This window comes from Conger conger, chromosome 10 (assembly GCF_963514075.1).
Source record: "Conger conger chromosome 10, fConCon1.1, whole genome shotgun sequence".
NCBI classification, from domain to species: domain Eukaryota; kingdom Metazoa; phylum Chordata; class Actinopteri; order Anguilliformes; family Congridae; genus Conger; species Conger conger.
This window is the reverse complement of record NC_083769.1, coordinates 32,606,200-32,678,288: the sequence shown is the minus strand read 5'-3', so window position 1 is coordinate 32,678,288 and position 72,089 is coordinate 32,606,200. Positions and strand designations below refer to the sequence as shown.

At 41.5% G+C, this 72,089-nt stretch overlaps 1 protein-coding gene across 5 annotated transcripts; it reads right to left on the bottom strand.

Moving 5' to 3' along the window:
* Window positions 1-20,263: 20,263 nt before the first annotated feature.
* Window positions 20,264-58,172, bottom strand: slco4a1 (solute carrier organic anion transporter family, member 4A1). 5 transcript variants are annotated; one of them, XM_061257722.1, is made up of 13 exons: window positions 58,034-58,172; window positions 40,726-41,779; window positions 37,957-38,047; window positions 37,278-37,399; window positions 36,931-37,042; window positions 35,236-35,390; window positions 34,110-34,335; window positions 31,706-31,868; window positions 30,298-30,473; window positions 29,793-29,857; window positions 29,387-29,535; window positions 28,975-29,135; window positions 20,264-22,102 (listed from the first exon to the last, which is right to left on the bottom strand). In XM_061257722.1, exons 2-13 carry the CDS (start codon window positions 41,534-41,536, stop codon window positions 21,994-21,996), a joined length of 2,340 nt encoding a protein of 779 aa, XP_061113706.1. In that variant the 5' UTR covers window positions 41,537-41,779; window positions 58,034-58,172; the 3' UTR covers window positions 20,264-21,993. The 5 variants fall into 5 exon arrangements, with proteins under 5 accessions (XP_061113706.1, XP_061113707.1, XP_061113708.1 ...); XM_061257723.1 differs by lacking the exon at window positions 58,034-58,172 and adding an exon at window positions 52,883-53,181; XM_061257724.1 differs by lacking the exon at window positions 58,034-58,172 and adding an exon at window positions 44,033-44,128.
* Between the last annotated feature and the right edge of the window lie 13,917 nt (window positions 58,173-72,089).

The window sequence follows — 72,089 nt, the reverse complement described above, 5'->3', positions numbered from 1 at the left end:
TTTTACATTTTTTTTTTCATACCTTTAAACAGTATTTTAGTGTAAAACCTCACAAATATATTTAGTGTCATATGTACAACATATTTATGACACCAACTCATTCATGTCAAAAATGGCAGTTAGAATCTTGTCATTCTAAGGTCTCAGTATCTGCATATTGTAGGTTTTAAGAATGAGACTATGAAGTTATGAATTGTACTCAGTATGAGTGAAAACAAATAGATGCCCATGAAAATAATATACTGCACTACAGTTGAAACTAAAACTTTAAATACTGGTGCTATTTTATCTAATCTTAAAATGTCAAATAGCCTTAATATTCACAAACATAGCACTGATTCTACATGAATATACTGAAGGGGGACATGTAAAATGAAATTATTCCATTATTTCCTTTTTGTGTAACAAGCATACTGTAAATGGTTTATGAGAGCAATTTGTTTAAGTTTTTCGTATAAGCTGATACATCTCTAGACGTTACCACAATCATTCCATCACACTTTAATGGCAGTAACCTTCGGCTGATACTAGTGAAGATTGCACATATTGATTGAACACGCAAGACCACATTCTCTTGAGATAGCTAGAAAGGTAGATAATTGAAGAAACACATGGCAGAATTGCTGTGAAACATACTTTCTTTTAGTTTTCTGAATTTGGCACAACAACCTATTTTATATAGATGTACAATATAGCGAGTGCTTCGTGTTCTGTGAATGTGAGTAACTTTAAATTTCAGCTTTTATTTCCTGGTATTTTTATCTAGATTTGTTAAACAACTTCAAACATATCACCTTTCGTATCAGAATATGTGACTGACAGGAGTTTCTTGGTGCCCAGATGTGTCCTGTTAGATTGAGTGGTGAAACAATAAATAGTTCTGAATGTCTACTCTTGGTTTTAGCCGTGAGTTTTGCATATGCAGATTACATTTGTTTTCAAAAAGATAAACCAACATGAAGAGCAAAGAGTTGTCTTTGGGATAAAAGCAAGCCAATTTGAAGCTTAGAAAAGAGGGGAAATCAATCAAAGCCATTGTATAAGCATTAGGCATAGCTTGTACAACAACTTGGAACGCCCTGAAAAAGAAAGAACACTGGCGTACAGTAACAGGTTGACCAAGGAAAACAACAGTAGATAACAACAGAAACATTGTGAAGAAGCCCAAAACATCAGTCAGTGACGTCACAAACAATCTCCATAGGGCAGGGGTGATGGTATCTCAATCAAATGTTCAAAGGTGACTTACAGGGCAGAAATATAGAGGCTACACCACAAGATGAAAACCACTCATCAGTAGTAAGAATCGGATGGCGAGATTACAATTGGCAAAGAAGTACAGAGATGAGCCACAAAAGTTCTGGAACAAGGTTTTATGGACTGATGAGACCAAGATTAACCTCTATCAAAGTGAGGGAAAGGCCAAAGTATGGAGAGAGAAGGGATCTGCTCATGATCCAAAACATACAAGCTCATCTGTGAAGCACAGTGGAGGAAGTGTCTTGGGCTTCCATGGCTGCTTCTGGAGTGGGCCCACAACTAAAATAAAATACGTAAAATACGTCCAAATTAATTAGTAGGAACTTCATCATGCAGCAAGACACTGAACCAAAACAAACTGCCAACACAACAAAGGACTGCATTAAGGAGAAAAAGTAAAAGGTTTTAGACTGAACAAGTTTTAGACTTGGCCTTGCTGTTCCAATCCTTTTTGAGGCGACCATAAATATTACAAAAATGTTTCAACAGGGACCTTCCCCAAATTAATCCCTTTTTTTATCCTGTTTTCTCTAGCAGTGTAAGTGTTCACCTCTCTTAGCCTCAGTTAGTGCTGATTATGTATTACATGTAGCAGTCACTGGTGATACATTTGCTAGACGACTATAATCCCGTTGTGTGGGTGATTATATCTTGACCACAGTCATTTAATAAGTGACAGTGTTCACATTTTTATTCTACTCACACATCTAGCTTCTTTACACAGGATTGACAGGAAGGTACACAGATGCATCTGAAAGTATTCAAAGTTAAAGGTTGATACAGTACACTTATTTTGGTTGAATTACTAATACAGAGTTCTTCTTAACACATCAAACTTCCACATTTTCTAAACATGATTGTACATTAATGCTTCAGTATTTTTTGTGCAGTTTTGATCTAATAAAGTTTAAATCCCTATGCCTATACAGATTTCGTAAAAGTATATTTGCGATTGTGTCATTGTCATGGCAATGTCCTACAGCTGCGGTTTGCTAAAATCATGATTAGGCCAATTTCCCTCAAATTAACTAAAAGGCTTGCAAGCTTACACCCCACTAACTCCAGTAATAAGTGCCAGGGGGTAGGCTAGACCAAGATCTACTGTGGTGCTCAACCTGTTTTTTCTATCTATCTATTTCTTTGTGTTAAGATGAGTCAACTTCTCTCTGTGTGCCACATTGCCTCAGCAGTAATAGGTTACTAATATGTATTTTTATTTTGCTTGGGGCCTCATGGTTGTTGGCTGTTCTGGTCCTATGCCCTAGCACATGCATTACTTGATTGATGGTGTGTAAGCCCTACTGTGTGCAGTGAATACTTAACAGTATTCTGTGCAGAAAGTATTTGTTTGAAGAGAATAACGTATGGTGTGTAATCCCATTGTGTGAACTGAAAAACGTTGTTTGTATATCACTGGTGCATTACAGTTCATTTTCAGATAGTATTGGACATTGGGTTAGTGTACCATGGCCTCTCAGCTAACTCCCCCTATACACTGACCCTAAATGTCCACCAATCTCTTTTTTTTTTGCCCCTTTAGCCCCAAGTTCATGACTTTGCTTTATTTTTATTTATGTTTTACGCCTAACCATCTTACATTTTACATTTACATTTTAGTCATTTGGCAGACGCCAAAGCGATTTAGCGTTTTTTTGTTTTTTTTGGGGGGTTAGACAAGGGGCATAGGGATATCAGAAAGGGCGGCTGGGGAAATCAGGAGGGAGGAGTAAGGTACAGTTTGAAATGGTGTGTTTTTAGTCTGCTTCGAAATAGGGGGAGGGATTCTGCTGTCCTGACAGTGGTAGGCAAGTCATTCCACCACTAAGGAACCAGAACGGAAAACAGGTGTGAACGTGCAGCTCGACCACCAGGTGCTCGTAGAGAGGGAACCATAAGGCGACCAGAGCTGGCAGACCGGAGTGGTATAGCTGGGGAGTAGGGAGTGATCCCCTTAGGAGCCTGAAATGCCAACACTAGGGCCTTGAATCGGATGCGTGCGGCAATAGGAAGCCAGTGGAGGCCAATGAGAAGCGGGGTGACATGAGCCGACCTGGGCTGACTGGTGATCAGGTGGGCTGCAGCATTCTGGCCACTATTCACCAGGAATAAACTTTGCATATCGGTCTGCCTCCATTCTATATTGACCCAATGATGTAGTTCTATGAACTACAACGTCAAAATAAATTTTACAATGTTTTGTTTATACACTGCCTCTGTTTCTAATTCTTTAAAGTGCATATCCTATGGCAAGAAACACAGTATATGTATTGTGATATACTGTATATCATTCAGATGGCTCTCTCCCCCTTCTAAAGAAAGTGGTGTAGTGGTTTCTAAAGCAAGCCCAAGGCTGCTTTCAGCTACAATATGTTTGGTAGCTAGATGTTCATTTCAATTGAAGGGAAGTGTTTTTGATATTTTATTACATGCCAGCCTTTTCTTCTGTTCAGCCTCAATACCTGGGGCTGTGTTGAAGTTTTCTGCACTCAAAATTGTGACAAAATTCAGAACAGAATGTGTGTAGTAGAGCAGCCATGGAGGGAAATCACACTTTGTTGAACCATTCAATCCATGACATTAATTCTCCAATCCACAATATGAGTGGCTGATTTATTGGCTTGACTAGCTTATTATCAATGCCAAAGGGTAGAATGGGTGCATTATTCCTATGAATACCAACTTCAGCCTTGCTCAACATTTTCAGTAATTACAGAAACAATAGCATATCAGCATATTTCTCTGAAAACTGTTCTTACCAAAAAAGGTTAGGGCAAGGCGTAGTCACTGGTTTTGGAAAATGCTAATGTTTTCACTTTTGGATCTAAATTAATAATATTTTCAGTTAAAATACATATTTGAAAAATGAATTATTAAAACATTTGTTGTTTTAGACAAATATGAATTGAAAAATTCCATATTTAAACTACAACCTTATAGGCTAACCCTAACCCTTATTAAAACCCTAAAGCCTAATTAGAACTCTAGGATTCATCAATGAATGATATGTAATTTCTCTTGGATGAAAAACAAAAATATTGAAGTAGCATAAACTTAAGAAAGAAATATAAGGAAATGTTTTTGGAGTAATTTATAATACACAGTGTAGTCTGTACTTATTTTGACAGTACAATGGCACAATTTATGTTATTTTGGCCCTCTACTCCAGTTTGGATTTGAACTAAGACAATAGGCCTCATGCAAGAACATTTTTCTATTCTTATCATATATATATATCTCATACATGGCATGCACGAGTCTGCCATGTCGGATTCAAATGCTCTGAACTTCTTAAAACTGAGCCACGTTCTCTTAAATCACTCGTACAAGCTATTTAAGCACAAATCCATTTGTATGAGTGGTTCTTGCATGAGGCCCATTGAATATGAGGTTAAAGTGTATACTATTAAAGTGTAGACTGTCACCTTTAATTTGAGGGTGTTTACGTCCATATTTGGTGATCTGCGTAGGAATTGCATCCATTTGTATACATAGTCCTCCCATTTTAGAGGACCAAAACTAATTGGACAGTTGGTTTCTCAGATGTTTCTGACTAGTCAGGTGTATTTAACCACTTCTTTAGTGTATGTATGAAAAGAAAAAGAGTAAGAAAGCTTTCAGTATATGCAAGAACTGGGTGATGCTATCAAGTGAGCATGGACCAAAAATCCTCAGAAATGTTTCCAGTACCTTGTTGAATTCATGCCGCAAAGAATTGAGGCTGCAATCTGGTATTAGGGAGGTGTACCTAATGAAGTGTATATATGTTTCCCATATATAGTCATGTTGTCAATCATATGACAGCAGAGGAGTTGCACAGGCCAGCTATGTGGAGAACTGTGCAAAGTCAAATTTGCAACTGCTTGTCTTACTTCTGTCCATGTTTCAGATTTGGGAGGGTTCCAGGTTTTACTCAGTGCAGTTATCCAATTAACTCAGCTTCATGAAATGAGGCCCTGGTAAAACAGAATGAAATTTAGCTCCCAGGGATGTGTTTATTGACAAAGACAATAACAGAAGTTAAGACAAGAGGGAAGAATCAGGGCAGATGAACACAGGTGACTGACTACAGGAGAGAGGCAGGGAGAGGCAGGGACAGCTGTGGGCTGTCCAGATCTAGGTATGTAACTGAGGAAAGTCACACTGTTAGTGGAAATAAGAATCAGCAATGAGCTAGCTGTAGTTTGGGTGGAGGCATTTTTAATGATGCACCCCCAATTTGCCTGCAGCTGGAGGTGATTATGGGTGACAGCCATCTCCTAGTGATTGAATTATCACAACAATCACTGTGTCTCTGTCCAGGGCGCTGGCAGCACCGTCAGCAGGTGAGGTGACCAGCAAGAGAGAGAGAAATGAGAGTGGGTCAACCTATGTTTACACACGCACAAGCAAGCGCACACACACGCACTGGAAGTGTCTGTCTGGATCCATTTCCCAGACAATATGCTGTGCAGCCAAGCATAAGTGCAGGTTGTTAGAAATCACTGCTCCATGACTGAGTGGATTTATCACCTCAAATAACTCATTCAGAGAAGAATCGTGTTTTGTGTTCAGTTCCACAAAATGTGCAGTCAATGGCCTTCTATGGAATTACCAACACTGAAAAGAATAGAGAGAGAAAGTAAACCACAGTGGAATGAATGAATGCACATGTTCATTTGGGTAATGGTTAAAATAAGACATTTCTTGTGTTACTGAATTACCTCATTGGCTAAATAACATTACATTTTGATGCTGACTTTTATAACTGTAAGCAAATGATTTCTGGAAGCAGGTTTAAATTTTGATTACATAGACACTCATACATTATTATATCTATTATAAGCAAAATCATTTAAAGAGAGTAGTATTGAATGACCCCAAGTCTTTTTACTGTAGATGACAATACTGGACATTCAGATGTGTTTGGAGAACATTTCTGCTTGTGGGTTTTGAAGTGGTTGAATTTAATTCCTTATCTGTTTCATTGGATCAGACTCACCCCTACTGCACTGTCTCAGAAACACACAGGATGGCAGTTATGTACCCAGGAGGCAGAGAGTGGCAGTGATGGGTGCTGTATGAGTGTGTGCACGTGTGCTTGCGTGTATCTCCTGACGGAGAAAGCCACCCAGCTCCTAGTCCAGGCGCTCCTCTTTTCCCGCCTGGACTACTGTAACTCCCTCCTAGCCGGTCTCCCAGCTTGAGCAAGCCCCTCAAGCTGGTCCAGAATGCTGCAGCCCGCCTGATCACCAGTCAGCCCAGGTCGGCTCATGTAACCCCACTCCTCTTTGGCCTCCACTGGCTTCCTATTGCCGCACGCATCCGATTCAAGGCCCTAGTGTTGGCATTTCAGGCTGCTAAGGGGACTGCCCCACCTTACATACAATCCTTAATCACTCCCTACTCCCCAGCTAGACCAGTCCGGTCTGCCAGCTCTGGTCGCCTTATGGTTCCCTCAATACGAGCACCTGGCGGTTGAGCTGCACGTTCACGCCTGTTTTCCGTTCTGGTTCCTCAGTGGTGGAATGACTTGCCTACCACTGTCAGGACAGCAGAATCCCTCCCCCTATTTCGAAGCAGACTAAAAACACACCTTTTCAAACTGTACCTTAGTCCTACCTCCTGATTTCCCCCGCCCCCCTTTCCAATATCCCTATCCCTCTTGTCTAACCCCCACCAAAAAAATTCAATTAAATTAAAAAATTAAAAAATAAAATTGCACTTATGATGACTGTATGTTTAGAACAACACTTCATGTGTATTTTACTAGTTATGGATGTGATGCTTTCTTGTGGATGAACCTATGCACTTGTAAGTCGCTTTGGATTAAAAGCGTCTGCTGAATGACAAAAATGTAAATGTAAATGTGTGTCTATCCAAATGGCAAGGAGCAGGGATGAGTTCAGGATGGCCAGAAAAACACTGCTGAAGCTAACAATGCGTTCATTCATTTGATTCATGCTTTCATTCCCCAGTTAATCTGACTCATTTTCGCTCCCCCTATGGGAAATAGACTATGTCTCATACTGTACTTGTATGGCATGCTGGTTATGGGAATGTGCAGAAGAGGCTCACAAGCCAGGATGAAATGAAAAAGGATTTTTTGCCATTATTCATACAACCAAACATTGCTATTTCATTTGTAATTTTGTAATTGGAAAAATACACTCCATATTTTGGAAAATATCTCACAGCTATTTTTCTGATGCGGACAAGGATTCTGTCAACATTACCTTCAACTTCCACACAAGGCTGTTGTTATTTACAGTGTGAAGAATGACAGGAACGGGACATATTACAGGACATATTCAAGCTGAAGGTGTATTGTCATCTCTGTGGCCAAAGGATTGAAACCATAAGATATTCTACTCAGACAGTTGACTCTTCTTTGATTCTTCATACTTTCTTGTAATATTTTAGTTTTCCAAATAGTTCTGCCACAAGTCAAGTTCCAAAGAATGTTCCAGACACATTTCATGTTATATCTAATACAAGCCAAATATGTATTTTTTTATCTGCTGCTGTGTATGTGTGTGTGTGTGCCTGTGTATATACAGTACATGCTTGTGTCTGTGCGCTTGCACATGTGTGCTCTGCGTGTTTGAGGGAGTACGTGGATTTGTATTTTTGCAATTATACACTTGTGTACATACAGCACACAGTCAAAATGTTGGGGTATTGCAAAGCAACCCTAAAAAGGCATGTATTAGGTTAAATAAATGTCCCACTTTCTTTTTAAGGTCAGCACTAGGCATGGAAAAAACTGGGGTTAGTGCCCTTTGCAGGCAGACAGTAAACATACTACAATAGATATAGCTACTTAAACCCAGCATGGTTTGTGGAAACATGCTTCCACCAGTCTATTCTTTTTCAGCGAGAGTGTGTGTGTGAAAAAGAGAATTTGATGAACATAATCATAAAGACTAGCAGGGGTCCTCCTTTCCAGGATAACAATGCGGTTTTAACAGCCCTTTTGTATGCCTCAGTGAGTTTCTCTCATTAAGCTCAGCACTAATATCATTTTCAGGACCTGCTTGTGGATGCGTTGGTGTGTATGTGTATATCAGCCTGCACTTACAGCATACTATACAAGTTAAAACCAACACAAAAGCCATAAATAATGGAAGTGCCTTCTCAGTGTAAACATCTGTACACATTAGAACTAATGTCATGTTTATCTGACAGTAACTCAGTGGTCTTGTATTCACAGAGGCACAGAGAGGCTATAGATGACAGAAGCTGTTGAGGCTGGTGCAGGTGCTCTTGCTGCAGGCCAGCAGTAGTATACAGAGAAACTGTTTGCCCAAAAGGGAGAAACAAACAGAAGGGGTCAAATTCAATGAAGTCAGGTGGTGTTAGGATCATCCCTCCCTGTCTGGGCACACGACTTTGCGCTCCTTCATTTCCTGCAGTTTTCCTGCTGTGTAACTGAGGAAGAAATGACATCATTTCATAGCTGCAGGAATTGTAAAGATAAAAGAATGCATAAAAACATAAATTTGACCAAGCCTAGCAGCAGGCAGCGTGTTATATTATTTCCCTGCTGCATGTGGGAGCCAGGGTGTGATCAATCAGCTAGCAGACGCGCAGGAAGGGTCCTGGAAGGAGCACAGCCGAAGCAGCGTAGCAGCAGCTGCAGGAGACTCCCCGAACAACACAGGTCTGCAAGGCAGCGTTGCAAATTCCATTAGGCTTTTCAACAGACAGTATATTGAAAAATATATGCTTTGTGCTTTCTTGCTTGCTAAGTCCAATGGACAGTTGCTAGCAGATAGTGCAGCAGAAGCGGGGTTATGGGGCGGGTGGTGGGGGGGCGGGGGGGCTGGTGGTGCATTCAAGCATGAAATCAGAGAGGCTTGGTCCTCATCAGCAGTGACTGCCAATGCAGGGGGAGCAGCTTGGAGACTTACACATCCTTGTGTCTGTGCGATTAGCCAAAAGGGCTTTGAGAGCCAAATGTCCTTTCTGTTATTCTTTCTCTCCCTTTCTCTCTCTTTCTCTCGCTCATTCTCTCTCTGGCTCTCTCACAGTATATCAGTTTCTAAATATGCATTTTCATTTTCTTCTCCTCTTACTGTGCTTACTTATAAGTATACTTATCTGCCACACCATCAACTGTGCCATAGCACCCCAGCGACATCCCTGCTGTCCATGTTAATAGACTCTGCTGGTAAATAGGCTGCTGCTACAGCATGGTTGTCAGTGTGTTTACGCTGCTCTTTCTGAGTGTAGTAAATTAAAATGTGATCATTTGTTGATGCCTATTTTTTTTTCTGAAATTAGATTGCGTTGTTTTGCTTCAGCCTCATTAATATGATAAAGGTCATGACTGTCCATACCAGCTGAAGTAGTGAGAGTGATAGCACAATAGTTCAATAGCACATCAATGTGTTACTGTTTTTTTATAAGGATGTTTATTGGAGGCTATCAATACAATTAAATTAGATTGTCTAAAGCTGCCAGTTGCCATATTAAGAATCAATCTGCTTCACATTTCGGGATATGGTATGAATAGACCAGGTCTGACTAAAGCAAAAAAATCATTGCAATTATTTGATGTTAAAAGTAGGATACCGGCAAATAGCAGTAATTCAATAATTATATATAGAAGCTTTGGCTGTGTAGTTAAGTACAATAGCTACATTAGCTAGGGTTGTTGACTAATTCATTGCACTGATAATTAATAACAGCACTGTATATATGACACGGAAATAGTTTTTATATTGCTTAAATTATATATATATATTTTCATTTTTTGTCAAACAATTTTGACGCACGTCCATGTGAAAAAAATCATTGCAACCAAATGCTTCCTATAATTTTATACCAGTTATCACTGTGGAAGAATTTTTGCCCACTCTTCTTTGCAGAATTGCTTTAATTTAAAAACATTGGTAGGTTTTCAAGCATGAACAGCTAATTTCAGGTCCACAGTACTTCTATTTCGTTTTCAATGCAAGCCATTATTAATGAGTTTTGGTGATTCTTCATAATGTATAAAGAAAAAATGAGAATTATTTTCTTTTATAGTCAATGCAAGTTTCTTAGGTATGGTACCAGAGACCCAAACGCAGGCCAGGGAATTCCAAAAATTGTAGTTTATTTCAGTCCAATGTCAAAAAGGCAGGTATTCAGAAACACAGTGCTAAATCGAGTTGCAAAAGAGAAGAGTCAGAGGTCAAAAATCCAAAAGAGCAGAAAAGCAAAGTTACAATGGGTTAGGCGAGAGAATAGTCGGAAAACAAAGCGGAGATCAGAAACCAAAAGTCACAGCAAACAAAACAAATGGGGTAAGGAAAATTTGAAATCAGGTAAAGGGGTGTCTCAGGAATCAAGAATCGGCACTGAAATTATGATCGACATTCTGACACTGGTAAATGCTCAAACTGGTGTTTAAATACACAGAGGGATAAGACAAACTTGGCGGGGCATGGGAGTGATCTAACAAATAGACATCAGGTGAGAACCATGAAAAGGCAATCATACAATAACAAGGGATGCACAAAGATTGTCACATAGACACGCATGAAATTCAAACAGCTCCAGATTAGGTAGACAATTGCACCGAGTTAAGGAATGTAGTGATAGTGGAGAACAGGTGAGATCACTGAATTAAGGCAGACAATTTAGAGATAGACTAGAGAGGCAGAGCTATAGAGCAGTGTAGAAGTAGGGATAAGGTTAATCTGTTAGTTTACATGATTAAACTATAATTACCCAAAACTAGTGACTGTTAGTTAGTTAGACAGACAAATTAGTGTGTTAATGTAATTAGCACTGTACAAAATCTACGTTAGTCAGGATTAGTAGATTAGTGCTATCTACAGACACGAATGGAGAAAAAGCAGAAAGTAAGAAAAGCGAGACTGAGAAGGAATCGTGGGAAACCGGAAAATTCAGAAAACACCCAAATAGTGATTCATGCAGATAGGGAAGTGATTTGGGCTCAGAACTACATAGAGACACAGACATCACAGGGGAAGACGAAATTAATAATGAATGTAAACAGAAACCCAGGCATGAATATGAAAAATTATAAATTTACAAAAATACAAAATAAACTAACAGACAGAAAACAGAAACATTACAAAGTTACGGTCGAATATTAATCAAATTCACTTCACTAGATTTTTTGTCTAGTGTATATTGTCACTTCCCATAAAACTGATCAGTTGCTGTGAGAAAACATCTGCACAGAGCACAATTTAAGAAGCAAAACAGGTTTGGATTAGGAACTTGTCGACGATATTGAAGCAATAAATCATACTGATATAGAATATATTTGCAACAGCAGAAGAAACCTAGTATCTGTGATATTCATGATTTATAACATGAAACCCATTACCTTGGGCCAGGTTCTATGTAAGCTACGTTCTCAGATGAATACTTGCCATGTAAGAGTCCAAACGTACATGTGAAAGTCGAGTGTCTGTTTTCTAGTCTCAAGGACATACCATACCATATTTGCAAACCACTTTGTTATTGTTTGCACATATTGCTTTCAAAGTTACACTGAAAGGTTCATGAAGAAAATCTTATTGAATCTATATATCACCCCCCTCAGACTGACTGCCTTGACATTCTATTTGGACATTTTACTTGCTGGACCAATATGATTTTCACTCAATCTTTTTTGAAAGTGCAGAGCCCCTAAGAGGAAATGAATGAAACAATATGAAGAGTTTAATCGCAAAATGCTATATCCAGTTTTGGAACTGAATATATGGGGCTAAAATTCTACATTTCATAAATGTACAATAAATCGAACTATTTAAAATAATATGCCTGCTTCAAAACGTGGAACTGCACTGAAGTAAAAGCCTGTTTTGGCTTTTACAGTTATCTGGCAATCCTGCCTTGATTCAATAACAGACCCCTGCTTTATGGAGAGTGATGTGTTTTCATGTTTTTTACTTCTTCTTTTTGTTCAGACTTATAAAAACATCCACTTTATGTTTCATATGGGGGGCAACTTTCAGAATGGAACTTTTTGATGCAGTCTTAACATAGCCTTACTTAGCAGCTATATCTTGACCCCTCCAGAATCTGTCTGTCCACATTCCCCGCAGTCATTCAGGATAACAGGTAGTCTTTCTCAGAGAAACGTAACATGGAGCTGATGACTCCACAGGATCCGTCCATACTACATATATTGTACTACCCCGCTCATTAGTATGTCATTGTGCAGTCCTGCCTGGACTAATGCAGCTCTCTCCTTTCTGGTCTCCCCCTCAAGTGCCATCAGGCCCCTCCAGCTCATTCCGAATGCTGCTCATGTCATCTAGAGTCATCCAAAACATGTGCATGTCAAGGCTCTTCTCATCGCCCTTCACAGGATACTGCCAGTGGCCTGAATGAAAATACACATCTCTAGTCCCAGCTATGGTACAGCAAGAGAAGCAGCCCCTTCATACCTGCAATCTATCCTAAAACCCTACGATTCTACTCCACACCCACTGGCAGCCTTACTGTCCCCTCTGTAAAGGGGTCCTCCTCTGGATCTTCTCTATGCTAGCTGCCCCCAGTGTTGGCATTAGAGCCCACTACAATCAGGACAAAATAATCCATGCCTATGTTCTGCCACAGGCAAAAAAAAAAAACTATTTAAACAATACCTTGTGCTGAATATCTTGCATGGTTTAACACATTTTCCACATGCTAAGTATAAAACTACAGTATATTTGTTGTCCCATCTGGTTCCAATAATATTATACATTCCATGGTTCCCTGCTACACCTACAATGGAATTAAAAGGGATCTAGTATGATCATGTTTTTTTGACAACTATTGCCTTACTGGCATTTGGCAGGCGCTCTTATCCAGAGCGACGTACAGTTGATTAGGTTAAGCAGGAGACAATCCTCCCCTGGAGCAATGCAGGGTTAAGGGCCTAGCTCAAGGGTCCAACGGCTGTGTGGATTTTATTGTGGCTACACCGGGATTAGAACCACCAACCTTGTCACAGCCAGTTACCTTAACCACTACGCTACAGGCCGCCCTTGGCATCATCCCTGTTGGTTGCCTAACTGTAGCTAATTGTTAGGGGTGAGACATAACTGTGTAACAAGTCCGCGCCTTTGTTATGAGGAATTTCCAGTAGCGGCACACTTTCTTTGTCAGTTGGCAATGGCAGGCAAAGACAGGAGTCCGTGGAGAGTAAAGAAGTTCCATTTATTGTAGAATGGATTCTGCATCACTGTTCAACCATTGTTTCGATAGAAATACTGAAGATACAACTTGAGAAAGACGTATAACCAGGGAGAGCACCTCGCTAGCACCAATTACTAGGTGAAACACACACAGCCGCTTGCCGGGCTGATAATTATTCCTGTCTCACCCCAAAGTTTCCCCAATGGCTCCAACATGCACTTCATCAACCGAGTACACGAACAACTGCCGCCTCGCTTTTCGTGGGCCAGGGTTTTATACCCAAATGTATCACTTAATGCAGTTCTCACTTAGGTCAGCTCCGGACTGCCTAAACTAGTTTTTACACACAAAATCAGGAATAACATTTAAGATACAATGCAGATCCATAAACAACCTGGTTCATTATAAAGTACATGAAAACCCTTAACAGTACATGCTATTCTGAACATTAGCATAATGTTATTGAAATGTAAAACACATTTAATTCTGCAACAATGTATATTTCCAGGGTGATGACGTTGAACTTGTGACAGTGTATTCGCTAGCGCCCCTGTGTGCATCTTGCCCTACACAACAGAATGCACTGCGAACACAAATCTGTCACAACTATAAATATGTTAGATTGATTAAATAATTTGAACATGAAGGGGCTGCATTCCGAGTTTTCCATTTTGTATTTAAACAACAGGATAGAAGTATCAAGTATGCATATCAATTTGGTCCTTGGCATTTAGAGTTCAGCACATTGGAATACGTTTTGGAAAAAATAGTCAAAAGCAATTTCGGGTTGTATTTGAATGATTAAATTGAGAGTTAAAAGGGTTTTGATGGTAAAAATTTAAAGTGAATGTTTATTTTCTTCCTTTTCTACTCCTTTCTTAGGGTTTGATAGGAAAGATTGTGAAACTGTGAGCTGATCATTGTCTTGGTTAGGAATGCATCAATTTTGTTCCTGAGGTAATTATTCCTGTGGACTAATGCTGATAAAATAACTTGTGAGGGAAGATTTATTATTTTTCTGTTTCCCATTTCCAATTATTTATGCAGGTACTTAGGTAATTTTCATGGCTATCTTCCTGGCTCCTGGGGCTTTCAAACATCATCAAAAATTCAATTGCACACTTCTAACACACTCCCTGTAATTTCTCGAGTGCTCTTTCCTATGAATGTTCTGTGTGTCTTGACTTCCTGTAGCTTACGATTAAGGAATTTAGATTTGACCTTTGAATTTTTCTTTTTGCTTTATTCAGACTGGGAGAAAGCTGAGGTGCAGTCAAAGGAGGGATCAAAGCAGGGGGACTTGTATATGATATGAGAGTCCACCTTGATGAAAGAATAAGAAAATAAAAATAAATGAGGCAGACTTAATTGAATGCACATAAGCGGAGAGGTTTCCACAGTGGTATATTTATTGTGGAGCATTTGAATTGATAAATTTACGCTTCCCTTAGATCTTTGCACCCATTTTCAAGGTATTTTGATGATTCAGTCATCTGTTTTTTCGATAATTGGGTGCTTGAAGATTTTCTTAATTTAACCCAGACCAGAAACATGGCAGACATACAGGGATTATTATATAAAGAGAGTGTTTTCATTTTGAATGGAAAGCCATTGAAAAAGGGAGGAGCATGTTCTGCTTTTGGCTCTGTTTTGAACTAAGAGTAAAAATAGTTAATAATAATACTGAAATAGTTCAATTAAGAAATATACATATGCAAAAACTTATATTTATGTGTAAAAGAAAGCAGAAATGTGAACATAGTTTCCTCTAATTACAGTGCAAACTTTTCCCCCAAAAGTGTTTTAATTCAGACTAAAATATTGCACTGTTAAATTATATATTTACACTCACCCAGCACTTTATTCGGAACATCAGAAACTGCTGATCTCCTGGGATTTTAACACATACTAGTCTCTAGACTAGAGTTTGCAAAAAATAGTGCAAAAAAACAAAACAAAATCAGCAACAGTTCTGGAGACAGAAACATGTTGTTAATGAGAGACATCAGAAGAGAATGGCCAGACTGGTCAAAGCTGACAGGAAGGTTACAGTAAGGCAAATAACCACACATTATAACAGTGGTATGCAGAAGAGCTTTTCTGAATGCACAACGCATCATAACACTAAGTTGATACTTCTACTGCAGTAGAAGTCTAATACATACCTAATAAAGTGCTCAGTGAGTTTTTCTATTTTAAACTTAACTATCAGTAGTGCAAATACAAGCCCCCAGGTACAAATGAACCCACAGATAATAGAAAGAAGAACTGTAACGCTATAATAACAATTATTGGTAGTACTGCACACAGAGAATGGAAGGGAAGGGAGAAAAAAAGATTTAAGTTCTGAGATGCAGCATTTTTTTATATGATGCTATAATATATGATGAGCATTGCAGGTTGTCAAAACACTTTTGTATGATTTTCTCCCACTAATTTAACTTTGCCTGCCTTAAATAATACTTCCTATACAGTTCTAAATGCAGTGCAATACACTATTCCAAGCAAATAAAGCACTTTACAAGTCTAAAAAACAGAAATAAAACTACAAGATGAGTGCTAAAGCCTCAAGTAGCTCTGGTTTATTTATGAATTAAACAGAGAGAGGGTGACTGAAGGTGCCATATCATGAATCTGGCTGCCAGGTCTTTACTAATGGAAATTTACCCATGTGGAAGATTTATCAGAGGACTTCCAATCCCTGCCTAGTGAGTTAATTACATAGACATTATTCCCTCTCACTAATGACCATATCAACAGAGTCCCCCACACCCTTTTCCTACCTTCAACATCGCCTGCCATAGCGTGGTGAGCAGCACCACGCTGTGTGTCTAATTTACATACTGTATCTTCTGCAAGAAAATCTTGTTTAATTACCCTCTGTTGGTTCAATTTGCACCGTTGAAAAGTGTCCAATATTAATTTACACAAATATGAGAAATATTCAACTCATTATTCTCTTATTATTAGTGATATTGTTTTTATTTCTCTAAGCAGCTGTAATAAGCTGGCTGTTATTGGCTTTAATGTATGTGCTTTCTAATAAGTAATTATCCCCCCAGGTCATTCCCACTCTTTTGTAGTTGGCTACCTTGTCATCCTGGCTATCTTTCGGCTATCAACAATATAAACATTGTGTAATGTGCTGTTCCTCAGGGGTTCCCCAGGGCTTGCAGAATCATGAAGAAAACCTAGTTAGGTAACAAGCTAATATTACATGTTTTTGATATTCTTTGTCAGCCTCATTCTAGTATACAAAGTCAGCTTCTGCTTAAAAATTAGGAGTAGAATGTAAATATAGTAGTATATGGGGTGTTGTTGTAAAAAGTTTTTCACATTTAGCATTTTTTGACACAAGCTTAAAAATGAAACAAAATGGTTACTATTCTTGAATCCCAGTCTCTTCTGAAAGGGAACCCTTTGGGGTACAAATCCCCTTTAAAATTTCAGGACAGTATCACCAAGCAATGAGCATTCATTTTTTCTAATCTAGGCAATGTCTAGGCAGTTTTCGAAAAAGGAGATTTGGAGACTCCAAAAGGACACATGAAATCTCAATTATATTATGGGTCTCATGGGGTGTAAAATACTGCATTTTGCTCTCTAAACTATAGAACACGTGTTTGCAAAAAGTGTTTGCACTTCCCCTACCTCTCTGTCCCAAACTCCCTCTCCTTGCAGCTATCCTCAGACAACAACAGGTCAAGAAGATAATAAAAATAAGTACAATAATCACAATAATACCATCTTGTATACTAATATATGCATTGAGGTCCATTGATTGAAGTTTTTGTCAAATACCCAACCGCCATCAACAAGTCAACACATTCCATAATTTCACATGCTATTTATTATTCAATAGCATGCTGGCTCCTTATTTATAAACATATGGAATAATAATAAAATATTCTGAGAATGCATTCAGATAATAATGCATAAAATAAAAAATGGGGTCACGTTACTGAAAATGCCCTCTATTGTGTTGTCAACCATGTTTCCACTGTCTTCCTCAGAAATATTCACTCAGGCGACAGATTCCTTGGAACTCCTCCAAAGGAAGTCCTCTATTTAGACATAGGCATCGCAAAATATAGTTTTTGTTGTAAAATGTCAACCTTTTTTGCATTAAATCTCAAGAACTGTTTGTTACTCATTTGCAACAGACTCTGCATGCGTATTGAAAATGCTAGAGTTTCATTAAGCATTAAAATGCTGTGTTGCCTAATGTGAGCCTAACAATTTATAGACCATTGGAAACGTGATGTCTTTAACTAAAATTTTTAGTAATCACTTCTATTACATTCCCATAGTCGTTACTTTGAGGAGTTGAAGTTATTCGGAATTTTCCAACACACGGATTGCGGTAACACATATACTCTCCAACTACCTTACAAGTATACAACTGCAAAATGACAACAATGATAATGAAATGATAATTGCTCCAGAGGAATTCTAAGTAAACAATAGACATTCTATCAAAGTTTCTCTGAGTTATCACATTTTTAGAATTAGAAACTATTATGCATTTGGTCCACTGGACACTGATATTACCTTATTGTATGTGGATTTCCAACAGGCAGAAAATGTGAGGTCTCTTCACACTTGTTTTACCACCCACATGTTACAAAATAAGGAACTGTTGTCGCTAAAAATGATGTTTTTTACACCATTCTCTGCAAACTGTTGTGCTTGAAAATCCCACGAGATTTGCAGTTTTTGAGATCTCAAACCACCCTGTCTGGCACCAACAATCATTCCACAGTCAAAGTCACATTTTTTCCCCATTGATGTGAAAATTCACTGAAGCTCCCATATCTGCATGATTTTATGCATTGCACTGCTGGCATATGATTGGCTGATTAGATAATTGCATAAATACGTAGATAATAATAAAGTGCTCAGTGAGAGTACGTGCAATCAATTCAATTTGCCACATGTGGACTCCAATCAAGTTCTATACACATCTCAATGATAATTTAAGCAGGATGCACCTGACAACAATTTGGATTCTGAATAGTTTTCAGTATTGTCATTAATCTACAACACAATAAAATGTGCAAAAGGTGAAGGGGTCTGAATACTTTTTGAAGCCAATGTACATACAGTATGCCTAAGTATCATACAAGTAGATGTAATGTTAACTTTATCTTTGAAATATTAATAACTATGAGACCTTAAAACCTTAAAACTGCAGCTAGCTAGCCAGCATTTGCTAGAAAATAGTTTTATAATGTGTAGAGCTAAGTATTCTGAGAGCCCACTTCAGATTGGGGAGTTGTCCATAAAGATTGTTTGATACTGGTGATTGATTTGCCTTAACAATAAGCTGAAAGTTTCATTCTGCTTTGGTCACAGGATAAGAATACACGTCTCGTTTTGTGCCGTGAAGACATAGCAGTCTGAGTTCCCGTTGTCATTGCTCATGACAGCAGCCGGCACTGTCAGATCCCCTCAGTCAGCTTACTCAGTTGAAGCGACAGAGCTGCTGTTAGCATCAGTGAGAAATGTTCAGGTGCTGGCCTCTGGCAGGCCTTTCATGCTCTGTACAGGTGCACTGGGACAAGGTGGCCAAGTGCAATGTCATAAAAATAATTATCTATTTTGAGGGGCCTTCCATTAATTTGGCTCCAGGTTATTATTGCTGTGATGTTGCTGCTGTGATTGTTGCAATGTTTAGATGAAAGCAACAGTCTGGACACACCCATCACATTTTATAGATAGGGTCACCAAGATCAGGAACGCAATAGTTCAAAGGGACTGGTAAATAATAAGAGGCAAAATAGATATGGATGGGTCACCTTTTTCATGATTAACCACAAGACAGCGTGACACAGTTGTTTTTTTATATAGGTTTAAAATCTTAATCATGATTTTAATTTGGAGAGGCAGGGAGTGTTAGTTGGAAATATTTTTAATCCTTTTTTAATTGGCCTACACACAATTTGTTTGTAGGTGGGTACTAACAATTTTCCAGAGACCGTGGCCCTGCTGCTGGTTTATTCAGCTCAGCCCTGAGGTGATTTTGCATGTTCCTTTCAGATCTGTCCTGTCAGGAATGGGCGATGTGCTTCTATTTGCCACATGGTTCTTTAAAATAAATGGATCATGAGCATCTAGTACCCCCTAGTGGTATATATTTACTGGGAGCGAATCCTTATATTCTACAGATACTGCCTTGTTTTCAAAAATAAATGTCCTAACAACATGTCATTTATTTATGTTAAAACGTTTTTACGTTATTTATTCAAAATGTACTTTCATTTACAGTATAAAAGAAAACATTTTCAGCCTTTTATTTTAACTGAAATCGTATTGTTCAGCATTTCTTTTTTAATTTTTAGCACTTTACTGTCAGTAGTAGAAATACCTGTTCCTTAGACACCCAGAAACGAATTGAATAAATCAACCCGAAGATAATAAAGTTTTTCCTTGTAAAAAAAACACACTGCCATATACAACACAACAACCAAACTCTGGTTTTAAAAAGGTGTCATTGATTCTAGAATCGTCTTGCATTGAGACAGTTGTAATAAGGGAGAGAAGGACACGGTGAAGGCAGAGAGAGGGCTGTGTGTCAGTCTTACTCAAGCCCACCGTGTTCTTAGTAGGTTCACTCAGAGTCACAGCATGGCTTATTTAGTGTAATGCTTTCCCAGCCTACACAAGTGCGTGTTCTTTGAGTCCAGCTCCTTCATTGAAGTGTGTTCCACCTTCTTTCACTTCATCCCCTGATGGACATGATGAAAGCAAGTGATACTTCCAGTTGACATTTTCCAAAGTCTGTCATTGCTCCCAGTTCCTTTGAAGGCCAGGAGTGAAATGGCCTGAAAACTGAGTCACAACCATGTGGTGTAAAGCAAGAGATCGGAAATCATTATTTGAGCATCACACTGAGAAGCAGTCTCAAGTTTTATTCTCCGGGACCCACTGAGAAGATTAGATTTTTGAGCAAAACTGCATGATCAATTTGTGCTTTGATTGTTGCAAGAGCATCCATTCATGTTACACACAGCATGTTCATTTAACTGACATTAATTTAGTGGATGAACCATTTGGGCTTGACTGACAAGAGTATTTGACAGGTTGTTAGAGGTAACTGTTTTGAGCTAATTAACCGTAGGAACGTTTTTGTTGTTTTTAACAATTTTACACATAATCAGCCCCCAGAACTAAAGATTTCAGGCACATTTCAGATAGAATATCACATATTCACAGTATGGACACAAGACAGTCATTTTAGTGCATTTTCAGTTTGAAGAAACATGACGTATTAAACATACACTACAATAATTCAACAGGCAAAATCCTTTTTGCAATAGCCCATAAATAATTAAAATATAGACTAATGCTGTATTTTGGAGGAAAGGGACACATACATCAAATGGATTAGCCTAATAATATACAATAAGATGCATGAAACAGTCATACAAGCCCTCAACAGATCTATCCAATTGAATGTTAAAGTGTTTTTTTGTAAAGATTAATGTAAGCCAGTAGGGATTCAATAGTGCCTGCAAAACTGCTTTCCAAGCAGAACTTTACATACACTCAGTGAGAACTTTATTAGGTATTTATTACACTTATTTTTAGACTTATTGGTCTTACTGTTGTAATATGTGGTTTGCATTACTGTTACCTTCCTGTCAGCTTTGACCTGTCTGGCCCTTCTCCTCTGACCTCTCTCATTAACAATGCATTTCTCACCACAGAACTGCTGCTCAGTGGATGTTTTCTGTTTTTCGCACCATTCCCTGGAAACTCTAGAGACTGTTGTGCATGAAAATTCCAGGAGATCAGCAGTTTCTGAGATATTTAAACCATCCTGTATGGCACCAACAATCATTCCACGGTCAAAGTCACTTAGATCACATTTCTTCCCCGTTCTGACATTTGGTCTGAAAAACAGCTGAGCCTCTTGAGCACATCTGCATGCTTTTATGCACTTAATTGCTGCCACATGATTGGCTGATTAAATATTGCCTTAACAAGCTGGTTTACAGGTCTACCTAATAAATTGCTCACTGAGTGAGTAAGGTATTTAATGCATCTCATACTCATGCAATGAGGTAAAGCCTTTCTCTCATTGATTTAGATGAATGGTAGTAAGATTTTTTTCTGTGATACGACAGAAAAACCTGTCTTTTAACTGAGTGATTTCAATTGAATGTTTCTGTAACTATATTGTGTTCACTGTATTACCTCACCATCTCAATCTTACAATGAGGGAATTACCCAGTATACCTGGGGCATGGTTCTACTTGCATAGGGCACATTTGTACTGTTCACTCTATACAGTAGAAACAAATTACTACAAAACAAACAATAGCATTAACTGCAGCTTACACACATGCGCGCACACACATCAAACAAACCATAGAGCTCCTGCTTTTGAGCACCTCAAGCTCGATAAGGCAACTACACATTTATCTTTCCATTTGTTTTGAATAGCAGATAATGCAGTTTGCCCATTAGACAAGTGATTTTGGATGTTTTACAGATTCATTTCTGATGCTATACAATTACAAAAGAAATATAGAAAATGCATGGACCTTTACATTAGGCGACTGGCGGACAATTCATCCTCACAATGTGCAATGTGCATTCTCACAGCAACTTGTTCCACTGAAGTTTTAGGCTGCGCTCTATGCTGATGTCTCCTGTGTTTTCAGGTGGACGCCTCTTGAGGGCAACGGTTGCTGGACTGGAGGCGGGGCTGAAGAAGCAAAAGGGACTGATGTCATTGGCTACCATCCTGTCCCTCCTGCCTTACCTCCACCATTGTCCCAGAAAGCCCCCACAACTCATGGCCACTTTAGACCAGGGGCCATTCAGTCCTGAGTAGCCAGAGCATGACAGACAGAGGAAGACAGGTCAGAGAAAATCATTTGTAATAAGAGGCACACAGCTGTTCAATCTTATGGGCCAATAAAGCCCATTCAATGCCCATGCATTATATGGAGAGCACATTGTGATGGTGCGCTCCCAATAATATAACATGCTTAAATGGACATATGGATGTGGAATGCTTTTGGAAAATCTGTGCATACAAATGGATGGCATATAATGGAGGTATGCATTCAAATGTGAATAGGTTAGTGTGATTACCAACTGCCATATTGCTTGACTAAGCTGTTTAAACCTTTATCTTTATATAAACATGAAAGCTTCAGCTTTGTGATACATCCAGCATCCAACACGGACCATGTGTACTGGTACCATGGTCTTTGTATTTTTACATTACATTACATTACATTATTGGCATTTGGCACTTATCCAGAGCGACGTACAACAAAGTGCATACCCATAACCAGGGATAAGTTCGCTGAAAGACCCTAGAGGTAAGTACAATTTCAATTTACACAGGCAGATTTCATTTAATAGTGGTTCTATTTCAACCACACATTTAATTTAATACTAATACTAAGTGCTTTTTTCCCCACTTTGAGGCAGTTCTCTGACCTGTTTCATTGGTCTAAATGTTCCTCTGGAAGTTGTGCTAGATGCTATTAGACGTGAACGCAGGACAGACTGCCCTTTTTGTTGCGTCTCAGTTGGTTTGCAGTTCACTGCGTTATAAATGTCAAAGCCATTTAGAAGTGGTGACTACTTGTTCTATCTTGACTGGGAGACAATAAGTGTGCTGCGTTTCTGTGTCCTCAAAGAGACTTCCTCTCTTAATGAAAAGATAACTGGAGATATATTGGGTTCAGGGAAACATGGGAGCAGACACTGACAGGCAGAGATGAGAGCCCAGTGAATAGATTCATGGACATACAGCAGAGCGGAATAATTCATGAAGTCTGAGGGAATGCCAATGCCTGTTCATTTATGTGTACACCAACGTGATCGTGGATGTGTGTCTGTTTGAAATTCCAATAAGAAACTACTACTTGTGGCCAGGTCTCATTGCCACACACACTGGCAAAGTGCTTCACTGAACAAAAATGAGTCAAAATGCTATGCAGTTTCTAGTGACAAGTCTCCTGTCTCTGAAATGTTTAGAGGGAAGTACAGTGGCTTCAGAAAGTATTCAGACCACATTTTTGCACTTTATTGTGTTGAAGATTTAATTTGAAACAGATAAAATTGCATAAAATTGTGCTTAGGTCAGTTTAGAAAGGCACACACCTGTGTATATGAGGTCCCACAATTCACACTGCATGTCAGGACAAAAACCAAGCCTTGAAGTCTAAGGAATTCACTGTAGACTCCTGCAATAAAATTGTGCTGAGGCATAGATCAGGGCAAGCTGAGTAACCGGGCAAGAAGGGCCTTGGGGAGGTGACCAAGAACCCAACGGTAACTCCAAAAGAGCTTTGGAAGTCCTCTGCAGAGATGGGAGAACAACCATCTCAGAAACACTCCATCAATCAGGCCTGTATGGTACAGTGGCTAGATGGAAGCCACTGTTGAGTTTGGAGTTTGCCAAATAGCAAATAGACTCTAAGAGCATGAGGAAGAAGGTTCTCTGGTCTGATGAGACAAAACTGGGACTTTTTTGGCAGAACTCCAAGCACTATATCTGGTGATCACCAGGCACTGCTCATCACCTGGGTAATTCATCCCTAAGGTGAAGCATGGTGGTGGCAGCATCATGCTATGGGGGTGCTTCTCAGCAGCAGGAACAGGGAAACTAGCCAGAATTGAGGGAAGGATGAATTCAGAGGTCCTTCAGAGTGCATGTGACCTCAGACTGTTCACTTTTCCAAAGTGGCTGGAAGCCCAGACTTAAACCCCATAGAACATCTGAAGAGACCTGAAGATGACAGTTCACAGACGCTTCTCATCAAATCTGATGGAGCTGGAGAGGATCTGCCAGGAAGAATTGGATAAAATTCCCAAATACATACGTGCAAAGCTTGTTGTGATTTACCCAAGACTCAAAGCTGTAATTTCTGCAATTTAAAATGAAATCTACAACACAATTAGGTGTGCAAAAAATTGGAGGGGTCTGAATACTTTCTGAAGCCACTGGAGGTGTACATAGTGTAATGTGCTTTTCTGTGTATTGTATGCGTTCACATTTCCCTCGTTTTTTCTCTATTGCATATTTGTCACACTGAATGCTCTCAGAACATTAGACAAAAGCAGTATTAGACAAAGACAACCTGAGTAAACAAACACATTTTAAAAATTCCTTTTTTTCTTTTTATTAAGGTCATCACCCAAGTGAAAAAGTAATTGACCCCTCAAACCGCAAACTGGCCACACCACCTATAGCAACAATAACTGCAGTGTATTTCTTCTAGTAATTTGATGTCAGACTTTCACATCACTTTGGAAGAATTTTACCTCACAACTTTATTTCACTGCTTTAATTCAGACAAAGTTTCTGAGCAGGAATTGCTCGTTTTAGGTCCTGCCACTGAATATTTATTGTTTTCCTCTTTACTGCGCAGTTACTTATTAATCCTGCTTTGTGAAATACCGCCCTGTAATTACCTTTGCATAGTGTGCGAGAAGAAACTTTGTGGGGACTACTTCACTCAGTGAGCACTTTATTAGGTATTTATTAGACTTATTTTTTTGAATTATGTCTGCTGCTGTAGCCTACTCACTTAAGAGGTTTGGCACATTATGCGTTTAGATATACTGCTGTAGTAATGTGTGGTTATTTGTGTCACTGTCACCTTCCTGTCAGCTTCAACCAGTTTCGTTTCTCGCACCATTCTCTGAAAACTCTAGAGAAAAAAAGCCTTGCGCTTGAAAATCCTAGGACATCAGCAGTTCCTTAGATACTCAAACCACCCTGTCTGACACCAACATTTTTCCCCATTCTGATGTTTGATGTGAACATTAACTGTAGCTCCTGACCGGTGTCTGCAATATGTTATGCGTTGCACTGCCACACGATTGGCTAATTATATATTCGCCTGAATAAGTTTGGGTACAGGTGTTTCTCATAAAGTGAGTTTAAGTCAGGTTTAGATCCAACAAGGCTGGTAATGAACTAAATCGAATTATCTATTAGATTATCAAATAATTGATTGAATTGAGAATCTACAAGTTAACCCAAAACAAGCGATAGAAAGAGATAGAGAAACACAAATATTCAACCACTGCTTCCCCTGCTCACTGAATCTTCAGTCAGTGGAAAATTTAAAAAACCAAGGCAACGCTGTTAATTCAGACAAAGTTTCTGAGCAGGAATTGCTCGTTTTAGGTCCTGCCACTGAATATTTATTGTTTTCCTCTTTACTGCGCAGTTACTTATTAATCCTGTTTTGTGAAATACCGCCCTGTAATTACCTTTGCATAGTGTGCGAGAAGAAACTTTGTGGGGACTACTTCACTCAGTGAGCACTTTATTAGGTATTTATTAGACTTATTTTTTTGAATTATGTCTGCTGCTGTAGCCTACTCACTTAAGAGGTTTGGCACATTATGCGTTTAGATATACTGCTGTAGTAATGTGTGGTTATTTGTGTCACTGTCACCTTCCTGTCAGCTTCAACCAGTTTCGTTTCTCGCACCATTCTCTGAAAACTCTAGAGAAAAAAAGCCTTGCGCTTGAAAATCCTAGGACATCAGCAGTTCCTTAGATACTCAAACCACCCTGTCTGACACCAACATTTTTCCCCATTCTGATGTTTGATGTGAACATTAACTGTAGCTCCTGACCGGTGTCTGCAATATGTTATGCGTTGCACTGCCACACGATTGGCTAATTATATATTCGCCTGAATAAGTTTGGGTACAGGCGTTTCTCATAAAGTGAGTTTAAGTCAGGTTTAGATCCAACAAGGCTGGTAATGAACTAAATCGAATTATCTATTAGATTATCAAATAATTGATTGAATTGAGAATCTACAAGTTAACCCAAAACAAGCGATAGAAAGAGATAGAGAAACACAAATATTCAACCACTGCTTCCCCTGCTCACTGAATCTTCAGTCAGTGGAAAATTTAAAAAACCAAGGCAACGCTGTCACGGCATATCTAATAAAAAGGCAAAACAGAAAGCTAAAAATAAAAAGGAGAGGGAAGCTAAAGGAAAAGACTCTGTGGGTCTGAGGAACTAAACCAAAGAGACGAGGGCTAACTGCCCTCCACAGAGCTAAGAATAACCCAGCTAAGAGGACCAGATAGAATCCACACGGTAGCTTCTGCACATCCCTAAACACCACAGGTGTGCTCCGCCACAATTGGCAGTGAGTCAGGGATCTTTAAATAGAGCTCAAGCAGCTGGACTCGATCAGGGGCAGGAGAAGCCAATGCATGGGAGCCACCCAGTGGCCCAGAGCAGAACCACACCACCATCCCACTTAGGTTTCCCATGTCTAATAACACATTTCCTATAAATATCCAAAACAATTCAGTGTGATAAATATGCTGTCATAGAGGAAATCAGGAAGGGGTTAAATACATTTTAAAGGCTAAGTACTGTGTGTGTGCATGCATGCATTTTCGACTGTGAGCATTAAGCGTTGAAAGCGTGTCCGCATGTCTCAGAGCACAGAGCATTGTACATTTTAGTGGCTTCCATTCACCACAGGAAATAGGCGGTGAATGACCCTGCAAAAAAGGCTTCTGAGTGACAGGTGTGTGACAGACCAGGATGGTGCAGGCAAGCTTCACCCCTGTGAAGCCATGTGAAATGTGCTGAATTAATGTGATCCTTGTTTTAAGTTATGCTCTATGAATGTTTGTGAATGATGTATCAGGGTAACCATTTTGATGATCTCCATGCCTCCTGTGTGATGACAGAAATGAGTCCTGAGGACAGCAGAACGAGAGCCCAACACAAACCACACGGAAGTAAGTCTCACCACACAACCAACTGCTGCTTAAGCTCCAACTTAAAAAATGAGTTTATGCACTTATGAAACCTCAGCTCAGTATCAAAAGAGAAAAACAGCATTAGCACAGACAACACAAAATTAAAGTTGAACAGATACACATTCGTAGTCCACTTCATGGATTGAAATACATTTGTAAAAAGAAGCATCGTGGAAAATCACTGGACCACGAAGAGGATTTGCAGTCATTTTGGTTGGTGAAAATAAAAATACATTTCAAACAGAATGAAAAAACACATCAGGTCCTTATTAATTGTGGCTTCACATATTGTGCAGCAAACTGTTAAACAGATTTTTAAAATAACAAATAAAAAATGGCTTGAATGATAAAATAAATAATCTACATAAATAACTAAATTTATAATTACATTTTTGAATTCATGAAAAATTAAAAAAGGGAATGTGGATCAGTTGATTTTAACATTTAAACATTTACAAAAAAACAAACAAAAAAACTCATGGCAAATAAATGTATGCCTGAACGGATAAACACACAAACTGCTCTTGGAACATTAATTCAGTTAACTGCCATTATGGTAATGGTATTGATCAAAGTGATTCACTTTTTTAAACTTAAAGCTAGGGAGTGACAACTTTAAGGTAATTATTTCTGCTGTATTTTTGTGACAGATCAAGTATTGACCCACACACCCATCACCTGCAGCTCATCATTAAACAAACAAGGTCACTCACCTGTAGTCCTGGCTAGGTCCTCTAAAGCCACTCTCTGTTAACCATTAACACGAATATAATAATACAACCAACTGATCTAAAATGATCCAATTAAACAAATACAGTCGGACATAGTGCATAAGGGGTTTGGATTCAAAAACTACTTCTGTAGTTTTAGGGGCAGTGCAGATGGTCTTAAGCTTAAGCTGTGTGTGCAGGGTATTATTTGGTGTGAGCAGTGAACAGAACACAAAATGCATAGAACTTCCAGAACAGCTGCAAACGTGGCCCTCTCCTCAAAGGGTCATTCTATTCCTCCTTACTCTGCACTGCACGAGGTCTCTACATACAGGCTCAATATACACACACACACACAAACTAATGTGTGCGCATATACTGTGCATACTCATATCGTACGCATATTGAAATGAATCAGTTTAGTATGTGGTGTAAAAGAATCCCGACTTAATGCGGGCTACATACTGTAAAACTCCTGGAGATCCATTCCGTCTGACAAGTCCATCAAAAAGATTCTGTTTTGTCAGCAATTAATTGTTTTCTAATACATATTTGTTAGATATTATTGATATACTGTCATAAGGGCAGACAAAACCACTGGTGCATTTAATGCATATATAAGCATCTGGTTAAGACGACCGTTAATATTTAATACATTTGAAGTATAATTCAGCTTGGTCCATAAGATCCAGTACAGTAGACGTTAAACTGAGGTACTGTAACATATGTGCCCTTCCCTCGAGAGGAGACCTCTGCTGTGTACATAGAAATCATATAATCATATAAATATGTTATCTTTGGATTTGAACCACTAGAAATAATGTTTCTACCGTCTTTAACAGAACTGTCTGTTTTCATTACCAAACGCAAGCACTGCTGAGCATTGCAGTCTGCTGGCGAAATGTCTAAGCTGTTATTTTTCACAGTCCAGGTAGAGTCGTCCACGTCCTGGCCGGCTGCCGTGACCCCGTGACGACCCCTGACCTTTACTGTGAGCCCTCGAGGGGGAGGGAGCAGCACGGCGGGGGTGGTGTGGGATGGGGTGGGCGGGGGAGAATGACGACGCGCAGGCACGGGGAGCGGTGCTCGTCAGAACCTGGCAGCCACAGTGGGGATGATCTCCTGAGGGACGTCCTTCACCGGGAGCTCCCCCGTGTCGCCCGCCCCGTGGTCCGTGCTCTCGCAGCTGCTCTGCGGTGAGTCCGGTGGGGGCTTGTACAGCACCGACGCCAGCAAGAAGAACACCGTCCCCAGCACCTGCCCAGGGGAGAGGAGTCAGAGAGCTCCCCAGCCCCTTTCTCACTCTACTACACATTCAGACTCACTTCTCAAACGTTTGTCTATACAAGATAATCTATCATCATGGATTTATCCTCCAAATGCTATAAAACGAGGCTAAAACCCGACAGACTAGTTGAGGATCTGCTCATTAGAATGTGCGGTAGTTTTACTGTGTTACTCACTATGTACTACGCACACTGGACTGAGTTGTGAGGACAGCAGTATACCTTGTATATGAGCCCAGCGATGAGGCTGTAGTGGCTCATGGAGGAGTTGTGGTACAGGTAGCAGGAGCCCTGCTCGCCGCAGTCCTCCTGCCACAGCATGCAGGAGATGTCAATCACGGAGCCGAACGCTATGGGGCCTGGGATCCCGCCTAGCAACACAGCACCAGGTCAGGTGATTAACACGAGTGTAAGGAAGTCGGTCCCTGTCCAATTAGTTATGGTGCTCACTGTATTTTAAATTTCATTGAATTGTTGGCTGGTCTATGTTTAAATATGAGACTGTACGGATCATCACAAGGGTATTGAAAAGCAGATAATTAGAACAGATACAACATAGCTTCAGTGGTATGTCAAGGTTATATTGTAACGGTTAAATGTGTGATGCTGAGTAAAATGAGCAGTTTACCCAGTGTTCGTACAACAATCCACTGAATCCCCAGCCCAAAGGACCGCTGGCTGTCTGGGACACACCTGTAGGGAAAAACAGCAGTCTCAAACATACCCACTGCTCTCTTAGTCCCTCAAGGCTCACAGCTAAACAACTCACACGTACAACTATCTGATCCAAATTCAGTTATTATAATCCTAATCTTAATCCCAGCTACTGTGCCAGATCAGTGTTTAGTGGCAGAATCCACCCATTGGTTCTGGGAGTTATGCCTCACCATGCCTTAAGTGTTGAATAAGCTTGTTATTATTGTCTCCTGTTGACACATAGTTGGTCTACTATTAAACAGAAATCTCAGACATCGTAATTTACACATAGAGTGTAAATTTATGTGAGAATCCATTTACAGAGATTCATATTTGGCAGGCAAATGCACTAAGTATATTCATGCACAGCAAGGACTAGTAAAGACCAGCAGTGCGGGTAGAGCGGCGCAGGGCAGGGTGCGAGTTTCAGGGCCTACCTGAGGGTGGCGGTGAGGGCCGGGATGCTACAGAGGAAGGTGAAGGAGATGATCACGAACAGGAACGTGAGGAATGCAGGCATGTGGTGGCAGGAAGTGCTGCACTTCCCTGACCGTGCAAGACCCTCCTCCCCCCATGTCATGTTACCAATTACGCAGCTGCAGCCGGAGTACATCTGGAGAGAAAAGGCCACATTCAGCCAGAGCACGAATCACCGAACGTACCTAAAACTCTACTGCTGACCAACATGCTCATCACAGATCACTACATTTCACTATTATGTGTGAGCAAACCTGCTTTGCAAACAGGCTAATCTAATCCATACCGCATGTTTGAGATCTCTCCACAGATTTTCTATAATATTCAAGTCTGGGGACAGTGGTGGCCATTCCAAAAACCTTTCCAGGTGATAATTCAAGGTTGATTTTGAGGTATGCTTTGGATCATTGTCTTGCTGGAATACCCAACCTCTCTTCAACTTCAATGTCTGGACTGACCTTTGAACATTAGCCTCTAGAATTTCTTGATATTTGCTGGAATCCTTTCTTCCTTCCACTAGCACAATATTTCCTGTGCCCCCAGCTGCCACATAACCCCAAAGCAATAGATGTACCTCCATGCTTAACAGTTGGCAAGGTGTTCTTCTCTACAAAGGCTCTTTTTTCTCCAAACATACCTTCTTTGGTGGTGGCCAGAAAGTTCAATTTTGTCAGTCCAAAGCACATTGTTTCAAAAGGCTTCAGGCTTCTTAATGTTTTGTTTTGCATACTTCACATGCTTACTTTTGTTTTGAGGTTGTTCTTTCTGGCAACTCTGCCATGTTTATTGTTTAACGTACGTTGTATTGTTGTCCTGTGAACAGTTAGACCTGTGTGTGCTACTCTTTTCTGCAGCTCTTTTGGAGTGATGTGTGGGTTCTTCTGAGCATTTCTCACCAGGTCTCAGGCCATTCTATCTGAAATCTTTCTTGGTGTTCCAGACCTTGCCTTGACTTCAACTTCCATTTTCTAATAATGCTTCGGACAGTGGAAATAGTTGACATAGTCAGAGTTGACAGTTTTTGTAGCCTTCTCCTTCTTGGTGAAAATGACTCATCTTCATTATGAAATTCTTGCACAATTGTTTAGAGGAACCCATGGTTGTTAACACCAGACAGAACAGCCACTGCAGTTGGATACTTTAGAAGGCATAGAGTTACTTCAGAATAACCCTGGAATTATACTTACCTGACTCACTGAAGCCCTAACGAGAAAGAATAATCCAAAAGTGTTCCCAAACTTTTGCACAGTTCACTTTTCCCTTTTTTATAATTCATGAACAGTAAAAAAGGAAAATAAAAAGCAATCTTGCTTTAAAATTTGCAGAAAGGTTTCACGTTTAACCAATTACAGTTTGCTGGACAGGTACCTGTTTCCTACTGCTGCTGAGTGTGTGGTTGACAGTGCTGCAGCCAGCATGACAAGGGGAATAGTACATGATCCCATCAGCCCCACACACAGGGTTATACATCTCTCGCAAGCAGTGGCAATCAGCATTACAGCCATTGGTCAGATTCTTTACCGACTGGGACCTGAGAGAGAGAGAGGGAGAGCGAGAGAATTTATCAGAGAGAAAATAGGATAATGTGGACACCTGGGCCTATTTCATATATGGCATTAACTAGATTAGCTTGAATAGATTGTCAATGTTTTGGGATAAAGTCAGGACGTTCAATCTCATGAAGGGATTTCACAAGGGATTGTTGCTGCGACAACAGTGTCTTAAGCACAAACCAGCAAAACCCTAGGTTTAATGTAGCCAATATAAATCACCTGGTAAAATCACACTCACAACAAGAATAAAAATGTAAATTTTATCTTTTTGGAACTTTGTGGCCTCCGTAGTCCTACTTTCATCAATTCTGACATGGGCAGAGCCTTGTCATATACAAGGAGTAAGGTCATGCTCTTGCCATGTGATTGATCTGCCCTTTATATCCAAGCGGGTGCACGCAGTTATCCAAGATGATCCAATGCTAGATTCACTAATCAACTCGTAGTTCACCTTTATGAAATGGAGTAAGGCCCAATTATAATTAATCATATCATTTGACACGAGACGCAACAAATCATCCTAGATGGTTCAAGCAGTGTATATGAAATAGGGCAGAAAAAGAAGAAATATACAATGTGACCAATGGCCACACGAGGGTATTGTAGGTTCCTTGCAATTCTGTCCTGAAATGAAGGAATCCACACGGCGGGGAAAAACTATGCTGAATATTATAAAAATGTAACATAATTAAAAAATCTGATAGTTGGAGCTTACATACTGTAAGTAGTAGATGCCAAAACACAATTCAGTGAGTTTCAGGTATACATCATGTCATAGAGGGCGCAAGGGGAATGGGGGGGGGGGGTATTGGTGCCACATTAATGTTAATAAATAATTAATACATATTCTAAAACCCTAAGTAGCCCCCAGCTTCCTAATTAAAGGGCTTACTCCCTCCTCCCTTTCTGCTTTTAATTCTGCCACGGTGATTGCAGCAATAGAAATAAATGTTTCATTTCAATCTAAGCAACATGAACTATAATTAAAATGAAACAACAGTGAACTATTAATGCTACAATTTCAAATCCATACATGTCCATTGATGAATCAAGCCTGTCGCACCATGATGTCGTTGCCAGCATGTTTTTCCCTTTTTAGACACTGGTAATGCAGGGTGAGAAATGACATCCAGTCCCAACAACTGGAATCTCATTGACATCTGCATAAATTGTAGGGTTTATGGAATTTTAATGATGACTTTATTTGGGCATACAATGCACTGGAAAAAATAAATGAGAGCATATGAAGTACTAAGAATGAAGGCAATTTAATTTCTATTCACAAATGGGAAGGAAGGGGTCAGCAAATGACAAATTCCAGAAATGTCTCTTGAGAAATAGAGACCGGAATAAACTGTTCACAAATGAGGAAGCGGACAGTACACTCCAGACAACTTAAAAAAATAAAATAAATAAATAGAACTTGCACTTACAATGACTATTGTTTTTGGTTAAAGCTGCTCGATGTGCCTGTTTTGCGATTCATGGATTTGATGCTTTTCACTTGTTGAGAAACAAGTATGCACCTGTAAAATGGCTTTGGATCAAAAGCGTCTGCTAAATCACTGAAATGTAAACATGTACCTGTGGAACTACAGTGCACCACTAAGACACAGAGGGTTCTGGTCCTTACATTACACATTCTCAGAGAGTGGAGGACAGCTTTAATTTTGGGAGAAGAGCAAAGACAACACTTTTATTTGGATCTATGCATGCATCTTGAAAGCCAGCGGGAAGGCTGGGACATAATGCATTTTCTTGGCATATTCTAAAATAAATGGACTGCTTTCAGCTGTGCTCTGCCTCTGTTTTATCTGTTGTCTTTGGCATTTGGTTGATGGTTGCCTGGTACCTCTCTAATATCCAGAGGGCAATTTTATATGACTTCACCACATCTAAAAACACATTTCAGTGATATGCCTGTTCGTTTCTTCAGATAGCCATTGTCTCCGTCTTCTATTGTACGCACATTCTGTACAATATCTGAGAAGAATCTTTTTCAGCACAACGCTCATCACTAAACATTTCAATCTCTTACCTGCTTTCACTCAAAATGGTCTTTAACGTTAACTTTAAATTAAGAGTATTGTAAAAAAGGTTTGTAAAAGAATAAAACTTTTTAAATTAACTAGACAAATAGTTTTTGTAGAGACTAAAATTAAAACGATCATTGTATTTACTATCAATCCAAAGTACTTTATTGCATATCCTGGGCTTACCCGTTGTGAAGGTCTGGGTAAGGGCTCTGGCTCTGGTGGTACAGCACATTAACTCCAGCCATTGGCACGTTGGGGCAGTGGAGGAGGAAGATGAAGATGGCGAGCAGGCTGATGAGGGCAGACACCATGCAGAAGCGGATAATGCCACGGCAACGGAGGTTGAGCTTCTTCACGATGTACCCGCCCAGGAAGGTGCCCCCCCCACCCGCTGGTACCACCATGTAACCTGTGGAAGGGACGGGTGAGACAAGACATTTTTACATTTTACATTTTAGTCATTTGGCAGACGCTTTTAATCCAAAGCGACTTACAAGTGCATAGGTTCTACCACAAGTCAAAGCATCACAACCAGAACTAGGAAAATACACCTGGACTGCTGTTCTAAACATATAGTCGTCATCATAAGTTTTTTTTTTTGGGGGGGGGGTTAGACAGGGATAGGGGTATCAGAAGGGGGGGGCGGGGTAAGTCAGGAGGGAGGACTAAGGTAGAGTTTGAAGAGGTGTGTTTTGAGTCTGCGTCGAAATAGGGGGAGGGATTCTACTGTCCTGACAGTGGTAGGCAAGTCATTCCACCACTGAGGGACCAGAACGGAAAACAGGCGTGAACGTGCAGCTCGACCGCCAGGTGCCCGTAGAGAGGGAACCGTAAGGCGACCAGAGCTGGCAGACCGGAGTGGTCTAGCTGGGGAGTAGGGAGTGATCAGGGATTGTATGTAATGTGGGGCAGTCCCCTTAGCAGCCTGAAATGCCAACACTAGGGCCTTGAATCGGATGCGTGCGGCAATAGGAAGCCAGTGGAGGCCAATGAGAAGCGGGGTGACATGAGCCGACCTGGGCTGACTGGTGATCAAGCGGGCTGCAGCATTCTGGACCAGCTGGAGGGGCTTGATGGCGCACGCTGGGAGACCGGCTAGGAGGGAGTTGCAGTAATCCAGGCGGGAAATGACGAGCGCCTGGACTAGGAGCTGGGTGGCTTTCTCCGTCAGGAGATGACGGATACGGCGTATATTATACAGAAAGAACCTGCAGGTTCTGGCAGTGGAACAGGTGGGAACAGGACACTATTGGGTAGGGTGCGTAGGGGTTGAACTCAGTAGTATCATGTAGGACTGTTTTTCTCTTACCAAACCAGGTGGCAGCCTCAGAGGCACTGAGACTGAACTGAGACTCCAGGAACTTGGGCCCAAAGGTGGACATGCCCGCTATCAGAGTGGCCTCAGTGGCCCCAGCGAAACACAGGCAGATAAACGTGGGATTCTTCAGGAGGAGCAGGATGGACCTAAAGAGAAAGAGAGAGAGAACACGTAGTATAAAAATACATTTCACAAAGTAGCATCTTTACTGCAATGATCGGCAGTGACTTAGTCAGGCTACCTAATACCAGATGTACCGTGGACGTCACTTTACCATTTAAGGCCACATGTACAGGAGCAATAAATACATCCCTCACCACATCCTCTTCAAGGTTTCAGGTTGCATTAATGACATTTAAGTAATGGCTAGACTTTATTTCACAAGCAAATTCATTACACTGTCACAACAATATAGTTTTTATTTCAGCCTTTTTCAATGTAAGATAAATCTGGGTTGCTTTAACATTCAAATTTTTGAATAACAAATAAAACTCACGACAGCTTCATCCCAATGAATAATTATCATGCATAACTTTGAGGTGCATCTTCATTTACAGTATTTTAAATGTCAATATATAGGAGTGAATATTACAGGAGAAAATATGCTGTAACTCCGAATATTCACATGAATTCATTGTTTAAAGTTTATTGAACAGAAGATATAATAACAAACGGATAGATTCAGCAAAGATACAGTATGTAGATGTAGAAACTCTTCCAAAGGACAAAAAGGAAATTAGGAGACTGAGGATGATTTAATGAGGTTTAAAAATTCAGAAAAGGGAACAAAGTGAACTACAGAGATTAGTATTAGTTCTGTCAGTAAAACAAAAAGGAGGCAACAAAGGCGGGTCATAGCCAAGGGTAAATTCCACGTACATAACGGCAAGTATAGTCAATGTGTGGAACAGCTTGCCAGGTCATGCAGTTGAGGCAGAGACCCTGGCTAGACCCTGACTGTCCAGGCTTGATGCACACAGCATGTAGGTACTGTAGAAGGTGAGCCTAGATGGGCGGACTCACCTGTTCTCCCAATGATGTGTCACACTCGTATGCTGTTGTAATCACTGTAACCAGTGATGTGTCACACTCTTATGCTGTTGTAATCACTGTAACCAGTGATGTGTCACACTCTTATGCTATTGTAATCACTGTAACCAGTGATGTGTCACACTCTTATGCTGTTGTAATCACTGTAACCAGTGATGTGTCACACTCTTATGCTGTTGTAATCACTGTAACCAGTGATGTGTCACACTCTTATGCTGTTGTAATCACTGTAACCAGTGATGTGTCACACTCGTATGCTGTTGTAATCACTGTAACATTAGTGCCTGGAGAGGATGCACATTTGCATTTGTCTTATGTGGACTGTTCTTATTCTTAATGTTCTCTCCCCATTTGCTCAGCTTTATCCAAAGCAATTGATGCTTCTCATTCAACCATTCATACACACACACCAACGGCGAATGGCTGCCATGCAAGGCACCAACCAGCTCGTCAGGAGCATTCGGGGTTTAGGGGTCTTGCTCAGGGACACTTCGACACACGGGATTGAACCGGCAACCCTCCGACTGCCATTACCACCTGAACCGATGTCGCCTGAGCCAAATTTGCCCATTGTGGTGGTTATACTGAGTGGTTATACTTTTTGATAACTGCCAAAAAAAGAAACATCCTTAGCACCTGGGCATGTCCTTCACCGTCTTGCCAAACTGTGGGTCTGCTGCTGTAACCTGGCTTCCATCCTTTAGCTGGTGGGCCTCTGACACCCGCATGGCCACATATCGCTGGGAGCCTGGAGGAAGGACACCAAAGCAGGCAGAGAGATGAGGGTGGGGCTGAAAGGGCACACAGGTGATGGTGGGCAGAAATCTGATGTAAGAAATGCTTTATGTTTTAACAGCATAACAACACAAAAGCAAAATGTGATGTGCTCAGGCTGTAGAAAGGAACGGTCGTCACATGGTGCTGAATGGGAGTATTATTTCAAACTGAATAAAAGACTCAGCTAGCGGGGTCTGGAGCAGCACCTGGGAGCTGGCGTGGGTATCCTAGAATGGGGAGGGCAATGACCAGAGCAGCAGCACCCCCCACAAGGAAGCCGATCCACCAGGCCCCCACCCAGAGAGGGTTCTCTGGAGTGAGTTCTGTCCTGAGGGAGGAACGGAGAGATTTAGTGCTATATAATGTACCGTATAATGCATCAAGCATTACAGCTGACCAAATCGCAGTTAGTCACCGTGAGCCCAAAACGTGGATGGATAACTGCAGCGAAAACACTTTCATATGGCCACAGGAAGGAGTTACAAGTCATTGATATTTGTCCTGATGTGAACGCCAGCCTTCTCATTCAAGAAGCAAGCCACAAGGAAGGTGGAGAAAATGTTGGAAGCTAAAATTGCTAAGTAATTACTTTTTAGAAAGTAAGTACTTTTTTAAGTAAGGTAACACTCATGCTGAAGCACACAGAGATCATGTTACCTTTCCCTGTATGCTAATTTATGTCTTACTGTCACTCAGACTTTCTCATGGAATAAGCCCAATGCAGACAGGAGCACAAGTGCTGTACCTCTGTGGAATAAAGGAACAATAAAGTACAGCTGGTAACATGCTATTATAAGGCCTGTACATCTCCCCACCCCACCCAACACTGCCACGCTCCCCTGAGGCAGGCGAGGGGAAGGAGGAAGCAGAGTGCGGGCCACTCACATCAGATGGATCTCTGTGTACATGTTGAGGAACAATCCTCCCAGCAGGTATCCAGCAGCCGGTCCCACCACGGCCGCGGTGTAAAAGATCCCTGGGAACAGAGGCCAAAGTGAGTGTGTCGTCTGGATGCCAAATAAGCCAGGCTTAGGCACCATTGTTCCACCGGTCTTGTGCGTGCGCGCTTGTGTTATTCTAGTTTTTGATGGATGGGGCTCTCAGCCAGATCAAGTGTATTCGCCGTGTTTCCTGGGGAGGGTGGGCAGATTGTGATTGTCTCGATCGCCTTTGATATCGGAGCAGGAAACCACCAAAGACATTTTACCTTTTATTGATGTCTGGGTTGGAACTGGCGGACCTGCTGATAAAGTTGACTGAGTGCAATGGAGATGTATGGGAGCCTGAGAGGGACACCATTTGTGGATTCTACCCAATTTTACCTTTGGTGAGACAAGTCAGGGTCAGCTGCATCTTGGATGCAAGCAAGAGCGTCACTAAAACTGAAATGTGTGCAATGTTCTTCTATAGCTTACGAGCCATTGGGTCATGCTTGGGTCACAATTACGTTTTCACACTGACACTTTAATTAATCATAAACTTGAATCTTCTACTTTGTGAGAGGTCAATGGGTCACAGAATCTTATTTGCTGACAGTTCTGGGATCAATGGATTATACAGGAATCTATCAAGAAAAAAAATTACTTGAAGGCAGTGTAGAGGCCTTATACTGCATAAACATTTCTGAAATGGCTTGCATAAACACCACAATTAACCACTAACTTAGTAGAGGGATTTAGTATTTGTTCTATGTTGGGCACAACTCCATCCTGCTTTGCATGACAAATTCGCTTTCTAAATATAATTTAAACACCGGTTTCCATGGCAGCACTGCTGTGAAAATAAATGTGAGTGTTTTAGTAAGTCTCACAGACAGCATTAGTAAATGCCTGTTACAGTACTGGTAGGCCACATCAACTAGGTCCAGAAAAACAGGAACCTCAGACGAGCGCAAGAACAGAGCGTCCTTTAGCAATTGGGTCAAGCTGCTGCCCTCGGCTTGTTGTTGAGGAGTGCTGAAATGGCTGGAAGCTAAGCGATGCCAGGCTGTTGACCAGTTCACATCCAAGTCACACTAATCATGAGGCGTCACACGTACACTGTTTGTTTTGGTAGCCGCCACCCTTTTCCCACTCTTCAGACAAGCTCAAAAGGAGCTCCAAAAAGCTATTTAGTTCTGCTGGGTGCTGCTGGGGTTACCTACTTCCTGTGCCTTTGGCAATGTAGAGGCATTTAAGAAGTAGAGTGACACTATCTACATATAGTGTACAATGGCCCAAAAACTGCCATACATTACACTTAAATCCTTACAACATCACCGCCACATCCTTTCAAACAACCGTTTCTGCAAGAGCAATACTTGATCTTAATTAAACGTCTTAAGTATACACTGATCACTCGGTCACACTGTAGCACTTGAGTACAGAAGACTTGTACCTAACAGACACAATAGAATTATTTCTGTTCTTTTGGAGTGAATTCCAAAATGCACAGCATGTCGTTATTCATTAAATACATACAAGAGATGGAAGTCTTCTCACCAAGCACTAATAGAGGTTTAACCACATTCAACACAATGGCTTACTTGAATGAGGATAAATGCTAAGGAAGGAGATACCATTACATAACCTGAGGACAACTGACAATTACACCATTACATATCAACTGATCTGACCCAGGCCCCCACCCTCTCTGAGTCTGAGGGACTGAATGAAACAAGGAATTGAACAGATTATGTGACACAGTAAGACCTTACAGTATTTCAGAAACTCACAACAAATAGAAGGCACATAGAAATTCCTCTATCAGTCTGTTGCAGTGTGGAATATTTTTGGCTGTCTCTCATCAAACCAATACTTAGTATTCATGATTTGAACTTTGTTTGATTTTTTTTAGCTTATTTTTTCTTTCTCACCAAGAAACAAAATGAGAAACTGCAACTTATCAAAGCATCCAGCATGACACAGGGCTCCACTGAGGTCACATGATCCTGTCCTCTGTGCAGACTGTTCACACTAAACTGGATAGGTATGTACAAACAGCCTTTTGTTTACACAGGTGAGGCTATGGCCCGTTGCCCATTGAAACTGCTGGAATGATCAGCTGTTGTGCAAAGAGGAGTGGTAACGGGCATTTAGTACTGCATTGATAAGGCCAAAACGAAATAAAAAATATTGTGTTTATATTGGCAATTGGCATGTTTTGATTTGTTTGGTTTATTAACCCAATAAGTCACACCAGCCCTTATTTGCATTCATTTCAAATTTGCTATGAATATGGCCACAAGATATACCATTTGAAAGCGTCAGAACTCTATCTGTATCAACTATTTTATCATGCCATTACATTAGCAGACTTGTACAAAAGTGCTAGGTGTATAAAGTTAGCTAAACATTCGTCATATGCTTAATGTTTTTATTCTTCAAAATGGAATAAAGGAAATACATTTAGACAGGAGTGCTTGAGCCTGACATGTCGCCCAATTTTTCACATCATGTGTGAGTAGTTCAGACGACCTGGGTCTAAAAACAAAGTACTGGCGTAGAGGCCCAGATGTGAGCATCACTGGTCTAGGACTTTTTTTAAAGCATCTGTCTGCCAGTGCAACCGAACAAAGATTCTAAAATTTTCTTATATTATGACAAAATAATTAAAGATTTAAAGATACCCCCCAAAAAAAAGTAAGATCGCTCCACAGCTCTACACAGCACTCACCGATATAGACGGGCGCATAGCTGGACTTAACGTTCTCATCCAAGTAGGTGACACCCAGCGTGTAGAGGGGCGTGGCCCCCATGCCATGCAGGAACTGCCCCAGCATGAAGACGAAGCGGTAGTTGGACAGGCTGCTGCCGCTCTCCTGGCAGGGGCTGCTGAAGTTGGCCGAACACAAGCCCGTCTGCTCCAGCACGCTCACCTGGTAGGGCTGGGTGATGAAATGAGGCAGGGCGAATACCAACGAGCCCAGGGCCATGATCAGCACCCCCCAGCCCAGCCACTTGGGCTTGTGTCCAGTGCCCCCGAAGTAGCTGACGAAGGTCAGGCAGATGCAGGCGGCGATGTCGTAGGAGCTGGCGATCAGCCCGGTCTGGTAGCTGCGCAGGTCAAAGCGCCGCTCGATGGAGGTCACCACCGTGTTGATGAAGCCATTGACGATCATGCCCTGGAGGAAGGAGGCCACACAGAGGAAGAACAGCACCCACTGTGGGGTGTTGAAGGCCTGAATCACCTGTGGCGTAAGGGGGCCCCAGCCACAGAGATGCTCAGACTCCGTTGGGACGAACTTCACTCCATACGGGGGTTCAGCCTTGTCCCCGTAGCTCTGTCCTGTTAGTGCGGCTCCAATCCTCCTCCCCTCCAGTCCATCTGCAGCGGGACTTCCAGTGCAGGAGCCGGTGGGTGAATCATCAAGCTGGAATTCAACGGGGCTGGGTGTGTCTAAGTTGGCATCGATTGGACCATCGTGGAGGTCCAGGAGCTCCTGCTTGGAGCTGAAGGAGGCATCTGCATTGAGAAGGTTGGGCATTGCTTGCTCCAAAGAGGAGAGCAGAGAGAGAGGTTTGTTATTTTTCTTTAGTTTGTGAAGGGGAACTGAGGGCTACTGACACGTGCTCCTCAGCTGGTGACTGGTCCTTCCTGTCCCTGTGCACATGGGATGAGTGGGATGAGGAACCGTGGATCAGAGTGAAAAGATACAACTGTCTCTCTTACACAGGACACTTATTCGGGAGCGATACGCCAATGTCCCTCGTCCCTCCAAGACCTCATCCTGCAAAATGAGAAGAAATCAAAAGCTTCAGTGTGGTTCACACCATGTTTACTTCCGAAGCATACATCAACACATCATCACACATTTCCACAGTTCAGTGAGACAGATTGCATGCATACAATGGAAATTACAAACTGCTTACAATCACGGCTTTTCATTTCACTGGCACTGTATGCTATGCCCATGGCTGCAGTAGGGCTGGGCTGGCCAGGCTTAGTAGAGCCACCAAACAAAGCTTAGTGGGGATTAGCTCTACTTGAATGGAAAACTCTACCAGACCAAAATTAATACGGCTCTTCCTTCTGTCACACAGCAGATGTGCAGCCAGGACACTTGCGTAATAAACCATCTGACCAGCTTCATCAATGACAGCCCAAGACATTACAGTAAAGCTACTGTATATCTAAAAAGCACCAAGCCGCAAAGATATGAGAAAATGGCTGTAACGAAAGGTGAATAGGGCTGAGAGCTGTGATGCATTGTGATGACAGAGGACAAAGGAAGCTGGTTTGGAGCCTGGTACCCGAGAATGTGGCTGCCTGTGTGCTGTTATCTCCTAGCTCTGGGAGCCTGAGCCCTAGAGAAAACAAATGATGTCTCCACAGAGCACAAGTGCTATGAAACTCGCACTTCCCTTTCTCATTTTTCAAAACATACAAACGGTAAAAAATTATCCAGTTCTGGGCATTAAACACATAACTTTGATCTAAGATACTGTTAATAATTTACATAATGGTCCATTCACTGCTGGTCGTGATCTTGCATAGGTACTACATACGAAGTAGAAGTGACTGAGCACAGGTGATAAGGTGGTGAACAATTAAACGCAGGCTTACTGCATTGAATGCAGGCCAAATGATCACAGCAGGGACTAGCAATCTATTTTGATACAAAACCAGAGGATGGCAGCAACCCCTCCGGTAAATAACCAGCCATGCAAACAAGAACTAAGGTTCTGTTAGTGTGTGCACCGCTATGATGAATGTGTGTATGCCACAAGGGCGTTCCTCTCGGCTGAACTGACAGCTAGGTGGTTTCCTGGAGACTCATTCTGACATGGCGGTCTTCCTGCGGGAAAACTCATGTCATCATACTTGACTGTGGCTGTTATGCTTTCGATGCGCTGCCAGCTGAGAGACCCAGTTTACACTAGCGTGGCAAGCTGCGGTGATGTGTCGCAACTGTTACCCAGAGAGCAGTGAGCCAACGGTATGTGTACGTGCATGTTTGTGGCCTGCAGTTTGTGTACGTGCACCCTATTGTACATGTACCCTATTTATAGCAAAGGTCTCAGCCTTTAAAAATTTAGACAATTATTTATTAGACAGTTATTTTCTGCATTTTGAAATTATTTCTCCCACTGCAGGATGCACTTTGGTCCCGAAGGGACACAGAATCACTGATTGCCAACTCAACAAATCAGAGCCTCCGCCTTGCCTTCAAAATGCTGCCACAGTGTAACTGTCTTGCTTCAGTCTTCTACATCACCTGCTAATACTTGCTAATACTAAGATGTTGGACAAGACTGCGCAGCTGTGGTCAAAATGCATTGTGCGATACATTCATCTTCACTGTATACAGCATGTGGTAAGTTCTTTATTTGACTGGTTTGAAATGCAAGAGGAGTGAGAGCATGACCAGGTGCTTTAAACACAGAGATAATATCGCTAGTTTGAACCATATTAGCCTCCATCTCAGCAACACAGAAGAGTAATTGTCTTTTACATAGCTTTTGCATACACACCAATGAACACATCTCAATGATTAGAAAGTTGGGATTTTAGTAGTAGTGCAACAAAAAGTTGATACAAATAATAAAAGATTAACTACAAAATAAAAAAAGGCTTCATCCATCTTGTTTTCAAAAAACATTCAATATAATGTCAATGTTCCTTTTGATTTAAATGGTCCCTTAAGGTAAAGAGGAATACATTTATGCCACATTAACTGACCTCTTCCTTATACTCTAAACAACTACCGATGAAAGACAGACAATGCACCATGTACAGTACATCTGCTTACCTTTAACTCTCTGAGGCCAAGCTTCTTACAGCAAAATACACCCTCTGCGCCAATCCTGTTACACTGCCTCAGAAATCCTACCGCCGGCCAGAATTAGAGCGCCTTCACATGCAGACTAATCCAATGAGCCAACTGCAGCTCCCTCTCTCCTGAGGCTCATTCATTCACTTCACAGTGAATGCCAGTCCAACACTAACAGAAAATCACTTTCTTAAGAACTGTAAGACAAACCTGTTCATTTAAATTGTGGTCCAAGATCAGAAAGCAAAGTGTCCATTTGTGTGGGACAGACGGGCAGCAGACAGGTGTTTCCTCTCTCTCCCTTCCTGCGAACTGGCTCTCAGTGTAACTGACATCACCATTAAAAGGGGAATCACCTCCTCTCCTCCCCTACCAAAGCACTACCAATCAGGTGCAGGTGCTATTTGACACTGCTTTCCGTACTGAGACTGGATTTGTGATCTGTGAAATGTTTTTAAAGGCTTCTCTGAAGAGCCAATACAAATAATTCCTAATAATGGCATATAGTAAAAAGTTATCTATGGTAGACTAGTAATAAAATTACAGTAAAAACTGCAAAACTGACCTGCCATTCATGAGACCTCCCTCCCCATTTCTACAGCTAAGTAGTTAGAAATGAAGTCCACACAAAACATGAGTATGTTTTACTTTTTCGAACAAACTGACATATAGTTTCAATATAGTTTCCAATCTCCCTCGGTCTGGGGCTCCACGCAATATCTTGCCTCGTGGGATATCAATGATCATGAGAAAGGTCAGGGATCAGCCCAGTACTACACAGGAAGAGCTTGTTAATGACCTGAAGGCAGTTGGGACCACAGTCACGAAGAGAACCATCAGTAATACACTACACCGTGAAGGATTAAAATCCTGCTGCACGTGCAAGGTTCCCCTGCTGAAGAAGGCACATGTACAGGCCCGTCTGAAGTTTGCCAAAGAACACCTGGATGATCCAGAGGAGGCTTGGGAGAAGGTGATGTGGTCAGATGAGACCAAAATAGAGCTATTTGGCATCAACTCGACTCGCCGTGTTTAGAGGAAGAGAAATGCTGAGTACAACCCCAAGAACACCATCCCCATTGTGAAGCATGGAGGTGGAAACCCCCTCTCAGCTAAGGGGAAAGGATGACTTCACCGTATCGAGGGGAGGATGAATGGGGCCATGTACCAGGAAATTTTGGGCGACAACCTCCTTCCCTCAGTAAGAGCACTGAAAATGGGTCGTGGATGGGTCTTCCAACATGACAATGACCCAAAACATACAGCCAAGGCAACAAAGGAGTGGCTCAAAAAGAAGCATATTAAGGCCCTGGAGTGGCCTAGCCAGACCTAAATCCCATAGAAAATCTGTGGAGGGAGCTGAAGCTTCGAGTTGTCAAGGGACAGCCTCGGAACCTTAAGGATTTGGAGAGGATCTGCAAAGAGGAGTGGACCAAAATCCCTCCCAAGATCTGTGCAAACCTGGTGAAAACTACAACAAACGTCTGACCGCTGTGCTTGCCAACAAAGGTTTCTCCACCAAGTATTAAGTCCTATTGTTCTATGGATCAAATACTTATTTCATGTGAAAATATGATATAAAATTGGCATAACAGTGGCAGGTACAGTTCAGCATGTGCAGCAATTAATTTATTATACACTTTGAACACATGGCTAATATCCTGACTAGAACAGGGACAAAAAAATAAAACACACAGCAGTGTTTGTTGTCTGTCCTTCGCTCCGGATATTCAGGACAAACAGATCTTTGGAGTGATCAAATATTCAGATGCCCAAATCAATAGGCACAGCCTACACAGGAGAGTAAGGTTTACTTTGGAGTTTCTTGTTTTTCTTCCCTTCTTGTAAAAAAGCCTCCATTGATGTACAGCCTCTTGCAAGTCCTCCACACAGGAAACGGACACTTATAAATAGTTCACTTATAAATAGTTTTGGTGACTGAATTTTTCAGTCACCAAAAAACACTTTCAAAGATTTAATGTACTTGTAGTGGTAGGAATCCTGTGGAGATCCTGAATGATGTAATCTTTATCTGTTTTAAAAAAGCAGGACTTTACTGGAAGTCACATGATTTATTTTCTGAATTTTTATGGAACTCTCTCAAGCCAAAAACAGGCTTCTGGATTATGTCATCGTTGCCTTGGATTTAAGCAGGACTTTTCCGGGAAGTCACATGATTTAGGTTTCTGAGTCAAATACATGAGAGACAAATAAGTTGTGTCTAAATCAACAGTTTGGTACAATGTTAAGAAGCAAGAACGCACTAGTGAGCTCAGGAATGGCAAACAACCAAATTCAGTGCATAAATAAAATTAAAAACTCACAAGTTCACGCTGAATGTTCAAGCACCATGTTTTCATGGGGTCAGTAACAGGTAGGGAAAAATGAAAGGAAAGAACAAATCATGCATGCATACAACCATTAAACAGGCACCTACACATTTCTTCAGCAGCCCACACTCATACTAAGATATGCCAAGAAATGAACTCAAGAAAACACTGTACACCGTACATCACAGTGCCAAGCTAATAAATTAGCCTAAATGCAGCTCTTTGTCATGCATTTCAAGATTAAATAGCTGAAACATCCTGAAATGCTTTACACATAGCTGCATGTAGGCCTATTATAAGACTGTCTTTGTGTTCGGATTGCTGTCTAATGTCAATTATTATTTTGCGCCAATTAAGATGAAGTAAACTTTCTACCACTGCATTCAAGGTGCTTATTATTCTGGGCCCTTTCTCTTTCCCCCAGTTTTATACGTGGTTATTTAATTATCATGGATTATTTATTTAACATTCATGCTATTAACATTCATGCTTTTTTACACAGTGGGCATGCAGTTGTTGGTGTCAAATTCAGTGCATCTCTCTCCTGTGGCAAACAAGTAACACGTCTGCAAGTATTCTAAAGGTATGCTGCATATGCATATGCTTCCAAACATTCAAGAGCTTAATCAAGCCTTGGCTTGGTTTTATTGCCCCGATGAAAACTGCCCTTAAGAAAGCCCAATATGCCAGGAGCAGCTTAATCTTTTTTTCTTTAAGAAACAAATGTCATAAAAATTTGATTACATACCGTATTCTGAACATAAGATATTTGTACTTAATGCTACTAATGCAAGTTCAAGTTTGTTCATTACATTTATGTAGTTTTTTTTTTTTTTTTTACTTCTGAATAAGCTCCACATTTTTTCTGTGGCGATAAGTGGGCCAAAATGTTAGATTTATTTCTTAAAATGTATTTATGAACAGTTACTGTTTTGCTTAAAAAGGCCAAAGTATTCACAATCACTTTTATAAGGCCTATTTAATTGGGGGCCCGAGGGCTGAATTGTACTGGCCCTTTAAGTGGTTCAAGGCAACAGCACTTTCCAAACACCATTCACAACAGCGCGCACTTGATAACTAGACTGTCTCTTTCTACTATAAAAAAGTGAAATGTTCACACAGAAAACCTACAATTTAACCCTCAATTGACAGAGAAGTATGTCATTATATCAGTTGGTATAAGGCCTTTGCGTTTACTGTGCAATGAGAGCGTATCTGTGACAAAAGAATGTAACTGGCGGAGGCATTTCAAGACAACACATGCTCACTTCAAGACAACTTTCCCACTGGGATCTGATGCTCGCCGTCAGAAGATTCGGGGGCTAACTTCATGTTACAAGCAAAGATGTAGCATCCTACTTCGGGCTTGAGAGCTTGCTTTGAGTGGAATGTCATCAGATGGTAGTCATTCCAGCTGGCAGGGTCCGAAAAGGGCTGGGCTCATGAAATCAGCCAAGAGAAATTCCCTTATTCATGAAGGCTTGCGCTGTTTATCCTGACAATGTTTGGCTCAACTTACACATGCTAGTCGTCATTCTCGCATATGAATGCCATTAAAACAACAGCCCAGCACCTGCACCAATGCCCTGAAAACGTATGTACCTGACTTCACTGCTCTTGCTAGATCAAAATTGTTTGAATTTTTCTCATTAGATGTCAAGTACACCACCACCAAAGATCTGGTTTAAATGTCTGTTACAATGAATCTGTATGTGATCGAAAGCAAACATCAACTAACATTTTTTTTTACTGATTATAAATGATAAAAACAGGAAAAGGGCCCTGTGCAAAACCCTTTTGGATTATTATTTATTCGTTTTTAAGAAGAATTACTAAGGCCCAGACCCAGGTGATTTACTCGTTAGGGCTTCAATGAGTCAGGTGAGTATAATTCCAGAGCTGAAATTTTTATTCAGAGTTAAAAAGTAATAACTGACAGGGTTCCCAAACTTTATCACAGGGCTTTTTTTTTTTTTTTTTTTTTTTTTTTTTTTTTAATTAAATAAAAAATAATCTTGCTTTAAAATGAGAAGAAATGTGTCATGTTTAACGTTTAGAGATCAGATTCGCTTCTGTTCACTTGGATCATAATTGTGGAAAAACTGCAGGAACAGTTTGCGTGCCTTGCTCTTGATTTTTTATAGGCCCTCCCCCTTGTGGCTATGCAAAATATAACAGCTAAAATAAAACTTTAGCTCAAGCACTTTTTTCGAGGTGTCATGTTGTAAGGGTAATAAAGATTTGCAGCAGTGTCATTATCAGTGTGTTACAGAGCTATATACAGTAAAACTGGTTACTGTTCCATGATCCCTAATTTGAATGTCTTCTTATGCTGGCCCCATCGGAGAAAAAGACCATACACAGAACAATGTCATAAATATATATATATATATTTTTTAAGCTTTGATGCTTTCAAGTTTACGTGCAACCTTAGACATACAAAATTAACTTCAGTCAAATCCGAGACCGCAGACTGCTGAAACTGGCACATGCCACTCAGGCTTTCATTGACGTGATTTTCAACAGAAGAGGCTCTCAGGCACCTACGACTGCCACGAGTCAGAGACCTGGGGCCTCATTTATAAACGTTGCGTAGGCACAAAATAATGCGTACGCCACTTTCTAAGCAAACTTTGGCATTTATAAAAAACGAACTTGACCGGAAAATGTGCGGTCCTCCACGGAAACTCTGACCCATGCGTACGCACATTAACTGGAGAAATGAGAAACTGTGCCTTTAATGCTCGTGACGAGAAGTTGAAAATGATACACAACAGATACCACTGTATAAAATAAATCGAAATTGATTGTTGTTGATTGCATTCTTAAAGGGTTCTGATTTTCTGCATGTTTACACTAGGACTCGGAACTGTACTGTCCTCTCAGGTCCTCTGCACTTGTTCTTGTGTTTAATTTGCACTTTGTTGTACGTCGCTCTGGATAAGAGCGTCTGCTAAAAGCCTTGTAATGTAATGTAATGTAATGTAATGAAATATTACCTCTCACGTATCATAAATGAAGAGTTAATTTGCAAAAACGAATAAACAAACAGCTGTTTGATTGATGCTCCCTGGAGTGCCCAAAAAATATGATTTAGGATGATAAATATAAATGGAGATGTTGTTGTAAAATAATCCCTCAAATATGTAGACGAATTGTTAAACAATACTTCATGTTATTAAATATATTCTCATAAATAATATGGTGAACAGTCGGACAAATTGCGCTGCACTGATGCCGTTTACAATGCGTCAGTCGGGCAGATACGAGTGCATAGTTTCATATATTGTTATCATATTCATATATTATGTTTTATAATGTGTTTATTGTTATGTATTTTTGTTCGTTTTATCTCTTAATTTTGTAACTGTGTTTTCAATGGTGCTAGACAAATAACGTGTATTACTATTATTATTATTATTATCATCGTCATCATCACATTCGTTGTGCAGAACTGTTCGTCATTTACAATCAATCAGGATAATTCCCACACCTGTAGCTTTTCAGAGGCAATCAAATGGCTGAAATCCCTTTTCTTGGGCTTCTTTTCAGCGTTTGCCATTGTCGTCTTCGTGAAATGCATATTCATTAGGGGTGTTTCACTGCCTATTTATAGGCAACTGTGGGCGGGACATGAAGCTGGCAAAGTTGCGCCACACTTAGAGTTGATTGTGATTTATAAAGGAAAACTGGCGTGGGACGTGCGTATGTACTGTTTTATAAATTAGAATATTTTTTTGCGTACGCACGTCCTAGGTTTCATGCTTACGCAACCTTTTGACGTGAATCCTAAGCACAGTTTTATAAATGAGGCCCCAGAGCTCTAGTTAGGAAATAATAAGTAAATTTTTTGTGTGTTTTATTTTCTTTTTTTACAATAAAACCAAATCAAGATATCCTGTACCTGGCACATAGTGAAATCTTAGAAAATACATTGAAAGACTAAAAAGAAAAATTTTTATTTATTGAACTTCCCAACACTGCAATTTACCTGACCATGACTGACTAACAATAAAAAAATGAATTCAGTGAGCTGGGAAACTTAACGTCCCAGAGTAGACAGGATGCACTCCCAGACTGTCAGTTAATATAATGCTATATTGTACAAAGATACATTTGTATCTTGTCCATCCTTAATAGTGAAATAGATGGTTCTCTCTCTCACTCTCTGAATGTGTGTGTGTGTTTCTTTGTGTAAAGTTTTAATTTCACTTGCCATGTACTTTCATGCTCTTCCAACACAAGCTCATTTCACATGAGCTTGTGTTGCACATGCTTTTCAGAGCAGTTGAAATGAACCATAAATGAAGCAATGAACTTGTCATAGTTAATTAATTATTGATTATCGCTCATCAGGGCCTCTGTACTCGGCCTGTTTACACTGAAATCCATAGAGAGAGGAGAGAGAGAGAGAGAGAGAGAGATAATGGGTGACAATGAGAGGTTCCCTTCTGTAAAATGTAAGTTAACAGCCCTCCTCGGCTCATCAGTTGGGGGGAGAATGACATCTCTTTACCTGCTTAAATATTAAATGGTAACCCCTGCTGTGCTGAGATGTGTGCCCGCAAGAATCTACCCCAGCTATGCCTTAGAATTGCGGCTGTGTTTAATTTCATCATCTCTGTCTGCTCTTGTTGCTTGTCAAAATGGGATGTGGGGCAAGTGGAGGTGGGGCTGACAGTCTGCTGTTTGTAACGTACGTTGAGGACATCTGTGACCTCATTAACACTTGGCATGTAACATTAATCAACAAAACACACGCAGATTGTTGTTGAAATTATATATTCATGTGATTATTTCATTATTAATTACTTATCATATTATTAATTGTTTTTCCTTTACTAATTTCTTATACTATTATTGGTTGCTTATGCTGGAATGATCCAGAGTATACACACTTATTAAAGTATCATAACTTGCTTTGTGCTACTCAATATTATTTTCTGTAACTGTGTGAGTGGAGATGTCTCTCCCTGGTGCCTGAGAGCCTGCAGAACCAAAAACATAATACCTCATGACGGAAGCTACTATGGAGATTATCTTCCTAGAAGTAGGGAGTTAAAACAAGATAAAATAGATTATTCTCAGACGCGCAGTTAATTGCACAGGCCCCTGCGTACACGTCATGCTTCAATGTTTTTGAGAACATGCATCTGCATGACGTACATTGAAGGGGGAGATATGAATAAACAATCTATAGTAAGGAGAAGAGCGGTGGATTGTCTTTGAATATTATCCAGACAAAGGTCCTGGAACCTTTGTCCTTGTTTTTGCATGTAACTTGGACCCTATGCGCATAGTAAAGATTGGATTTTATTTACTGTCTCTGTCTCAGAGTGTTTTCTTACAGGAATAAATTAAAATTGCCACCACACAGATCCTATTCTTTCAATAAATGACTTACTTAAACGTTTGTTTTAAGTATGTGCTGCAAATTGGGTTTTTGTGAATTAAATCCAATCTCAGATAAAGAAAAACAGTCTGTGTTGAACAAGCAGAGACAGTGCACTGCGTTACGGATGGAAGCCCCTGTGACAGTAATGGTGAATTGTGTAATTTACAGTGCATGTGGGTCAGTGGGAGAGAATGGCACCTGATTAGCTGAAAGACTGGGGACAGATGGGGAAGACCACAGATGTCAAGCAGCTGAAAACAGTATACAAAAAATGTGTATACTGGAAGCAAACTCTTATGCACACACACAGCCACGTATCACTAGTACCACCAGTATGGCAGCAACTAGGGCTTTTCAAAATGGAGATGTATCAAACCCATGTTTAGCTCAGCATTCGGGATCTCATCATTATAAAACAGCAAAAGCCAGGGGTGGGGGCGGTATAAGGGCAGGGTGTTGTCTCCTATACAGAGGAGACTGAGCGATGTTTAATTGGTTAGATTTGAACAGTGATTCCACAGAGGGACAGAAAGGTAGGGCTGCATCTGGACACAGCTAGGCCCGGTCTGTGCTAGGCCTCCAGACATGGAGGCAGTGTGTCTCTCACAGTTGCACTCCCACTGCCCATCTGTTTGGTCTCTCTGAATTTCAGTTTGAAGATGCTTGATTGGCATGATACTGAACAACGCTGCCAAAGAAAATGTCTCATCTGCCTCTCTTGTTTTTAATTAGCTTTTTAAATTATAATTATGAGTGTATTTAAAGCAGTACATTGGTTTGTTTGTACTGTATTGTCTTGCAAACATTTGTATGGTAATGGTATTGTAACACCGTCTGCTAACATACTTACACTTAACAAATCCTGTGAAATTGGCCCTATCCTTCAGTCTGTTTTTATGCCTTTATTGAATGTCCTACTTTTATGGTTACAGGTGCTTTATGTAAAATATGTACTGATGTTCCTTTAGACTCTGACCTATATTTACTATAAACCTCTGGCCTATAAATACAAATTATAACTAAAAAAAAGAAAAGAAAATATGAAGGACATACTTGCCTATTAAGATATTAAGAAGCTGGCTTCAGTCCGACATTGTATGAAACTGGGTGATATTTCATACAGTATATGCTCTACACTTTGCACCTGCTGAGCTGGCTAATGGCTACACCTTCATCAAACATCTACGTACTAAGGTTACTAAGATACAGCTGAACTTTCTTCTTGAGCCACAGCCTACGTGTGTCCTAGAACAAAGGAATGTACACACACTGCAGAATCTACATACCGCAGCTTCTTAAAATGCAATAGAAAAGAAAAACCGAGTACTGACTGACCTTAATGTTCAGCGTCTTCAAAAGTTACATACCAAATCAGGAACAGTGTTTTCCTCAGACTTTAATAATCCATGTTTTTGGCTTCAATTATCATTCTTATCAGTGCTCCTTTGGGCTCTGGAACATGCTATTAATTAGACAGGCTCGACAGACAGGCTCCAGAATGCCCCAGTGCATTCAATGACGGTGTATGTCCAGCTGTATAACACTGTATACAATTTCTGTTTCTGTTTTTTCATTTCCAGCCTTTGGCCCGCTCCGAGAATCTGGCCGACCGTTCTCAAATAGCATTCAAATCAGGGGGACTGACCTTTGCCACTTCTCTTTATCTGTAGTCAAGCGCCTCCTCTCCCGGAGAACAAGTGTGTCAGATGGGTGTGCCAGAGGCAAGTGTGCATAATCTTTAAAACAATAACTAGAAGTGGAAAGTTCCTTTCTGGCACATCAAAAGCACAACAGAGCTAAAATGCCCTCCGTCTGCCAGAGGTAGCAGGATCTGAATGCAGGCCATGTACTCTTCTATGTTCAGGTGTGTTCACATGCGGAAATAATCATCTTTCTCCATTTGTTTCTGTCATCTGTTCCTGTTCATTCTGTTTAATCAAGTAGTTGCCATTTCCTTTTAAACAAAGTCACTGCAATGCAGTCTGGTGAAACTGCTTGATCGCTTATTGTAAGCTAATAGTAATGTACACATTGGTTCTGACCTAATAAGTCAAAAACACTGAGCAAACATTGCTTTGCAGGGAGTGATGGACAGGGCAGGGCTGCTCATTCTGTGCTACAGTGGAGGCCCCTGCCTGAGGGCATCCCCTGGCCTTAGCTACTGTGTGTGCCCCACTGCAGCTCCACACAACAGGGAGACCCCGGGAACTCCTCTCAGTGAGCGGCAGATTTGTACAGGCTTGGAGTGCACATGCGCTTGGAGTCAAAGCACATGAGCAACGACCAAAAACATTTTTAACCCTCCTATTGACCTATTCCTGTGATTAACAGCAGCCCTCAAAATACATTTTGATTTAAAATGTGAGTGCCCCTACCATTAGAAAAAAAAGTTCAACATTTGTTCTTTTTTACATTTTTATAAAGGTTATACACCATTATACACAAAGATTGTCACATGAGGCTAACCCTGCAGTTATGAACTCAAAGCTAAGTGCCAAACATCTACTATAGCCAAAAAATCTATTATGATGTGTTTTGTAGTATAAATGAAAGGGACAGATGGAAGAAACACAGTCAGGCTGAACTGTGAAGTAAAAAAAAACTGTTATTCACTGATTTATTGATGAGTAGCAGGTTGTTTGTACAGAAAAATATGAATTTTGGCTTTACAATTCAATTAAGAGGCATTATCACAGGGATCTGGTGAGAGTAGTTGGCCCTGTGGACATGGGGGGGGGGGGGGGGGTTCATAATATGTACACAACTGGAGGGCTACATTTGTATTGTACAGTGCACTGATGCTCATGTGCAGTTCTGTGCCTTAGAGCCTGTAGTCGGGGCGTGGGGGGGGGGGGGGGGGATTATGGTACAGTGTATGGATATGGTATATGGTTGCCATCAGGAAGCACACGCCACCCCCTGCCCCCCCCTCCAGCACATATAAACCTACTGCCCTAATTCTGAGGCCCATGGTTCGCTGCCTCCTGTTACATGCTGTATTGCAAGTGAAGTCATCCGGAAGAATCAGCCCCAGGAATCAGACATCATGCCAGATTTTCCCCTAAAGGGTTGGCTGGGGTGAAAAAGGTCATGTCGACGAGAAGTCAATTAGTGTCCCTGTGTACGTGTGTGTGTGTGTGTGTGTGTGTGTGTGTGTGTGTGTGTGTATGTGTGCAGGCTACGTACTAGCCTACATCTGTGATCCCTGCAACGTAGTCCTGGGCTTGGAAAAAAACTGCTACAAATTAATTCTGCATCACACAGTACCAATTCATTAGCTATATACAGGATGTGGGTCAATATAATGAGGAACAATATTCAGTATGACTAACTGCAACTCTTAGCTACAGGCAATTTGAACAATCTCTTCAAAATAATGGCCTCCCCTTCCTGTTTACTCCCTTAGCGTTTGTCTATTTAATGCAGAATGTATACAGTTCTATCTCCAGTGAATTAGGCTTATTTTTAAAATCACAAAATAGTGCATAGGCTCCTAAAACAGAACCTGCAATACAAGTTGCAAGTTATTTAGAGCAGAATATGCATCTATAGACAAAGATAAGCTGTTCCACGTGCATAACGGAAAACTGTCTGGCACGGCCGGTGTCTGTTTTACTGCAATTCCATTCGAGACGATAAGCACAATCTCATTGAATGCACATTGAAAAAAAGGACCCCCACCTCCCAATTAGCATATTCAGTAGTATTAGATGAATTCCACAAATGACAGCTGTAGTGAAGTGGCCATCAAGATAATACTCTTAAGGGAGACGCTCGTAAGCTCTTTATGGCTCATGGTACAGCGGGGCTGCTACACCACAAACAGCATTTCCAGTCAGACAGAGGAACGCTGAGTCACTGAGCCCTCCTCCGACAACGCGGATCTGAGAAAAAAACAGGCCTTCAGCCTTACAGAACCTCAAGCACAGAAACATTGTATCTTTTAAAGCATCTGAGATTAAAAAACAGTCCAGCCAAGCCTCTACAGAGGCATACAGGAAATACAAGCTGCGGCTACTTCGGGGAAGTATGTGCCACTGCACACACCCATACAGACACACACCATCTCAGCTACTAGCTTCCTTCAATATGACCAAACACAGCACATTAATAGCTACATGACACAGATAGACAAAACACTTCCTTGAAGAATAGTTAGTCATTTACAAAAATACTGCACACAAATGTGCAAGCGAACTTGTGTGCAGTACTGAATAGACTAACCGGAAAGACTAAATAGGATGTGACGTAGAATCACTGCTGTTTTCGATGCCTATCTGAAGCCTAAGTATTGATACTCTGCAGGATGAAAACCGGGACTTCTCCAACCCCTGTAACATTCAGTGCAAATCAGCTTGGGAGTCTTCAGTTACTTGTGGTGCTGAGTGAAATTGGGCTCCAGAGGGAGATTCTTATAAAAGGGCACAGTACAGTATGTAACATTATCTTTTCCGTGAACGTTAAACAGAAAAGATGCCTTTGTATACTTGTGCTGTGGCTAGTGTTACAGATGCAGGGACAGGGCAGTGGCAATGAGTTCCCAGGCTAGAATTGATTGGCGGTGGTTTCTGCAGCCTCTCCACTTCATTGGGGTCTCTCCCAATCACCAGCATCAATGTTTTACATGGTCTCAAGAGCTTATGACTTGGGTAGTACAGAGATTTAAAGAGGAGTCAAAGGCAGTGACAAGAATCATCATAAATAATGCATGCGTGACAGGGTAAAATAAATCCCTTTAAGTGGCCCCTGAGAATTTCTGTTCCCTTTGGAGACAAACGCAGCTCAGATTCCATATTAGCAGCAAGGAACAATTGTCCAGCACCCACACCATCAAGAATGGAACAGTCATTAAATGCCCTGAATGCAACATAATACATAGGCAAAGTGGCTTAGAACTGAATTCAAATTCAAAAGTGTTTCAGTAAAATAGTTCCTCTTGTTTTATTGAATTGTATTTTTTGACACTGTTGTCACAACATCACCTATTCTCACAACATTACCTATTCTCACAACATCTTACTGAACACTGTACAAAGATTTAAAAGTTTTTTGTACTTTTTAAGACATTTCAATTTATTTTTTCTGTTTTGTTAGAGGAAATTCTACACTGAATTATTTCTAGAATCAGTGGAATTCTGTAGAATAACAGAAAAAATGTAAATACCACAACAAAATGTCTTGATTTTAAAAATACATATTCATCCATTAGTGTACAATTGATATACAGTGTTTGTGGTCATAAAAACGCTTTCTTTTACGGTTTAACTTTGTTGTCTACTCTTAACGACATTCTCATGTTTTTGACAGTTACTTCCGCTAAATATATAATCACTAAAACGAATTATTTCAGTCTTAGAAAAATGAATACTCCGTAGTGTTGTATCCTCCTGTCTGACACAGTTTATAACGCAATGTAACCTACCACAATCCCGTTCAAACGAGGAAACAAATCGCTTGCACGTATGGTATTAATGCTCTAGAACAACTAAAGAAACGAGCAATTTAGTAGAAAACATCACGTAGCCTACAATGTCTGGAGGCTTGATGCGCGGAACAGGTGCAGATGTATGAGTGAAAATTATTGTCGCGTGGCCACAGGCAACGGACTGCTTCAAGCTAGATTGTACTATAATTTGAGTCAAAAATAACATGCGCGGTTCTTTTGTTATGTTGATACTTCCGACACTGCTAAGCCAACCGGGGCTGTCCTCATTCGACACCATATCACAATTGTAACTGTGAACAGCAGCAATTGATGATATGGTATCCAAATAGGCTACCAACCTAGAGCCTACAATTGATGCAAATGAATCGCCAACAGCATCGATGCAATTTGACAGTTAAAATGTAAATATTAATATGTATATAATTTTGTCTCCATTTACCTATGTAGCCAAGACACACCCTCTAAGATGCTGTCATGGACGCGGAGGCAAAGCCTGCTCAACGTGGCAGAACGAAGTCAGTTAGCTAGCTACAGTAGCTAACGTTACAATACAAAAGATAATGCACAACATACCGTTATTATGTCCATTATTCTGATCATACCAGTGAAAACTATTATGGCCTTTAAGATGATAACGGAAAAATACGAACACATTTCCTGTCATAGCTGTAAACCAACAATGACCAGGATTGTAAACGTATTAATATCCTAAGAAAATGTGTAGCTAACGTGTACGACTTTGTTACACGGGGTACAGTGTCACGCCGAACATGAAACCAAGCGTAGTTTCAACCGGATTACATCCGCCAAAAATTCCGACTATTTTTACATAACAGGATGCCACCGCTCATAATTGTAGTGCAACTGAGAAATTAGCAAACTGAAACCCTTTCACGCGCGGGTACTGACACGAAACCTGTATGCACATGTTCAAGATGACCACGTTTAACAGCCATCATCCCAAAGATGTGATAGGCTTACTGTGACAAAATCAATGGAATTATTAAAACAAACTGTACATGTTACTACTAGATACTTACATGACGATGACACGGTACATATCTTTATCTCTGTCATTTTGTCTTCTTTTTAAATTAAACATTTACAGCAATCATTTCCTTCCTTCCTGCGGCCCATTCATTCTAACGAATACACGACCAGTACAACTGTGGTTGAGCACCACTCATCTCAAATTCAAAGCAGAGCTCTGAAAACCAATGAGATCAGCCCCCCATGGCGCTATAGCACGAGGACCAATAGGTATTTTCCGATTAAACCGCACCCATAACAAGCATATTATTGCAATACTCATACATCGCTTGATGACATTTTGAAACGATACGCAATATCCTATGCGGCTGTTAATGAGAATGTCCGACTGTAACTACAACGGACTAGCACGTAGATGCACTGGATCGTTCATATTCCAAATTATTATTTAGTAAAGCTACGTTATTAAACACCATTCAATTAAAGAGAAAGTTAGAGCTACCTGTAATGGAGATTGGAGATGTGGAAAGATGCTGAGATGGGTGGGTAAACAAAGAGCGTTTAAGATTCTGCAGCTGACTGAGAAACTCATCCTTATGCTTTTTATTAGGGGTGTATGCAAAGGACCCCAAAGGACATACACACCTAGAATGACTTATGGCACAGGACTTTATAACATACCCAAGGCTGTGCCTTTCGTACATTTCTATACATTATCCAGGGTTATATCGTAGGCTATTTTCTCTACTGTAAGGAAATTCAGTATCACAATGTCTCTGACAGGACAGATACAGTAAAACTGAGCAGTGAAACTTAATATATTTAGTGTATGGTAATGTACAGAGATCTAGAGACTGGCTAACGTGCAGACAATGACGGTAAGGCAATGCAAGAGTGCATGTACTGTACGAAGGACTCGCTCTAATTCAAGTAGTAATAGTGTTTTTTGGTTTTCCATAATTTTAGTTCTATTGAACAAGTACTGAGACATTAATCAGAGCTGTATCCTGCTCGATTTAGCAAATGGTAATATGAAACTGTCTACCCTTGTCTTTTTGAAGACAGATATCAAACCTCAGATAAGCCAAATAAGGCATTGCTTGTATGCAACACTTGTCAGAAGCAAAATAATCTCCAAACCTACAGTGAAGATCCTGAGGTTTCCTCACATACATTCACAATATTCAACACCGTTTTGTTCATGATTATTGTTCAGACCAAATAAACACTAAATATAGCTGAAGATCATGAGAGGGCATAAAATGACAAAATCAAAAAAGTAGTGGATTTTTTAGATAAATAATCAGATTGTTTGATTCATTAAAACAATACAGCCTCATGCTGCATTTATAATTACAGGCACAGTTCAATTGTCAATAACAATAGCATGTTATACACAACAGCATTCATCAGCTTTACTCTGAGATGACAATACAATAATGAATGTCTTATGAGCACAATATACAGTAAGTATGACTGACTAATCCAAGGAATCCAAGGAATCGCCACCTTAACGTGGTGGAGGGGTTTGTGTGTCCCGGTGATCCTGGGAGCTATGTTGTCGGGGGCACTAGCGTTAGCCCCCAGTAGGGTCACCCAAGGCAAATTAGTCCCGGGGGAGGGGCCATATAAGGACTCCATGATACGGCCTCACAAGCACCAAGATACCTCGCCCGGAAAAGGGAAACCGGGACCCCCTTCTGGAGCCAGACCCGGGAGGGGAGCTTGTTGGCGAGCGTCTGGTGGCCGCGCCTTATCCCATGGTCACGTGGGGTTGCCACCCTGTGGGCTCACCACCTGCAGGGGTCGGCATTGGAGTCGGGTGTTTTGCCCAACGGGCACTAGGCAAAGGCGGGGATCCGGGTGTGCTGATCCTCGGCGTCGCAGACTGGTTCTGGGGACTCGGAACGTCACCTCTCTGGTGGGGAAGGAACCGGAGCTAGTGCAGGAGGGGCGGAGCGGTACCAGCAAGATATAGTTGGGCTCACCTCCACGCACAGCACTGGTTCTGGAACCAAACTCCTGGAGAGGGGCTGGACTCTGTTCTTTTCTGGAGTTGCTCAGGGTGAGAGGCGCCGGGCGGGTGTGGGGATACTCACAAGCCACCGGGGTTGCTGGCGGGGTCATGAGAGTTTGCCTATCCAGTCCACATGTGCTTTGTGGACTTGGAGAAGGCTTTCAACCGTGTCCCCCGGGGAACCCTGTGGGGGGTACTGCGGGAGTATACGGTACCGGGGCCGTTGTTACGAGCCATCCGGTCCCTGTATAACCAAAGTGAGAGCTGTGTCCACATCCTCGGCACAAAGTCAAGCACGCTTCCAGTGGGTGTTTGACTCCACCAAGGTTGCCCCTTGTCACCGGTCCCGTTTGTGATATTCAGGGCCAGGATCTCAAGGCGCAGCCGAGGTGAGGAGAGTGTCCGGTTTGGTGACCTCAGAATAGTGTCTCTGCTTTTTGCGGATGACGTGGTTCTGCTGGCTTCATCGGACTGTGACCTTCAGCACGCACTGGAGCGGTTTGCAGCCGAGTGTGAAGCGGCCGGGATGAGAGTCAGCACCTCCAAGTCCGAGGCCATGGTTCTCTGCCGGAAAACGGTGGATTGCTCCCTCCGGGTTGGGAACGAGTCATTGCCCCAAGTGAAGGAATTCAAGTATCTTGGTGTCTTGTTCACGAGTGAGGGTAGAAGGGAGCGTGAGATCGACAGGGGGATTGGTGCAGCGTCACCAGTAATGCGGGCGTTGCACCGGACCGTCGTGGTGAAGAGGGAGCTGAGCCGGAAGGCGAAGCTCTCGATTTACCGGTCGATCGATGTCCCAAACCTCACCTATGGTCACAAGCTTTGGGTAGTGACCGAAAGAATGAGATCGCGTATACAAGCGGCTGAAATGAGCTTCCTCCGTAGGGTGGCCGGGCTCAGCCTTAGAGATAGGGTGAGAAGCTCGGACATCCAGAGGGAGCTCGGAGTAGAGCCGCTGCTCCTTCGTGTCGAAAGGAGCCAATTGAGGTGGTTTGGGCATCTGATCAGGATGCCTCCCAGGCACCTCCCTTTGGAGGTTTTCCGGGCTCGTCCAACTGGGCGGAGACCCCAAGGGAGACCCAGAACCCGCTGGAGAGATTATATACATCTCCTGGCCTGGGAACGCCTCGGGATCCCCCATGAAAAGCTGGAACGCGTTGCTGGGGAGAGGGACGCCTGGAATAGCCTACTGCCACCGCAACCCGACTCCGGATAAGCGGGTGAAAATGGATGGATGGATGGATGACTGACTGACTAATCATCTTAACAAGGTGCCTGACATTGCATTACAGGCATTCAGCAGACACTTATCCAGAGCGACATACAACGAAATACAGATCCAACACAGGGACCAGCATAATGAGGACCCTAGAGGACAGTATGGTTCCAAGTCCTAGCTTGACCAAATAGATGCAATTGGAACCCTTGAAGAATACATCAACTTACAAACTAGCATACCACAGTTGGCAGCTAGAATACCCCAAGTACAACAATACAATACAAGAATATCTATATGTAACTATATATTATATACCATTATAATCTATGGCAGGCTAATCATGGTGGTGCGGTAGGGAGGAAAAGGACCGCTTGAAAGTGGTCAGAGACTCTGCTGTCCTGACATCCACAGGAAGGTCAGTCCACCACCGTGGGGCCTGAACAGACAGCAGTCGTGACTGAGAATTGCAGGTGAGGTGAGGGGGAAGTGCCAGACGTCCCGAAGTAGTGGAACAGAGGGTTCTCGCTGGTGTATAGGTTCTGATTAGTGATTGAATATATGCAGGGGCTGATCCCTTAACTGCCTGGTATGCAAGCACCAAAGTTTTAAATTTGATGCAACATGGCCTAACAATAAAATGGTAGCAGTGTTTTGTGGCTATAATTACAGCCATCCAATCAAAATTAATGGAATTTGCTAGGGAATTACATGAGAGGAATACTATGTTTAAAAGAGGCAGTAATTCCTACATGGATCACCAGATAAGGAATATACACAATATAATATGTAATATAGTGTATTACATTACAAGGCATTTAGCAGACGCGCTTATCCAGAGCTACGTACAATACTATAATTTCTGTATAATACTAAGTAGTCTGTAGGTATTTGGGCAGTGGTACAATTACTGTTCTTTAGGCTCTGTAGTCCAGCACATTATATTTTAACTGAATTAATGATGATAAGGTTAAAGTGCAGACTTTAAATTTGAGGGTATGTACATCCATATCATGTGATCTTTGTAGGAATTACAACCCTTTTTATACATAGTCCCCCTATTTTAGGGAACAAAAAGTAATTGGTGCAATTGGCTTATCAGCTGTTTCTGATTAGTCAGGTGTATTCAATGGCTTCCTTAGTGCAGGTATAAGAAAGCTGTCAGTATCTAGTTTGATTCTAGGCTTTTGATGACCTTGGAGTCTGATATTGGTTTAATAACAGACTCTGAGGTCATCAATCTGTTATGAGGACCAATTGTGCCAATGACAGCCAAGGAAGCCTTTATGAGGCTGAGAAATAAGAAAAAACAGCCAAGGACATAGGCCAAACAATAGGCTTACCAAAACAAACAGTTTGAAACATCCTTAATAAGAAAGAGAGAACTGGTGAGCTCAGAAATGATGGGGGCTGGTAGGCCTCTACATTTGCTGACCGAAGAATTCTCACCATAATGCAGAAAACCCCCCAAACAGCTGTCTGACAGATCAGCAACACTCTTCAGGAGGCAGGTACTGGCATGTCTGCAGGCAACTGCTCAAACAAATCAACAGAAGACACTGCTAAATGCAAACCACTGACGGTAAAACAGGATGGCCAGGTTAGTTTACTAAAAAGTACCAACAATTGCATGCAGTGTTCTTGTGGACTTGTGGACAGAAGAGACTAAAAAGTGTTAAGGCTAAAAGGAATTGCCCAAGAACCAAAGCACCCCCCATCTGTGAAACATGGGGGTTTTATGTTTGGCCATGTACGACTGCCACAGGTGCTGGCTCACTTGCCTTCACTGATAATGTAACTGCCGAATTAATTTTGAAGTGTTCAGTGTATCTTATCTGCTCAGGGTCAATCAAAAGCCCATTGGACAGTGCTTCATCGCACAGCGAGGCAATGATCCGAAACATACACCAGTGCTCTCTTACTTCTTAATGATGTTCCACCAGTTTGTTTCAGTATGCCTATTGTTGGGCCAATGTCTCTGCCTTTTTTCAAGTTTTTGACTGTTTTTGATTTCTTTTTTTCTCAGCCTCATATAGGCTTCCTTGACTGTAATTGGCACAGCTCTGGTTCTCATACCCGCACTAAGGAAGCGATCGAATACATAACACCTGACCATGGGCTCTGTTAATCAAGAATTTCCCATCATTTACCGATTTTTAGAAGCTTTCATGGAAAAATCCAAATGCCATCCATCATTTTGTCATTTTGGATAAAAAATATTCTGCAAACGGCTTAAACATGAACTGACTGCAGTAGCCTACACCATACAGGGTTTCCCCCAGAAAAGATAGAAAATATGCCAACGTAAAGTGAATGTTGTTATAAATAAGTAATTTATTTTAAAAATCAACAACTATTTACAGCATAGAGTCTTACAATGAACCTGACAACAATGTAGTCTTGGAGTGCTGTGTTGCTTGGAAAGTTAAAACTTAGAAAATATCACCTTTTGTATCAGGCCACTCAATTTTTAGGTGAGGACAAGTATTGGAACATATGGCTGACAGGTGTTTCTTGTTGTGCAGATGTGTCCCATTAGATTGACTGGTTAAACAACAAATAGTTCTGAATGTCTACTCTTGATTTTAGCCTTGGGTTTTGCCTGTGAAGACTGCATTTGCGTTAGAAAAGATAAACCAACTGTAAAACCAGAGAACTGTCTTTGGGAGAAAAGCAAGCCCTTTTGAAGCTTGGAAAAGAGGAGAAATCGATCAGAGCCATTGCACAAGCATTGGGGATAGCTTGGACAACAACTTGAAATGTCCTGAAAAAAGAAAGAAACCGCTGGCGTAAAGGTCGACCAAGGAAAACAACAGCAGTTGATGACAGACACATCGTGAGAGCTGTGAAGAAAAATGCAGGGCTTAAAGTTCTCAGGCATGGTGCCGGATTTCCGGCATTTGGTTGTTTTTTCCACAAAATAATAAGTCACAATAATACATAACTTTGCTACTTTCCCCCTTACATTATAGTATATACAGGAGGAATTAAATTCTGTGTAATGTATCAATATGATAACATCCCTTCTTTTGTAACACGCAACACAATGTCTTAAAACGTAAATGTCATAACACGATCCCACGTGTCTTTGTTTTTGTTCTGGATGCGTCCTATCAAATCACGTTCAGTCTTGCAACCATTCATTCTTAAATTACTAATGGTGTAGGAGTAAGGCAGTTTTTTCAGTGAATGAGTAGGGAGCCTTCGTGCTGTGAATTAAATTCAATGTATCCGCTGAAACATAGAAGCAAAGTTCATTCAAACTCAGACACAAGCCTAATTCAGAGGGGAGTGAAAAATGAATGGAGATGGGCTTGGGTTGAAGAAAATGGTGGGACGAGCAACTGCTTAACACTTTTGCGTTTTTGGTTTCTGCATGGTGTGTGACAGGAAACTTATACACGGCAGCAGCAATGTTTATCTGACAAGTTGAAAAAAGGGATGTTTTCCATAAATGCTGAGTGCTGAGTCCACAAGCCTGAACATGGATAGAATTCTTAATGTCCTAGTTAGCTATTATGATGATGATCTTGGCAAAGTTATAATACAGCATCTAGTATATTCAGTGTTTATTACTGCAGTGGTTTATAGTTAAGGTGGGCCACCTTAAAAAAAAAAAAAATGCTCTGCCTTAACTAACATTGGATGAAAAAATGGAAAAAACTGACAAATTGGAAAGTGACTAATCGCAACATAACTTGTCTAATATTTCAGTAACTATTAACTTCATTGTTTTTTCATGATATTGCGAAACCATTACTTTTGCACGTCTGTTTGTCAACATTTATAAGTAGACTAGCGGCTATTTAGAGTATATAAATTCAACAAATAAGATGATTATTCGTTGCCCCACAAACTTCATCATGCAGCAAGACAATGACCCAAAACACACTGCCAACAAAACAAAGGACTTCATTAGGAAGAAAAAGTGGAAGGTTTTAGACTGGCCAAGTCAATCACCAGACCTTAACCCAACTGAGAATGCATTTCATTACATTACATTACATTATTGGCATTTGGCAGACGCTCTTATCCAGAGCGACGTACAACAAAGTGCATACCCATAACCAGGGATACGTTCGCTGAAAGACCCTAGAGGGAAGTACAATTTCAACTGCTACCTGTACAACAAAGATAAGGACGAGGGCCAATTTTTTTTTTTTTGAACAAAGAAACAAACAAACAGAGCAAAAGTGACCAAAGTTACCTATCCAAACACTGCTTACCTAGCCAACTGAAAATACCGATACACAAAGCAAGACACAGAGACAACAATTAAAGTTCACAGGGAGGTAGGGAGGGATGGGGAGAGGTGCTGCTTGAAGAGGTGTGTCTTCAGCTTGCGCCTGAAGGTGGGGAGAGATTCTACAGTTCTGACCTCAACGTGGAGTTCGTTCCACCACCGTGGAGCCAGAACAGACAGTAGTCTGAGCGTGAGGTGGAGGTGCCAAGCGGCCTGTGGAGGCTGAACGAAGAGGTCTGGCAGGGGTGTAGGGTCTGATGATTTTTTGTAGATAAGCTGGGGAAGACCCCTTAACTGCTTGGAAGGCTAGCACCAATGTTTTGAATTTGATGCGAGCCATGACAGGCAGCCAGTGGAGGGAAGTAAGCAGGGGGGTGACGTGTGAGTATTTGGGTAGGTTGAAGACCAGACAAGCTGCTGCATTCTGGATAAGTTGGAGGGGTCTGATGGCGGACGCTGGGAGGCCAGCCAAGAGGGAATTGCAGTAGTCCAGGCGGGACAGAACCATCGCTTGGACCAGGAGCTGGGTCGAGTAGGGGGTGAGAAAGGGGCAGATTCTCCGTATGTTGTATAGGAAGAACCTGCAAGACCGGGTCACCGCCGCAATGTTCTCGGAAAGGGACAGTCTGCTGTCCATCACCACGCCGAGGTTCCTTGCACTGGGTGACGGCGTGAGTGTGGTATCCCCGAGGGAAATAAGGAGAGGTATTAGCAGGGATGAATATCATTTCAGTCTTGCCTGGGTTGAGCTTTAGATGGTGGTTGTCCATCCAGCTCTGGATGTCCCTCAGGCAAGCAGAGATACGGGCTGAAACCTGCGTATCAGACGGCGGGAACGAGACGAAGAGTTGGGTATCGTCCGCGTAGCAGTGGTAGGATAGCCCATGTGCAGTGATCACAGGGCCAAGGGAGCGAGTATAAAGAGAAAAAAGAAGCGGGCCTAGGACTGAGCCCTGGGGAACTCCTGTGGCGAGGGGCCAAGGTGTCGATACCAAACCAGCCCAGGCAACCTGGAAGGAGCGACCAGAGAGGTAGGACTCAATCCAGTCCAGGGCTGTGCCACAGATGCCTGTTGCTTGCTGACAGGGCAGACAGGAGGATGGAGTGATCCACAGTGTCGAAGGCAGCAGAGAGATCTAAAAGAATGAGGACAGAGGAGAGGGAGGCTGCTCGTGCGGCATGGAGTGACTCACTGAAGGAGAGGAGCGCAGTCTCTGTTGAGTGGCCCGATCTGAAGCCAGACTGATGGGGGTCTAGCAGGTCATTGTTAGAAAAGAAAGAAGAAAGTTGAGTAGAAGCGGCTCATTCTATAGTTTTAGAAAAGAAAGGAAGAAGAGATACCGGGCGGTAGTTCTGGATGATGGAGGGATCCAGAGAAGGCTGTTTTAGCAGCGGAGTGATGTGGGCCCTCTTGGAGGATGCCAGAAAACAGCCGGAAGACAGGGAGCAGTTGACAAGGGAGGTGACAAATGGGAGAATGTCAGGTGTGATAGTTTGGAGAAGAGAAGAGGGGATAGGGTCAAGGGCACAGGTTGTAGGGCGGTGGGAGAGCAGGAGTTGAGAAACATCAGAGTCTGTAAGGGGGGAGAAAGTGGAAAAGGAAGGGATGGGCCTGGGGGGGGGGGGGGAGGGCACAGTGAGGGGGGCGGTGGTTGTAAAGGATCTGCGGATGACTGTGACCTTCTCATCGAAGAAATCAGCAAAGTCATCAGCAGCGAAGGAGGACTGAGGAGGAGGAGGCGGTGCGTTGAGGAGAGAGGAGAAAATAGGGAAAAGTTTCCGGGGGTTAGAAGCGGAGTTCTGAATTTGTGTTTGATAGTATTTTGCTTTGGCGGCAGTGACAGTGGAAGAGAATGCTGCCAGGAGAGACTGGTAGATTGTGAGGTCTGAGCCGTCTCTGGATTTCCCCCACTTCCTCTCCACTGCGCGGAGGCTGGCCCTGGAGGTACAGAGGGTGTCAGACATCCAAGGGGACGGGGGGGGATGTGCGAGGCGGCTTTGAGACAGGGGGACAGAGGGAGTCAAAGGTGGAGGAAAGAGATGAAAGGAGGGTGGCAGATGCAGAGTCAGCGGGGAGTTTGGAGAAGGATTTGAGAGGGGGGGAGTGAGGCGGTGACAGTGGTGGCAAAGGAAGAGTGTGAGAGGGAGCGGAGGTTACGGCGGGCTGAGGAAGGGTAGGTGGGAGGAGGGGGAGAAGGATGGGGAGGAAGAGGGAGGGAGAATGAGATGAAGTGGTGATCAGATGTATGCAGAGGAATAACCGTGAAATTAGAGCATGAGCAGTTCCTCACAAAGACAAGGTCTAGGACATCGCCTGCCTTGTGGGTTGCAGGGAGGGGCTGAAGGAGTGGAGTAGCGGTAGGAAGGCAGCAGCCTGGGAGGCTTCAAGGTGGATGTTGAAGTCTCCAAGGAGAATCAGCGGGGTGCCATCCTCAGGGAAGGAGCTGAGAAGGGTGTCTAGCTCATCAAGGAAGCTTCCCAGGGGCCCTGGAGGGCGATAGATAACTGCAATAAAAAGGTTAGTAGGGTAGGATACTGCAACAGAATGGAATTCAAAAGTGGATATGGACAGGTCAGAGAGGGGGAAATTAAAAGACCAGTACCACCGCCACGGCCGGAAGGCCGGGGAGTGTGCGAGAAGGAGAAGGAGGATGAGAGGGCAGCGGGAGTGGCGGTGTTGTCAGGTGTGATCCAGGTCTCAGTTAGGGCAAGGAATTGTAGGGACTGGAGGGAGGCATATGCAGGGATGAAGTCAGCCAACGGAGTGGCAGACTAGCAGTTCCATAGTCCCCCTGTGACAGCAAAGTCCTTACAGGGGGTCAGCGGGGGGTAGCTGAGGTTGGAGGGGTTCCGACGCCGCGGAGGCCCACGTCGCAGGGGGGGTCTTCGGGGGAGAGAGCACACTGGGATGGGGTGAAACATAACATAACAAACTGGGACGGAGCGACGCTGGTGTCGCTCTGAAGACGATGATAAAATTACACTTTACCGCGTCTAGTGGACGGTCCACAACGATACCACACACCTGGTTACAATGATGCACTAATGACGAAGGACTACTTCCGCGAGACTAATATACGCTGGCGTCGCTCTGAATACGCCTATTTAAAGCACCTACAAAGCGCTCACAAGCAGTATCAAATCAGCGCTAATCTCCTGACAAACTCCTGACAAACTCAGCAATTTCAAACAAACGTTCAATCACTCTACAGGTATGCAACCAGTATGAGTGATTACCAGCTATACAACAAACAGACTGGCTCAAGCCCTAACCTTAGATTGTTAAAATTAGCAATGATAAAATTACACTTTACCGCGCCTAGTGGACGGTCCGCAACGATACCACACACCTGGTTACAATGATGCACTAATGACGAAGGACTACTTCCGCGAGACTAATACACGCTGGTGTCGCTCTGAAGACGATGATAAAATTACACTTTACCGCGTCTAGTGGACAGTCCGCAACGATACCACACACCTGGTTACAATGATGCACTAATGACGAAGGACTACTTCCGCGAGACTAATATACGCTGACGTCGCTCTGAAGACGCCTATTTAAAGCACCTACAAATCGCTCACAAGCAGTATCAAATCAGCGCTAATCTCCTGACAAACTCAGCAATTTCAAACAAACGTTCAATCACTCTACAGGTATGCAACCAGTATGAGTGATTAACAGCAATACAACAGCAATACAACAAACAGACTGGCTCAAGCCCTAACCTTAGATTGTTCAAATTAGCAATGATAAAATTACACTTTACTGCCTCTAGTGGACGGTCCGCAACGATACCACACACCTGGTTACAATGATTTCACCTCCTGAAAAGGGAAACCCCCTTGAACAAACAATAACTGAAAGAGGCTGCAGTAAAATCCTGGAAAAGCATCACAAAAGCAGAATGGAACAGTTTGGTGATGTCAATGGGTGGCAGGGTTGATGCAGTTCTTGCAAGCAAGGGATATGCTACTAAGTATCAAGTGTTATTTACTTTCATGTACTTAAAATACTCTCTGTTCCAATACTTTTGCTCCCCTAAATTGGGTGGTCTGATACCAAAGGTGCTATGTAGTTTAACACATCGAGGTGTAAATACCAGGAAATAAAAGCTGAAATTCTGAACTCTGGTCTCGTGTTCATCTTTTTATCTGAACCCTAAATGTATTCATCCATCCATCCATCATCTTAACCCACTTATCATGAACAGGGTCGCAGGGGGGCTGGAGCCTATCCCAGCATACATTGGGTGAAAGGCAGGAATACACCCTGGACAGGTCGCCAGTCCATCGCAGGGCACACACACCATTCACTCACACACTCATACACAGGCAATTTAGACTCTCCAATCAGCCTAACCTGCATGTCTTTTGACTGTGAGAGGAAACCGGAGTACCCGGAAGAAACCAACTCAAACACGGGGAGAACATGCAAACTCCACAGAGAGAGGCCCCAGCCAACCGGGATTCGAACCCAGGACCTCCTAACTCTGAGGCGGCAGTGCTACCCACTGCACCATATATATAATACAAGAATAAAGTTGAGCTATACACAATCCAACAGGTGAATTAAATAAATGTAATCAAGTAATAATTACTCAAATAATAATTCAACCATTAATCAGTTATAGAAATTATAGAAAATGGTTGACTGGTGTCTGATAGCAGATAAATAACATAAAAGTAAAGTAAAAACCATGAATAATATGTTCATAGTAGGCTACCACCACTAAAAGACTCTTGCAGTGTCATAACAGGAGGTGGAATTAATAAAACATAGGCTATATAGACTAGCCCAAAAATTTGTATTATTTACAGAATCATATGGTGGAATATATTTCAACAATAAAAGTTGTTTTTATTATATACTGTACGTAAAAAAACAAAATATTATTTCAAGCTCAAGCTTGTGCTACTACCCCATTCACCAGTGTAGGCGACCAACAACTTCTAACAACGATGGGATTGCGCTATTTTTATTTATTTATTTATTTCATTATTTAATTATTTAATTAATTAATTAACAGGGACAGTGCACATTAAACAACATTTCAGTTTCCACATCAATATAAATGTGCCACAGTTAGCTAATGAGCTCATTTTCATCTGTAGTCCCTGGGCAGGTAAAGGCTTATTTTAGGCCTAACTGTGTGTGTATTCTACTCTAACGTTAGCTAGTCATCTGCGAAACTCGGCGTAACTGTTAGGCCTAATGTATGAGGCATAACAACATAAAAGCCGGAATATGAATCGAGAGACGGTTGGTCATAAACGTACTACATATAACCCACCCTAACGTTCACCTGAATGCATAAACATGCATTTCACTACAAAAAAAGTTAACTGGTTACTCGGCAGTAACGTTAGCTCGGTAGCTAAATTATGTTTCTAATGCTTATCGATATCTAAACTGATAACAGAAGAAGGTCGAATCCTTATCTGAAGAGCTGTTTATCAGTAGTATTTGTGTGTAGTTAGTCAATAAACGCGTTTGAAAAAAACAAAACAACAACAAAAAAACAAACATTGTTTTACAAACTGATTTTAAAAGCTTACCTCATGAACCTCATCCATGGTGCTTCTCCTTTCTACGTAGCTAATCCTAGGCTAGGCAAGATATAGCAGTCGGCTCACTATACCAAGCGCACGAGGCTCGCCAAAATGATGGAAATTAAAATGAATTCAGCACGCGCAGGATTAATTCCACCACCCATGCGGAAAGGCAACTTTTTCTTCGTCGCCAGAGGACATCAGGTAGGCCGACTGTCCTTGAGATTCGACAGAAATCAAGTTGAATTATCTTCATTATTTTTGACAGAATGAAGTGTCTTCGATCATTGATGGCTGAAGCATGTTGTAGTGCAAATATTTAAGTTATATTTATTTCTTTATTGAATGTCTATTATACTTTCATCATAGTACAATGTATGGCTCTTGAGATTAAGACCAGAAATTAATCTGGATTAAATATTTTTTAAAACGGCATTAATGCAAAAATGCAGGTAGATCAAACAAAGTGATTGCAGGGTTTGTACCATGCAGTTCACTTCAACTGGCTTTGCAGGGTAGTGGTCTGAGTTGGGAGGTCTTGCCTGCTGAATGCATCTTGTGTTTTTTCTTGATTTAACTCTTTACTCCCCCATTTTACATTTGTAATCAAACAATTATCTTGTGGTTAAATCATTGGGGTGCAAATTCTCAGCCTTTATTTAAATGTATTTTAATACAATTTGGTTTCACGATGTAGAAATTACAACCCTTTTTATACATCGTCGGTACCCACTGCGGTACATGGTTAATTTAGTTTGGCTACTTTCATTTACTTAACATTAAGTTATTTACATACCTTAAGGAAATGATAGCAGAATGATACGTGTGTACTTTATGTTTACAAATCTGCACTTATCTCATTTCTGACCTAACTTTTTCTGTAAGCATTCTGTAAAATTGAGAGCTGTGTGATGTCCAGCAGGAATTGACAACGTGAACTTAAGTTCAGGAAAAATAGCATCCGTTTGGCACAAAAGTTTCATAATATATTACCTATTCATTTTAAGTTGAAGGACTTGAAGGACTCATCTTGTAAGGTCAACTGCCGTTGTGGTTCCGTGAATCAGCACAACTCAT

Excerpts from the sequence above, each read along its gene's own strand:
- slco4a1 (XM_061257722.1), bottom strand. The coding sequence starts at position 41,536 with ATGCCCAACCTTCTCAATGCAGATGCCTCCTTCAGCTCCAAGCAGGAG. Across the intron at positions 30,474-31,705 it reads TCAGCAGCAGTAGGAAACAG|ATGTACTCCGGCTGCAGCTG; the intron begins GTACCTGTCCAG and ends TTTTCTCTCCAG. Across the intron at positions 29,536-29,792 it reads GATTGTTGTACGAACACTGG|GCGGGATCCCAGGCCCCATA; the intron begins GTAAACTGCTCA and ends CTGTGTTGCTAG.